This window comes from Nyctibius grandis, chromosome 9 (assembly GCF_013368605.1).
Source record: "Nyctibius grandis isolate bNycGra1 chromosome 9, bNycGra1.pri, whole genome shotgun sequence".
NCBI lineage: Eukaryota > Metazoa > Chordata > Aves > Nyctibiiformes > Nyctibiidae > Nyctibius > Nyctibius grandis.
Genome location: NC_090666.1, coordinates 23,108,873 through 23,180,961, shown reverse-complemented (window position 1 = coordinate 23,180,961; position 72,089 = coordinate 23,108,873). Strand labels below are relative to the sequence as shown.

At 40.1% G+C, this 72,089-nt stretch overlaps 1 protein-coding gene across 1 annotated transcript; it reads left to right on the top strand.

The window, feature by feature from the left end:
* Positions 1–29,768: 29,768 nt before the first annotated feature.
* GYPC (glycophorin C (Gerbich blood group)) lies at positions 29,769–64,606 on the top strand. The gene is made up of 3 exons (XM_068408142.1): positions 29,769–29,968; positions 56,722–56,772; positions 59,175–64,606. Exons 1-3 carry the CDS (start codon positions 29,935–29,937, stop codon positions 59,369–59,371), a joined length of 282 nt encoding a protein of 93 aa, XP_068264243.1. The 5' UTR covers positions 29,769–29,934; the 3' UTR covers positions 59,372–64,606.
* The last annotated feature ends 7,483 nt before the right edge of the window (positions 64,607–72,089 follow it).

Genomic DNA, 72,089 nt, shown 5'->3' with positions numbered 1-72,089 from the left:
AGCTCCTTTCATCCCTCCACTGTCTTCTGGTTTTGTTTAATTGAGCCAACACCTTCCAAAATCATTAGAGCAGCACAAGAAGAACACATCCAAGCTGTGGGACCCTGAAATCAAGTGCAGAAGGCAGGAAGGAAACTGTGTGTATGCATGTGTGTGTGTGGAGGGAGGAACAGAAGAGGACTCATCTTAGAAAAAAAAACAAAAAGAATTAAAAATGCAACAACCTATATGTAATGTGACCTGTTTTCCTGAGTTGCCCACTTCTCAGTGCCACAGCTTCAGTGAGTAGCTGCTTTCCCATTATTATAAAAGGAGAGAAACCACCCTAAGGAAAGACATTCTCTGCAGAAGCAGCATGAGCTGAAGTTTGCTTCCCATCTACACATATGGTACACATTTAGTCCGCACCCAAGGCTAAACAGTAACCAATTGTTCTATCATCCAAGACCCCTCCCCATCTGAGAAAGGGAATTGGGAAAGGAGGTAGACTTGTGGGTTGAAATTTAAACAGATTTAATAAAATAAGAAAACCAGTCTCAATACTAATACAAAAGACACAAAATTATACTTAGTTTATAGAGTGGTGACAAGTTCCTCCAGGGACATTAACAGCTGAGAAGAGAGAAGAAGGCACGTAGTAAGAAGAAAAGCAGAGCAAAAAGACCCCCTCCACCCCTAGCAGCTTTCCCATTTATAGTGAACCTGTCATTAATGTTATAGAATACACCTGTGGGCCAGCCTGGGGCAGCTGCCTTGGCTTTCACTGCTAATGGCCTTAATCACCATCCCACAGCTGGCCACCAACCGAAACAAAATGTAACAGAAAAGTGATTCTATGAATCTTATCCCTGCAAAACCAGGACATAAACTGAACATCCAGCCACACTACAAGTGAGCGGATGTGAATGCATGTGGGAAGAATAATGAATCAAGATTAATCAAGATGCTACCAGGTGGACTCCACCAGTTGACCATAAGCTGAAAGCATTTGGGGGCTACCTTTGCTTTCCTGGGTGCCTTTGCTATTGAATTTCAGTAAATAAGTAGAAAAACAAACTACTTCAGAACAAGCTAAAGCCTTAGCCATAATTATATTAGAGATTTAAGATCTGCTTTTGGAGACCCCAATGTCTCTTTTCCCAACATCTAAAGAGCATGATGAAATAAATGTGTCATTGTCACTAAATTAATCGAATATTCTTCCCTAAACAGTATTATCAGGAAAATGAACTGCATTCTCAGGAAATCAGAATGACTAGTTGCCACTTTAAAAAGCTCAGATAACAAGGACCAAGGCACATGCAGAGAGGACAGAGAAGCCTCAAGCCCAGATTCTTTGGAAGAGTACTGTGTGCATTGGGAGATGCCTCATAAAAGAATGAGTGTGAAGCACGCAGCTAGCTCAGGAGAAAATCATGGCTAGAAGAAACATGCCTGGGGAAGATACAAGTGGAGATTAAAGAGATAGGCAGGGGCTGAAGTGTAGTGATCTTTGCTACAGGGGATATAGACTATCCTAGTGTAAAGGTGAGAGATTCCTTTTCATCTTGAAATAAAACTTATCTGCACTTGACAGGGGAGTCATTTTAAGGACTAAAAACAATATCAGTTTTGTTTTCTCCTAAGAGAATACACACCCACGGGAAGAGACACTTAGAGGAGGGGACAAAGCAGCTAGTAAGAACAGAAAGATCTAAGAACAAGAAGTGATCAACAAAGTAGTAGATAAGAGTCATTATTCCTCTAGCTCCCTGGATACCTGAAGTTGGGAAATTAATCATTTGAAAAGAATTTTATTCATTGTAGGCCATCATAATTTCAAAAGCTGCTAAAAGTGGCAGTAAGTACGCTATATTGTTGAGGGAATAGAAAATTTTGCAGTTTAGTAAGAGACTTATTGAACTTCAAAGTTAACTACTCAAAGGGTAAGACTGGGTTCAATAGCTTATTAAGAAAATACATATATTAGGGCTGTCCCTGTAAGATAAACAGGAGAGAAGTAGTACATCAGATGGAGAGAAGTAGCACGCCTGCTACTTCTTCACATTAATAACACTTCTAATAAATTCTCACTAAAATTTTAGAAAAACTTGTACTTTGAAATCAATTGAAATGTGACAAAACTATACCATAAAGCAAGTGTCAATGTTTTCTTGTTAAAAGAGAATAATATATTGTGTGAGGTTCCCCAGGAGTTTCGCAGCCTGAGTTATTAAGAACCTGCATGATGGAATGAAGAATATATGTATTACACATGCAGACAATGTCATGCTGGAAGGATCTGGTAGTTCCACTGAAGTTACCTTGGATGTAGTGTGGGGAGAACCTACTTTTCCTTTTAACCAGCATCTTGTAACACATCTCAGAGAGACATCGCTATGATAACTGAACTGTGTTGCTGTGTGCATGTATGTGAGGGTATTTGTCCTCAGCTCACAAGGAACATACATGATGAGGAGCACAGTGTCTAACATGAAGGAAGGGAGAGGAAAGATTTCAAAAGCCAAACTGTTATACTCAGGCTACCTCTTTGTAAGTTTGGCAAAGCTTACACTGAGAACAGTTTCACCTTGAGGGAGCAGAGATCACTGAGGAGCTCTGAGGACTGCAGAGGCATGAGTAACATCTTCAGCAGAGAAAGATTTTCTTCCTCCTGCACTGTTACACATTCATGTTATTTTAGATACAAAGATGCACATCTGAGAAACCACATTTATAAAAATACAAGGCAAGAATGAGAAGGTGAGAGGAAAACAACGATAACAACCTGGTATAATACAGAGGGGACAAATAACTGCACAATGTCAAGTTCCACTCATTTCTACTTTTCCAAGAAGAATGGGAGCAGGGGATTACATTTGCAGGTGCACTGATGCTACCAACAGCAGATGTGTATTCTCAAAATGAAGAAAGCTTTGAGGTTTACTCATACAGACATCTTTAAGATGTAAAGTCACAACACAGTCGGAAGGGAAGGATGGTACCACCACTGTCATTCAGAACTGGGCACCCCAGAGGAGTCAAGATATACCCAGGATGACCTATTTAGAAGAAAGCATTAATGTGCAGTAGGGAAAAGAGAGCACTTGGCAGCTCTGTGCTTAAGCACCATTCAGACTGGAGCAGGAGAGAGACAGCTGAAGGACCATCTGTCCTGGGAGGAGAAGCACAAGCTCAACCACAGGCACAGCAAGTCCTACGACTCAAGCACTTTTCATCCAAACATCCGCACAGCACAGGTCACAGCCTCTCTGCTGCCCTGGGATGAGCAGAGCACAGGATACCTGCTGGAGGACTGGGCTGCAGCACCCACAGCTCTGCTCGTCCCTGCCATACAAGAGTTCAGGCCAGTGTTGAATCTGGAATTATATAAAATTTGTGGAAGTCTGATCTTAGGAGACAGAAGCGGCTAGAGTGTTTGCTGAAATCAGAAAACTGCATTTGGCTTTTCTTCTTTCATTTTTTCCAAATTGTAGAAAGACTCAGAAAGAACAGAGGGATGAGGCATAGGCTGAAGCTTTGATCTGACTGGACTAGAAATCTCAAAAACCTTTTGAGTCAACCAACAGCCTCTAGCTGTACTATTGCACTGCCAAGCCCAAGGAGCTCTCTTTGCTATGTGGTTTGCTATACTAACTTCAGTCGTGTGCTGCCAAAATGTGACAGGGAATTTGAGCCATCTCATGTCCCACTGAGAGTCTGAGAAAAGTGAGTTCACTTCACCTCGTATTAGATCGTTTAGACAAAAGGCAAATTATGTTAGGAGATGTAAATTGCTAGTGGCTCTTTCATGTCTCTAGTAATACTATGCAAACATGGAGACTCAGTGGTTGAGGAGGAGTTTCCCTTGTTTTGTTTTGCTATGAAAATTATTTATTTTAATGTTTCTGTTTCATTACAGGGGAAAAAAAGTTTTGCTTTTTTTTTTGGTGGGAGAATAAGATTTTAATTGTATTAGCAAAAAGCCAGAATCTTGGTTCTTGAATAAGCAGGTAAAATTATTCAAAATATTTGCATATAATAAGAAGCATATTCGTGTCAAGGGGGAAATAAGTCATCAGCTTACCTTTCACTATAATCAGGTAATTATTTTTTCCAAACCCAACATTTTACTAAAAGACATGTGACTGATAGATGAAAAAGGAACTAACAATGTTCTGTGTTTCTTTTTCTCCAAAAGGAATAAAAAATTGATGTGAACCATTGGCTAAAATGAGGTTGGCCATTTACAGAACAATTTTTACAAGAGCAGAGTTTCTATTTCCTTTTGTTAAACTTGATTAAAAAATGAGCCTCCTCTAAATTGCACTTAAGGGTGATTTCTTTCAAATTAGTGAGATTACAGGCAGCAAATTGATTCCTTCTAGTCATTAGGTTTAGGCCTGACGAGTGCAGAGGAAACTTTTACTTGTCTGCATAGGCTGTGCAGGAACTTTTGATTCTGTTCATTCCTTTTTCTGAACACAGAAAGACTTTCATCAGTTTCTTAACTCAGTACCACAACTTAGGCCCCTGAGCCACACTATGCCCTGTTGTGACAGTTGTGCAGTCCTGGTTGCTGGATGCACAGCTTAGCCACCTCCCAGCTGCACACAATAACAAAACCTGATGTGTTTCATTCCCTGCATTCCTCTGGGATGACATCCCAACCTGGGCACAGAGGGAACCTGGGTGGACTGGTCTGGGTCATCAGGGGATCAGGACTACCCAAGATGCAGTGTAGACATAGCCATGGTGCCCACATAACTGCCGTCTCACTTACATTATCTGAGTCCTAGCACCACTGAAGCATTGCCACATGACTCCGGGCAAGCAGGTGGCAAGCATCCTTGCCATCCTGAAACACCATCTAGTAACACTAGTCAGTATAAACATGTGTCACGGTTTAAAGCTGGGCCAGCTATTAACCTGGTGGCAGATGCTCTCTGTTAACCCTCTCCCCCCCCGCAAGGGAAAGGGAAAAGGGAGAGAGACTTATGGGTTGGAAAGTTAAAACAGTTTTAATAAACTATAATAATGAAAAAGAGTATAATAACAATAATAATAGAAATAATCAAATATATACAAATATATACAAAAACAAGATCAAGAGCTTGGAAATCCTCCTCAGGCAGAGTTGCTCCCCCCAGTACAGGCAGAGGGGAAAAGGCAGTACCTCCCCCCAGCACAGGCAGAGGGGAAAATGCAGTAGCTCCCTGCCATCACGCCTGCAGGCTTTTAACTGGAAACTGGCAAAGTTGGTACCAATCAGTGGGAGACAGGAGGGCCCCTCCCTCCTGGGCCCCACCTCCAGGAGGCAGTGGGTTAGTGATAAATAGGAAAGTGAGAATGACATGTATGGGATGGAATACCTCGTTGGTCAATCTTGGGTCACCTGCCCTGTCTGCTCCTCCCTGCAGGTGCGACCCCCCTTCCGCTCTTCACTCATAAGCAGTGAGGAATTTAGCAGTGACCTTGGTTTCTCTAAGACTAATTGGCCTGGTTTGGGCCAAACCAGGACAACATGACCAAAATACCCATGACCTTGGGAGGTTCCTGTGACTTCATACTTCACAGAGTCCACAGGATCAGGTCTGAAAACTTTGTTTATGTTGCTCAATGTGGAGTCCAAACGTTCAGCACTTGCCAGGAATGCTCTCTGCAAAGATCTCTCAAGCCTTCACATTGTGACTTTCTGAACATTCTGTATTTCCCTGAATTTTTCTTTGAAGTGCAATTTTCATCACAGGCAGTAGTGGGAAGCTGAGAATTCACAGATCCCACAGATTTAATGTTAGTTTGCTTGGGAAAAGGATGGAGCAAAAATTGCCTAAAAGCTAAATAAGCACTTTCAGATTAATAAATATTAATAGCAAAGCTTTGCACTTATAGAGCAGCTTCCATCTGGAGGTCTTGCTTGGCTTCATAAATATTAACAATCCAGTTCCATCAAAATCTATCAGAATATTTCCACTGGGAGTCTATGAAAATGGGCCTTGGTGTCGTGTTTTTTTGGTGATTATTATGCTTTACCCCTTCTGACTCATAGCAATCCTGTTCCTCCTTGGATCTTGTCAGGCATTGGAGCACGTGGTCTGAAGAGGCCTCCATCTGAACACTTCTCCTTGATTTGCGAGCTTAATTAGCCCTGAAGTGATTCTTTTTTCAAGAGGTGGTGACTCCCCTTGTGTCTGTTTTTCCTCTCCTCTACAAGCATGAGGGAGAGCTGGTCAGAAAAGTGTTATCATCAGGAACAAGGATATCTGTTTCATCTGGAAGTGCGGGCTATTCCTGAAAGCAGGATTAAAAGCCCTTCTTCTGTTATTTCCTGAACCCCTCATCTGTTAACCATTTCCCTGCTGCCAGTGGTCGCCTGTGTTACAGAAGGGCTCTGATCAGAAGCAGCATTAACATGAATCAGATCTTCATTAAAAGAATGCTCAAAATGATAAAGCAGATGGTGATGTAACACCTTGAAAGGAATCATATCTGGTTTTCTTTTTCCACTTGACTTTGCCTGATGGCAGCACTTCCGTGAAAAGTCAAAACCCTGCAGTGCAAGTTGGCTGGATGTGCGCCTCTGGGAGAATCACAAGATCCTGGATAGTTCCAAGGCATCACCAGAGGCAGAGCTGCTGCTTCCCTTGACACAAGGTGACATTTGAGTTGTGAAGTCAGCAGGAGCCCAGAGCTGCCACCTCACATAGAAGCCAAATTTGGTCAGTCGAATAACATTTGTTTTCCCGTTAGGGTACTTTTTGTCTTGCTCATGCAGGTTATTTGCATATTTTACTTTCTTGCCTTTTTTCTTGCTTCCTCAAATATTCATTGAATAATTTCTCTCAGGGTATCCACAGCGCCAAAAGACAGACTAGCATAACTCTGTGGAGAGTGAATTTTCTGTAGTATGGTTTGCTGTTGATGAAGGGTTTGCTTTGTTTTCATTTCATGAATGCAACCACTGCTCTAGACTGTGACACACTGCTGGACACTTTTCTGGTTTTGCAACTTCCAAGTATCTGGTTTTAAAATATATTTTAAAAGACTTTTGACTTTTTTTGGTATTAATGTTAAACAATTTGTTCTTTTCATGCTTGATTTACTTTACAGAAAAATAAATATTTGAGTCTGGATGTTAGCATGGAAGATTGTTTTCCCTTCTCCCACTTCCCTCATCTCTAAATGAACAAACACATGGTCAAGTAACGAGTTCATAGGATGACTTGGCATTTATTTTGGAAAAGAGGAAAATAATGAAGAAAGGAGTATATTTGTTAAAAAAGTCAAATACATCATGACTCATGCATTCAGACAGGAATCTAAGATTCAACGTTAATTTAAAAAACACATGCAAAACAACATTGTGGAGTAGTTTGATTCATCATGCTTGTAAAACAGAAAAAGTCAAAGAAATTTAATAAACGTCTTTTTAAAAAAATCACTTCTGCACCACAAAAGCCAGAATGTTAGCACTGTCTGCAAGGTATTCAAGCCTATAATGTGGATCAGAAGCCAATATCCTTGCTAATAGGGAAAGAGTGGGAGAATCATTTCAGTTGTCTTGTCCTTAGTGGTTTGTGTTATGGTTTTTTCCTGAATAAATGGTTTCACAAGTGAGCTGTTCAAGTAAATTGCCTTTAAATTACATAAAGAATTAATTGTAAACAACAGGACCTTCACAGTTTAAAGGAGAAATGTTAGTTTGAGTTCTTTCCTTCTTGTATGTGAAAGCCCTGAATAACTTGTAGAACAACATGCACACAATATAAATGCTGCAGCATCTTTGTTTCCTTAGAGAATTTGCAGATTGACTCAGTATAAAGTCAATCCATCCTCAGCTAGTAGTCCAGCTGAGCCCAGGGGGTGAAATTATGTGATAACTTTCTACAGTACCCTCCATTGCTGAGGTTTGCCTTTAAAATCTAAGTATTTTATCATCAATCACATATTAAAAGTGATTCGTATATTTTATAAAGTGGTAGCTAAAACCAAGCCACTCATGGCTACCAGAACAGCACACAACCTGCAAAGAGGGGTTAAAGGATTTGTGCTTGTTTAGTCTAGCAAAAAGGAGGCTAAGAGTCTTACTGGCAGTGGTCACTATCTGCTCTTATTATGATACTTGTGTTGTCTTTTTTGAACCAGGGGAACAGCAGCACAAACATAGTGGGACCAGGGGCCAGTCCCTCAGGTAAGCGTCAGAGATCCAGAGTCACAGACAACACAAGTCAGCCAGCTTGACCTATTCATTCCTTCTGCTGGGTGAAACTGCCAACATTAATTCACACCAGAGACCAGTCAGACCAAGAAAGTCATTGCACATAGACTGGCCATCAGCTGCCAGGCACTAACAATGCTTGATTCCTACATGACCCAACTAATTTCCCAGATAGGAAAGAATTTGCACTTCACTGACTCTTCTGTGGACTAGCAGGTCCTGCCTTTCAATCCTGCCTAGAAATATAAATAGCTTTAACACATTTTTTTTAACTGCTCAGGATTTGACCGCTGACAGTGATAACATGAGAGGAGAAGTAGCCTTACATGAAAGTAAACAGCCTGAACCTTCTGAAAAGGGAATTCACTGCTGAAGTTTCACTGTTAAGTTCATAACCACAAAACCTAGTTTATGTACCTCTCTCTGCTCTCAGAGTACCAGTCTTCTCACCCTTCCCAGGTGCCCCAGTGATTTTGTAGGGATTCCTCCACAAGGGTCACTTTTTCCTTTTTCCTTTCTTCTTTTTTCTTTTTCTTTTTTTTTTTTTTTTTCAACAGAAAGAAGACACAAAGCACATGAATGGCATTCAAACTCCAGGAGCTCTCCTTTAGTCCCCAACTAGGACATTTATGCTCACATGGACTTCCTTTACCTGCACCTTTGCAGGCTCATTTTAGCCACAACCACCACCTCCTGTATGGATTTTCAGCACTTTTGCTGAAGCAGCACTAGCATCAGCCACCGGGACTATGGATATCCTTTCCTCCCAGTCAGGGTTAGTAAAAGCAGGAGTGCTGTGGCCTCGATTAGTGTGACAGAAAATGCTCCCAAACAAGGGAAAGAGCAAAAGAGAGGGTGCCAGGATCAGGCCTTTTCTGGATGTATTTTCCTTCCTGTAACACAATCCCTTTAGAGCAGGGCTTGTGGGTGTGTGATGTGTGGCATTCTCTTCCTCCACTGTGTTTATTCAGGACTCAGCCCCATGGACATCAAAACTAAAATCTCCCCTCACAAGCCTTTGTGGTGAGTCACCCACCTACATCGTGCTTAGATGTGTATTGCAGGCTACCTGAAAGTCTCCCATGTAATACAGAGGAGAGTTTATGTTCCTGGCCCTTTGGCCGCCATACAGTGTCAGAGGGACATTTCCCAGCACACTTCTGATTCATGAGAGGACCCTCTTTGCAACAGAAGCTTAAGCAATCTCTTTTCCCCTGCTGGTGACCAGAGCTCTTGTTCTTAATGCTGCTTACAGATATTAATCTCTTTCACAAAATTGTCTTATCTTGCTCCCATAAAGGAGACTGTCTGTGATGCATCTGGGAACGCTGGAGATTAATATATGTTTATCTGAGCCTGCGTCTTTCAGGATGCCTTAGCTCAGAGATAGGAGAAGGATGCTAGACCTTTTGTTTTCTCCTGTGAAGAAAAATCCAGGCTCGGAGAGGGACTGAAAGACTTTAAACAAGAAAGAAGAAGGCTTGAGGGAATGTGAAGAGTTCTCACTTTTTTCTTGAGAATAAGAAAGCAGGAATAAAAAGAAGCGGAATCAGGTGAAAAGGAAAAGAGTAAACAGGTGTGACAGGTAATGGAGAGAGGTAATGAAACAAGGCCAGAGCGAGGAATGGAGGAAAGGAAAAGGAGATGATAGTTTTCCAGAGATAAAGTGCAGGTCTAAATTCTACAAGCCATTATCTCCTTCTGGATATCCCCCTCAGGATGTTTTCCAGCAGAAGACTGTATGAGGCTGCATCAGTAACAGGTTGCTGTCCTGTGTGGGCAGGGATGTGGTTGTGCAGGAAGCCCAGTGCATCCCTAGGAGGATGGGATGACTGTCCATCTGCTTGCCCTGGCGTTTTGGCCCTGATACTGGCTGGGGTCCCAGAGCTGCACAGGGAAGAAATTGGGATGGCAAAATGGTAAGGATAATTTGGCTGGCTGATTATCCAGGCACTGCTGTCTCCTTCCTCTTGCTCTGGCTGCCAGATTCCTTCCTGCCTCAGTGATTGCAAAGCTACTCTCAGTGAAGTATAGGAGGAGAGGAAGAAACCAGTGCAACTGTTAGGGATCCCAAGACATCATCCTAACCCCATCCTTTCCTTTCCCATGGAGATAATTCCAGCCACTGTTCTCATTCTGTTTTAGCTTCAGGCTCCTTGTATTTGGGCCTCCTCATGATAAAAGTTAGGGCTTCCAGTTCAAGTACAAAGAAAAGAGAAGGAACAAATAGTAATACTACTAATAATAGCAATAATAATAATAATAATAATAATTTGGAAGATGTTATATGGTGCAGAATGAGCCAGAGATAAGAGAGCAGGAGATGAAAAAATGGCAGGAAAATAGTCTGATGAGCTTTTAAATACCAAGGCCTAAGATAATCAGGCTTTTTCCCAGGGATTTTTGTTATCTTTCTGCTTTGGTTGCATTGTGTTTTTTTCTCAATGCAAATACAAAACCCAGAGCTCCTGCTGACATGGAGAGATTCTTCAAAATAAATGCTAATATGATCTACTTCACTTCCCAGAGACAGGCTCTCATTTTGAACACAGTTTGTGATAGTTCCCAGTTTCACCCTCCAAACCTCAGAACAAACTAATGAAAGCTACAGCCTGAAAAGAGAAACACACACTTCTAAATTAAGGCTTTAAAATACTCTCTTACAAGTACTTAAAAAGAAACACAAGATTTGTGTTATTGTCATTATTATTGCTTAATACATATCCAGGGAATCTAATCTAATATGCCTAATCTAACCCTGCCTTGCAATGTTGAAGTCCATCAAACCAAATCAATTAACCAAGTGGAATTAATTAATTCCTTTGATACTACCCAATTTGAGAACTGAGTGAGTTTTTTTAAACCTTCAAATTGGCAGCTGGAAGAAATTATTTCTTTTAAATAAATATGCAAATGAAAAAAATGTTCATGCTGAAAAGAATATTCTTTCTGTCTTGATCTAAGATTGTTTAGGCTTTGTCCTCATATTGTAATTTTTCATATTATTATAATCTTTTTCTCTCTCTACCATTCTAGCTGTTGGAGTAGAATATACCTATTATTTCAGGCTCAAATTAAGCCAAGGCAATAAAATGTTTAGAACAGAACTTAGGTATGGCATTAGTAGCATACTAAGGAGCCCTCTTCTTGATTAACACTGGCTGGTGTAGTAAGGGCTCTCACATCACATCATAGCACTGTCATTGTCAGGTGACTACATAACCCTTTAGACTGGAACTGCATTCTGGTCCTGTTACTTCTTGCCTTGGCTCTGTGACCATGGAAAACAGAGCTTTATACATACTTGTATATTTGTGATCATTTCTCCCCTCAGGCATCTTTTCTTTTGGCCAGGTGCCTAAACCACCATTTTTTTCTCCCAACATTTTGTCACAGGTCATGTTTACTAGAGCAATGATCATTCACTCAGTCTCCCCTGAACTCTCTTCAATTGCTTCATATCTTTTCTGCAGTGTAGTGTAGAAAGCAATAGATGGTAGTTCATCTAAAGCCTTGCCAATACTCCAATAATCTTCTATATTTTACAGGTGATACGCCTTGCTTTTCCCACAACATCATGAACATGACATGACTTGTTCAACTGTTACAACTCTTCAACTGTCTGAAGAACTGCTACCTATTCCCCATCTTCTGTTTGTGCACTTGATTTTTCCTTTCTCACTCTAGTGTCTCATGCTTTCTGTTTTTGTATTATGTCATCACAGATTTTTCCGAACCATATCTCCAACATACCAGAATTAGTCTGAATTCTTATCTTCTTCTCCAGTGTCTTTGCAAGTCTTTCCCAGGTTACACTCTACAGTTTTAATAAACGTTATTTCTATTTCATTATGCAGGTTATTAATGAAAAAGTTAAAATATTTGGGCTATAGGCCTGCAGAATTACATGCAAAATAATATTCTCTTTGAAGATGGAGTCACTGAATCACTACTTTTTCTCTCAGTTGATATCCACTGGGTATTAGTTTCATCACATCAGCTTCCCTCCCTCAGTTTCCCTTTACTCTCTCACAGAGTCCCTGTGTATCCCTTCCCCACTAGCACTTTTTTTTTAACAACTGAGGATGGAAGACGGGAACAGGTTTGACTGTTCAGTGTTCCACAGTGCCTACTCACAATTTTGCTGGACCCAATTTCTCCTGCTTCTTCACTTTGCTGCTAGGCTGATACAAAGTGCACAAAGCCTCACCTCATTTTTCCTGGGGCCTGGGAAAATATATCTTCCTATTAAAGAACATAAATAGCTTCCTAGTATTGTCCCACCAATGATGAACCCAGTCATTTCCTTCTTCCTGGATGTACAAAAATGTTTGTCCAGCCATGCCAGATTCCCCCTGTCTTGTTATTCATGGATTATGGCGATATGCTACTTGTAGGGGAAAAAAAATCAAAACAAAAATCTAGTCCAGATATATCAGTAAAACTGAGCAGAATAAAGAATTGAATTCTAGACTATTCAAAGACACCTAATCTAGTAAAATCCTTTTTTTATTGTAATGTGCCAGTCACTGTGCTTTTATTGTGCATAATGTATTTGCATATATATACTTGCGAAGCGTAGCTAACATTTCCAGATCATGTTCAGACCACCTACTGCAGCATCTAATGTAGATTTAGTCTATATTATATCTATTGCCAAAAAGCAATGAGCAATATAGATGCAGATGGTGAGAGTCACATCACAGATGGTGAGATGCACATCACCTAGCTTGTAAAGTCTTCAGGGTTAGCATCCAAACCTAAAGTAGGTAGTCTAGACTCCCTTTATGGACAGTGGACAGAAATAGGAATTTCTCAGTTGCAATTTGTAACAGCCTAAATTACATGTTTAAAAAGGATTACAAGAATCATGGCCTGGAAACACCTATTGCTTTCCTTTAGTCGTAAAAGGAATCAATATGATCAGTATATCCATCAATATTACACATATCCAAGCTTGGAAAAGAAGAATCTCAGCGGAAAGCTTGGAGCTGATACATGCCAGATAATCCACAGCCAGAAACAAAAGTTATGTCCACGTTATTGTCATGTCTTGTCCTACTTTTCTTTGCTGACCTGATGGGAATAAACACAGCCCCTGGAAGTGCCACCACTCCCTGGGACCTGGAATTAAGGTCTGAAGTCCCTTCCCTTTGTCCTAATTGTCAGCAGAAGGGTGAAACTCAACTGGATAGTGCGACTATTCGAACTTCCAAAACTGAGTCACAGAGGACAAAATATTAATTATAAGTTCATATGACTAGCTTTTTTCTATGAAGCAACCTTCTCAGTTGCTAACTTAAGTTGAAGTGATGTGTTACCAGGAAAGTGAAGGCACGTATCAGGCAAGGATCTTTAAGAGTACATCACTTTAAAATAATGTAATGCATGGTTTTGAAGGCAAAATACAGCATCCTTGGAAGTGCAGGGGAGTGGATGCGACTTACACAGATTTCAATAGGATCTTTAATACCTCATTATGCACAGGCAGGTGGTGAACAAGATCAGTGAAGGCAGGGAAAAGGACCAGGGGTTTAGTATGCAGAAGTCCAAAGATGTAACTTTTAAGCATTACAAGTACACAGAAATCATTGCTGGTAAACACAGCATGAGAATCTAGAAAAAGCAAGCGGTCTGTCATTATTTATCCACGCTTTTCTTAGGCTTGATTCTGGATCGCTACAATTAATGGCAGCTTTTTGGAAAAAATGGGATTTGGTCAAGATATGTAGGATCAGATGTTCAGTTTGGAGAAGTGAAATCTTAAGTGTACTGTTTGAAACAATTAAAATATCAGATAATTGCAAATGGTACTCACTAGCAGGGAACAACAAGCTGATGAAGATACAGATTTCCAAGGTTTCAGAAAGCATACGACAATACATCAGAGAAAGAAGACAAACAAGCCCTCAGATAAGTAAAACCCCTCAGTTTCTTTTAAAGGAACTGGTGAGGTTCTGAACAAGCAATATGACAACAACATCCTATTCAATACTTTTGTGTTACATAGATACAGAACCATTAACAGCACCCAACACAGACCCAGGCCTCACTAACAGACAATGATATATGAATGGATAGAGGAAGAACAGGCTTATGGTCTAAAACAGGGAAAGGCTCCAAAATGCTCAGGAGAATAAACATGTTGAATTTAGGAAGGAAACTGCTAAGTGATTTCGCTACCATTTCAGATACCTTAAGGGAAAGTGCAGATCTTGCAAGTGACCCAGCTGGTTTGTCTCTGTGAATCCACTTGAATATTGGTCCTTTCTTTCATGGATCATCTCCAAAAAAAAAGTACTGGAAGCAAAGATCTGCTGTTTTTAAAGTTTGTCTACTTCAACAGGAAAAAACAATGAGATGGTCTCTCATTTCCTAGGAGAAAAGCAAGCACTCAGCTTACTTCACCAAAAGGACAACACATTACAGAATCCAGAAGAAACATATAAAAATCTTCAGCACTCCTTTTGTTTTGGGACATTGCCTTTGTGTATCTTTCTGACCGGATATTTAACATTGTTTCATATCGAGTGGTTGCATATTCTCCTGTATTAAAGGGCACTAAGCAGAGCCTTCATCTTTTGTAAATCGTAATGGCTAAGCTACCACAGTGCAAATATATGACTATGGACGTAACTGATTTGCAGCCACTCAGGTGAGATACAAGTGGACAGATTACATGTCAGTCTTCAGCACTTAGAGGGGTTGAATTGTATAATACATGCTCAGAGATGCCGACTGCTCTTGTGGCTGGTGGTAGATTATGATACCACAAGAAAGAACAAGTCTTCCAGAACTGGAACTTGGTCCCACTGTGAATGTGGTGTGTTGGACATACACATGCAGAAAAGTAGGGGAAAAAGGTGGGTGACTGTTGTGCGTATACAACTATTCTTTTGTATGCATAAAGCGTGTAATTACATTAATTTCATTTGCACATTATATCTTAATTGACTATTGTAGCAGCAAACCTCACAGATAAGATGATGAATTTTTGCCATACTTACAGACATAATCTTACCCTCAAATTTTTCAGTGATTTGGGGTCTTGTATTTATTTCTTTAGTCTTCAGATATTTCTGCATGGACAGGAATTAAAGGAATTTCTAAATGTTAGATATAGAATTATCAAGACCCAAGAGTTTTAAAAACATGAAAAATATTTAGCATAGGAAAAGGAGAAATCAAAGACATTTAAAAAGGCAAATTATGACTCAAGCTTTTTGCCAAGACAGTTTTTATTGGTACACTTAGATAAGCAATCACATAATTAGATATGAAAAGCTATAACAGGATTCTCTGCATAAAGGAATAATAAAATACCTGCCCTGACCTTGACAAAGCAACCTTTTTCTAGTGAAGGAATCCACCAGCAGCAGTCCAGAGAAGTAATACCAAGATTCATCATTGATACTGCTGGTTTGGAAGCTGCCTTTCTGTCAAAACGCTTTCAGTGACAGTTCATCTGCATTGGTCTCAATCTTTTTCTTCATCGTCTCCCAGGATATATACCCCTTCTGGTGAAATGTGTACGTACAACTCAGACCTTTGAAGCTTACTGGGAAATCATCACCTGTGCTCTATTACAAAGAGCTTTCCTAGAGTGTAGCATTTGGTTCCAGAGTCTGCAGCCCCATCCTGGGGCACGTGGCACCACTTTGATACAAGCTCCTTCCAGAAAGTTCATTAGAATTACACATTATATAATTCAAACTGGGTGAATTCAGTAACAGGTGCCCTCAGCTTTGAAAACAGATGCCTCTTAAATAGCATGCTGACATTAGAAAACCCAAAGTCCTTTGTGAGGACTTCACAAAGCATAAAAGGAAGCAACATTAATACATGGTTTGGAGGAATCTGGTGGCAAAAAAAAAGAGCAGATATTAAAAGCAAACATTAAAAAGAAATAACAGTTGTTTTGAATAGTTGCTACAGTGTTAGGCATTGGGGAACTGTAAAACTTCCTCAGCCATTCTTGTTGCTATTGTTTTCCTACATTGTCACTCATACCCAAGCTGCTGTAGTAATTTAATTTTACTTTAGTACACTGCTTTCCGAGCCCTTCTAATGAGATAAAAATTTGACAGTGTTGAAACTTGAGGTGACAATTTGCAAGACAGACCAGACACAGATTATGAACTGCACAGGTTATGAGCAAAAGGGATGAGGCGGGGGAAAAAAAAAAGGATATTTTGCATTCCTCAAAGTCAGACCAGAGAAGAAGGATCCCAGTTCTCACTATTGAGAAGTATGCAAGATAGTGGGGAGCTGATTCAGCTCATGACTATCCATAAAGTTTGGTTCCAAGACAAAACCGGCTTTCTGATTACATTAAACAAGAGGATGGCTGCCTTGGCAGTTCACATACTTGAACCGTGCTCAGGAGGATGACCGGTTTGAACTTCATGGGTGACATTTTACAGGGAACATAGAAAATGCCTATATTGTGTGAGGAGAGTGTGCCATGAAAAGCTAGTTTATTTAGTAGCATTATGTCCAGAAGCAATACAGCTGTGGAAGTACAGAGCTTTGCCAGGGCCGCTTTCCTTTCTAGAAGAGCTCACCACAGTATTGGCATGCCTACCCTGCTTCCTGACACCCTGAATGACAGATAGATCATCTCATTCAGAGGTAGCTTGGTTTACTTTATTGCATGTAAAGTACTTTATTTACTTTATTACTATGGACAGAATAGTCATCGTCTCCCTCTGCTCCTCCTTTGCCTGTTTCTAAAACAAAGGAGAATTTCTTTCCCATTCCTTTTCTGGAGCTCTTCCTCACTTCATATTTGTCCTGCAATACTACCTAATTTCCTATTGTTTACCACAACACTACATGCTACAATACTTCAACTACTATTACTTTTTATCTTATCTTTACTAAATCATATGATTACCTCCTGCTTCTCACTTTCATGCACCAAACCATCCTTTGCTCCTTTGTTTGCCGTATGTTTTGTCAGCACGTTTGTTGGTAATGCCACAGCCTTTTGAAAGCATTTTGGGAAAGCAACAACAAGCAGGTTACTTTTGGTAGAGCACATTTTGTCACACCAGGGAAGAAGAGGTTACATCACAAGGACAAATGTGTCATGATTTCCAGGGGATACCAATCTGTTTAGAAACCATAACTGCAGGTGCGAGAGAGCTCGTGGCATCGCACTAACGTCCACAGCAGGATAGCAGAGAAAGCCTGTAGTGAACAACTCTACAGTGAGAAACTTAGATGACTTGGGCTCATGCTGAGAAAAGTAGTTGTGCTAAAGTCATGGAATAAAGTAGGAAACAATATCCTCCTACTCAATTGTTCTCTCTGGGTAGTTTTTAAGTATTCTGAACCACAGTTCAAAATCTCTTTTATTTCCAACAGAGCTCTATAGTTTTACATCAGCAGAGAATTTGGCCCTCTCTCTTTTGCACAGGGAGAGGTTATATTAAATTTAACACCTAATATCACTCTCAGTTACATAGTGATAAATCTGAAGTTACTCTACTCTTTTGAGCTCAAATTACCGAGTGCAAATCCAATAGGCTTATCCTACTTTTACAGTGAGATAACGGAAAATAAGCTGCGCTTCAGGACATTAAGACCAGAAGTAACATACAGTAAAAGGACTAATCTTGAAAATAAATTTTGAGATTGTACAAATGCAAGAAAAAAAATCTCCATAGGCAAGGAGAGAAGAGTTAAAACACTCTGCCTGGAATTGCAATCTATTTTCTTCTCCCGGTAGAAGCTGTCCCAGACCTGATATGCCAGCTGCTCTCTCTGATATATGTCTCCTGCCTCCCCATATGCTTCATGTATATGCTTGCATATCACTCTGCAGTCAGCCAGCAGCTTTAAAATGTCACACTGATAGCTTGCTTGGTGGCACTCCCCACCCTCTGTGCTCATGACTTCATTTGTAGGTCTCAAGTCTACTTGTATGCATATAAAGGCAGAGTCAAGGAGGTGGTTTACAGTTAATTTCTTGAGCAGTGCTACAACAGCAAACTCTGGAGCAAGCTAACACAGATGGTTTCATCGGCCCATGGCCTATAGGGACAGAAGAGAGAACACTATCATGTCATCAGTCTCTCTGCCCTTTACAGGCCATAGATTTTCACTGGTTGATTCACAGATTAATATCTTCAAGGCCACTCAGGCCACAGAATGATATTGAACTAACAACTTCTGTTTGACTAATAAGTCTTCCAACAAGGTTTCTGTAAGATTTCAAGAAACAGGAAAATTAATATTTTTTCTTAGTACTTTGTTCCAAATCTTGACCGTAAAAAATTGTGGGTTTTTTTTTGCATTGTTACAGAGTAAATGCACAATTTAATGTTAACTCTCATTAACCTTTATCTTACTAGATTCAAACCTCTTTTTAGTACCTCTTTTTTCCTTCCCATGGAGATATTTGCAAACAATTGTATTACCTCTCGATCTTTTTGATAAGCTAAACAAATGTATTTCTGCAGCAAGGCATTGGTCTTGTATGAATGATAAACCCAATGTACTTAAAGATATCTCTCTACCATGCTTTCAAAATTGAAAAGAAAAAGGTCCTCCATGATGCTGCTTCTTGTTTTCCAAAATGTTGATAAGACCACAGAAGTTAGCTCAAGCCACCACAGTTCCCAGAAGGGTAAGGTCAGCCATTGGTTTTTCATCTCAGACTTTTTATAAAGATCTGCAGCCGATGAGATTTTTTTTAAAAAGTGAAAAGACACATTCAGTTTCAAGCAGTCAACTTGCCTACCCAAGGAATTCAGACAGTCTCAGTAAGAGAGCAAAAGTCCCGGTACAGTCAATGGAGGAAAATTACATGACACCAAAAGAGAAAAATGACAATATTATTTGGTGGGGGTGGGGTTTTTTTTTCAGGTGAATTGCACCCTTAATAGCTTAGGAGGACAAATCATCCCCAGTAATCACTGTAAACCACAATGGCTTTCTACATAGACAATATCTGGGTAGTCTATTAAGTGAGATCAGATACCAGCAAGACACTACCATTTTATTTTTCATTTTATATTTTAGTTGAGCTAGATCATTTACATGAGAATTCATCCAGATCCCCTAGATATCTTTAAGCACTTCTTTCTCTCCTTTATTTCTGCACCTACAAAAAGTACACAGCAATATTTGTACAGACACCAAATGTGTGATCTCACAGCCCAATGATTAATTATTTTAGGCTATTAGATACAGCAAAATTCTGAAACTTTGAAGGTACTACAGAAAAAATATTATTTAACAGTAGCTAATGAAATTAAATTTCCTAGGGGTTATTCCCAGTTCTAAATTTGAAAGAAGATAGTTTTATATCTGATACATGATAAAGATGGATAACTTACTAAGTATTTGCAAATACTCTTCTTTAGTAGAAGTTGACTCCTTCATTTGAAAAAATTCTACTCTTTTATTAGAACTTATACCTCCATCTCACTATCAAAAACCATATCTAAAGTTGTATTCTAAATATCTACTAACATAGCGCTAATACAATATTGCTGAGTAAATTTCTGAATATATTAAAGCTGAGAGCAACCATTCTTACTAATGCAAATATTAAAAAGGACTACAATGACTAGAAAGCAGTAGATGTTTTCAGAGAAACATCAGGATTTGAATTAATGTAAAAAAAAATAATCAACAGTAAAAGAAACAAAATAAGCCAAAATTTATTTGGCTGTAATTACTGTACTTTTCAAGCAATTAAATCTTTTATGGCATTACATATAATATGCAATAACACCACTTTATTTAAATTTAGTTAAATTATAAGCAGGACATTTCAGAGGATATCTGACAATTGTTTTTTGAAGTTAAAAAAGGAAAACAACAGAAGATGATGGCAGGTGAAATTTCAAATTATGAAATATTAAAACAGTGTTAGTTAACACAGGGTATTTATTCATGCCACATGGTGCATATAATCTGTTACACTTACTAAATGAGGATTTTATTGCCCACTACTCCTTAGCATACCAGCACTTTTACATGGTAAAGACAGGGACTCTGTCGCTTTGTATTTGTTAAGTATAAGAGGGATGGCCTCTGTGAGGAACATGAAATGGTACCAGAATGCAAATAGCAAATTTAAATATTCCTAGAAATGCTGCAACATCATCTATGCCTGGATCTCAGCAAAGAAGGGCGTTGTATTTTTCCTTAGAGGTGTGTCTTCATTTAGCCCACACCCAGGGCTAAACAATAACAGTTTTTCTCTCATCCAATGTTCCTTTCCCAAGTAAGGAAGGAAATTGGGAAAAAGAGGAAGACTCATGGGTTAAAATTAAACAGATTTAATACAATAAAGACACCAATATAAATGCTAACACAAAACACACAAAAGTATACTTAGCTACAGAGTCACAGAAGGTTGTCCAGGAATAGCAATCATCAGCAGTGAGTAAAAAAATGTATGCCAGAATAGAACAAAAAGAGGCCACCTCTCCTCACCAAGCCCTCCCTTTTATAGTGAACTTGATGTCAATGATACAGAATACACCTGTGGGCCAGCCTGGGTCAGCTACCCTGCATTTAACTGCTAATGGCCCTGATCACCATGGCTGGCCACAAACTGAAACAAAATCCCAATGAAACCAGGACAAGGTGAGACAAAATTATTGGACGTGATGCTATTCATCACACTTAATTTTAGCCATAGAATGAATCACCTTCTGGAAACCTCTACCTCCTCCTTTGACTCCAGAGGGAATGCAGAAAACTGGAACAGATTATGTGACTAATATCTCAGTCACTGAAATTACACAACATGACACTAACCCCATATCTTTAAAACACTTCTTCAACAGACTGACTCATCATAGAGTCTGAGTATAATTAGGAAATTTAATTTGGGCGATAAGGTAGAGGAAGTATCCATATATGAATATTTATAGGAAGCCTTCAGTAATCAGGAAAATCTTTAAGCATGCTTTAAACTTGGAAGGAGACCTAAGCATGTGCTTAAAATTAAGAGCATGCTTTGTGTTTTCTTAAATCAATGTAGCCATAAGGACATTCTTCAGTGCTTTCCTAATACGGGCTTGAGCTCCCAGAGACGAATCCGCAGCGTAGCGCTGGTGCCACACCGAATTTCTCCAGCTCTTCTTTCAGTGTTTGAAAAAAACTGACAAGATCCAGTGATCTTAGAGATTTCTGAACTTAGATCTTTCCCAAAACTTCCTGATCTAAACCAATGCCATTCCTGAACTCTCCCTGTCAAATCTAGATCTCCATTCAGCCTGACTTCACAAGCCAAAATTCATATTAATATACTTGGTAGAGAAAAGATATGTTTAGATTATTCAGATATTTTTCCTGTAGTTATGTTTATTGTCCTGACTTATAACTTCCCGGGCAGGTCTTTGATTTAATAAGGAAGAAAACTATTTCTAAATAAAGCATTGCAGATTTCACTGTGAAGTATGTATATGTCAGTAGGCTTTGCTTGCAACTCATTACAAGAAAGGAGTAATCTCTACATACTGTCAGTATAATGCCTACCATGTCCAACAGGAACACAGGGACAGTAAAAAGTAGATCTGTGGGAGTGTTGCGGAATCGACAGCTAAAATTTTCGACCATGTTCATACATGTCATTTCAATATGTTTCAAGGAAGTCTGTGACATTGTATCCAGAGTGAAACATTTGGACTCTGCATTCAAAACAAAACAAAACTCGCTGTATAATTTAGTCAGCAAAAGCATTCACTGTGTGTCCCAGTGCCTGATTATTTGTGAGTGGGTCTGGTGAGCTGTTGCAGTTGGGCTGGTTGCCATTCCAGCATGTGCAGTTTGAGAGTTTTTTGCTTTGCTTTGGTTTTTGCAGCTGTATATTCTTCTCCTCCCGAACGTCAAAAATCTTGAAGTAGTGCCAATCAGATACAGCTGAATTGCCTTTGCTGCAGTAAGATGATCAGCATGCAATTTGTTATTAGAATAGACTGTTCTAAATGTTTACTCCCATCACAGCAGACATCTACATCCATTTTTGTATAAAAACTTACTTAGCACAAATAAAAGGAACAGCAGATTAGCTGGTTTTAAGACCATATCCTATTTTAGCTGGACTCACTGGGGAGTGGACCTCAAGGATAGCCACATCCAGTACATTTAGTTGCACTATAGGAACTCTTTCTCTCCCACTCCCGTACAAAGCTTGTAAAACAAATTTATTATCAGTGGCGTAGAAACCTCACTTAAATGAGATGAATATTTCACCGTTTAATAGAACTACAAACTACCCATTAAGCAGGGGTGACTGACTTTCCTTTAAAATTAAAAGAAAAAATAAGGCACCCACTTGTGTCTTGCTAAAGGACAGTGAGGAATCACATGTCTAATGCTTGGTTTTGGCTTTGAGACTCCTCCCCGGAGCTCTGGTTTTACAGTCACTTTCTCATCTGCTTAATTACTGTGAATAGTCTTTTGAAAGCAATGGGTGGAACTGTCTGCAGGATGTTAGCAAATCCAGTCACATGACTGCACTGGGAAGACACGTGTTCATATGGCAGGGGTCAAAAAACGTGGTTTTTTTTTCCTTAGAGTACACCAGTGAGCAGATAAGAAAAATTTATTTCTACACTGTAGCTGCAAGGTACACCAGGATTTTAGTCAGGGGTCCCCGGATCCTATGTCTATTGATTTAGGAATTGTTTAGAATAAGATTTAATTTAAAAAAAAAAACAAAAACACCAACCCCAAAACTAAACCAAACCAAAACAAAAAAACCCACACAAAAAGAGCCCAAAAAGCAACAATACCAGACTAAAAATGTTCATTGCTTTGGGAGCTCCCAAATTTCATCTTTGTGGTCCTAAGGGATGCCCTGCATGCAGGATATAGTAACCACTTGCCACTTTGGGAATGACCTGCAAGAGCCCAAGTTTTTGCAAACACTACAGGCAGGGACCAAAGGAGAACACACCCTGAGGAAGCTTGGGAGGACCCAGATCTGTGCTAACTCCTTGTAAGCCCTTTCTTCCTACTGCAGTGCTGAGTTATTGGTGAGATTCTAATGAACTCCATTAGGATTGCTGACTACGTCTTCTAGTTATTTAATTAATCACTTAACAAAAGAACCAACTTGACTAAGTCAGTAAACACAAACATCTTCATGATTGCTCAGACAAGTTGCAGAATAAAAGAAAAAAATATGCGAGTTTAAGGTTGTTTTAAAATAAAAACAACTAAAATCACATGACTCGAGAAAAATGAAGTTCAAGCCTTCCTTGGGCTAGGAATTTTGTGGATTTATTTTTAAAGCAGTGATAGGAGCAGTGCTAAGTGGCAGTGTTTCAGGGTCATCACGCACGTCCTCATGGTGCCGTAGTTTCATTCAATATAGCTATGTCTATCACATGCCAGCTTTGTGCTCAGATAGAGGGTTGAAACACTAAACTCCGCAGTGAAGTATCTCTGCTTTTATAATTAATCCAAGGCTATGGAAAGCAGTCTGATAACAAAAGTGAAGACCATTACATCATCAATATGATGAGGAAGGTATCTAGCACATTTATTATAAAGTATGCTTGTCAAAATTCCCAGGACAGCATTAATTTGGTAGGGTAAGTACCTCTGAGTATATTTAGCGTTCAATCCTGCATAGAGTCTGCCAGTTGTGGATTGACCAGAGGTACAGAAGAGAAGCAAGAGTTTTTTGCTCTTTCACTTATAGAAGAAAGTAGTCTTAATCTGATGCCTTTTTCGCCTGAGAGGATAGTATGTGCAGGATAAAATTAAGAGCAAATACCTCAGTGTTATTGTATTTCATGAAATATCATCTGCCAATCTGACTGTGTTTGGCTCCGTGTTGCTGCAACATGGGAAGCAGACTCAGAATGGATTTAAAGCACACACACTTATCCATCACCTTTGTTAGATGTATCCCAGCTACTGCTTTGGTCAAAGCATCCACACTGTGATTAGAAAGATCTCAACTTTGGATGTGTCCCATCTGAGCCTGATCCATCCAGACTAGAAAGGGTAGAAAACAGGCTGAAGCCCTTGCTAAAGTACAAGAGAGGCTTAGGATCCAACCTCCCAGACAGCTCAGACTGAGTCAAACCCATAGTTCATGTTACACAAGGACAGTCCAGGTGATGGACAAGCAACCTTTGAGAGTATTTTGACCTGCACTTTAACTAGCAGAGAAAGCTTAATTTGACACTTGGGTAACAAAACACACCAGGCTCCACAGGCATCAGGACTCGACTTTCAATTTTCCAGCCATTTTGGAGTTATGCAATGACCTAGAAAAAAACCAACTTATTGAAATTATGCTACAGATAATACAGTTCCAACTACGTAAACAAGAGTGATGGTCTTCAGTCAAACTGAAGGTCTAACTACACTAGATCCCCCTAGGAATGATGACTTCCAGTGTTTAATTCTGTTTTGTGTGAGCAAGTCTTCCCTTTTGTTTGTTTTAAAGTTCAGCATGATTAACTTTATTTTATTTATCTTTTAGTTCTTTTGTTATGAGAAATGCATGTACCAAAGCCTGCTCTCAGATTTCTTGAACTCAGCAAGAACCAATAGTATGACTCACCACCTCCACATCTACCCAGCTTATGTTATCACTGTCCCAAATGTGCACTATCAAACAGCATGTCAACATCCTGTTGACTGGTCTAGAGTATGAACAGATGACGTGCTTTTCAGTGGTATTGGGTATTAGAGAGGAGGAAGGAATCAGTGACTCTAAGGTATCTTTTTGATCTTCGGACATGACAACATTATATATAGTCACAGAGAACCTGCAACATTTTGTGCACTGGGCTCTTGACCTTACCCATTTTCCATCCACGGTGTCATTAAATGAACTACCGTTCACAGAAAGCCAAGCACAGAGCTCTAGAGAAGATGTAGAGTATCCTTGTATTTCTATTTCACAGACTGATGGCATGTTTTGTGAAAGATTTGTATTGTAGTGACACTGGAGGTTCCCCTGAGAACACAGATACTTTACAGACATAAGTGGAAAAGAACTTGCCCCAAATAAACTAACAGCCTAAGTGGGGATGCCTTAAACACAAACAGGCATGCTACATCCTTTAACTGTAATTATTTGTGAGGTAAGGCAAAGCAGGGGGTACACTGTGTTCCAGGGATAGGAACACAAGCAACTAACGATAGGACAAGAGGACACAGCCTCAAGCTTCGCCAGGGGAGGTTCAGGTTGGACATTAGGAAGTATTTCTTCTCAGAAAGGGTCATTAGACATTGGAACGGGCTGCCCAGGGAGGTGGTGGAGTCACCACCTCTGGATGTGTTTAAGAAACGACTGGACATGGCACTTAGTGCCATGGTCTAGTCGACAGGGTGGTGTCAGGGCAACGGTTGGACTAGATGATCCCAGAGGTCTCTTCCAACCTGATTGATTCTGTGATTCTCTGATTCTGTGAATATATCTCAAAGGTTCAAGTAGAAGTCAGAGGAGTGGTAAAAATAGAGACATATGCATGAGATACAAAGTAGGAAGGAAAGTGTCTTATCTCCAGAGTAAGTCCTTCTCTTTTGGTCTTATGTGAGGGTCAAGAACTTGTTCAGTAACAATTACTGCTATGACTGCAGACAGAAAATTCCTGCTTTGTACCCCAAGGATTTCACAAGTTAGTTGCACTTACAGTCACTGGCAGCATAGGCACCACATAAAACATGAGTTACACTAGTATCATAGTCTATCTTGGGTAATAAGTCTACTTTCTACTTTGATCCCTTTTGCATGGTCACAAAGGTTTCATTCTCCATTACGTTCTCCAGGCCTGAGCTGGCCCACACAGGGGTTGGGTAGTCTATGGCCAGTAATCCCCACACTCTTAGCACAAAAATAAATGGGAAACAGGAAGGAAACAAGAGAACTGAAGTAAGGGAGAAGATCCTACCACACAAGGTAACAAATAAATAGACTATTATTCCTTCCAGAGATGGAGAAGGTAATCAGTAGAAAATGGTATTTCACAGGGTGTCCAGAACCAAATGCTTTCCTGAAGCATCTCTCATACAAAGTGTCCCTCCTTCAGGGTTCAGCCTATCAACTTCTGCTGCACCATAGATATATGTCTCCTTGACCTGCAAAAAGTCTTCAAAGTTTGGGATCCATCCCAACCACACACAACCACACATATAGCTCACCAGCCTGGCATGTTTAAGACAGTCTGAAGTGTGTAGCCAGCAGAGGAAAGGAGAAAGTTTCAACACTATCTTTCATGCCAGCTGGCCAGGTGACCATGGCATGCGGCCTGGTGGGACACACTACTGGCTCATGCAAAAGTGGCCATCAGTGCGGGCATGAGGCCCATCTTGAACTCACAACCAGGCAAGCACCGCTTCAGCTGCTGCTACATCCTCTCCTCAAAGGTCCAGGTGGTGGATCCAAACACCCTCTCTGAGGCTGGGAGGCTGTGCAGGGTGGACAATGAGGGATATTACTGACAGCTTTCCACTCAGCCTCTTTCAATCTTGCCCCAGTTTTTACAGGCTAAGATTACACTTTTTGCAAAGACAGGTATTTCTAGTCTGATGTCCTATTGTTGTCAGGCATAACTTCCTGAAGAGAGACTTTTTCCTTTGGCTTATTTATTTATTTTCCTTTGAGTGCAGCCTAAACCCTCCCTTCCCGTTGGGAACAACAGCTGCGGCTCGCGGCACCAGCTTGCCAAGCCTGAACGACCGTGAAATATCATTTATCTTGGAGCAAGATAGTATCAAAAGGAACAAACGTGTGGGCCTGACTATGAATTCATTACACATCTGTGCTTAAGAGGAGAAGGATAAATTGCAGTATCAGAGGAAAAAGAGGTCCCACTTCTGAGCTAAAACTCTTGGACCTGAAAAGACTATCACATCTGAAAGCCCTACTGAGGCAAAAAGGGAATTTTGGTTTCCTTGCTCAGAAAACACTCTGAGCTTTCAAAGGCTGGCGATACAGAAGTATTCACCAGGACAGGAAACCGATACTTCTTCTGTAGGATAGTTGGAAACATGATGGCCTCAGAAGATCAAGTAATTGGCTGATGAAAGCCACACGGCTGACACACACTTCTCAGCATACCTGTGTTATCCCACAGATCTGGTGGATCCTGTATGAATATCTTAGTGCTCAGATAAAAAATGCTTTCAGCTACCCTTGTGTTATCTTCACCCTTTCACCTTTGTGGGGGGCTTTTTTGCCAGAAGGAACCACTGTATTTAAAGTTTAGGAGAGAGTTCAGAAAAGCTGGAAATTAATGATTAATCACATATTTTCCCCACCACCCTCCCACTCCCATCTTTTCCTCTGGGTTCCTTTGGTGCCTCCTGTCCCTCAGGGGCGGCCAGCTGAAGGTCGGGGAAGGCAGAGAACACTGGGCTCCTCTTTGTTTTGCAACCCAATTTCAGGCTCCTCCGGAAGCGTGCTGGGCTGCATGGAGCTGTTGTGCTTGCTTCCTTTTCCAGCCTCATGCATTTCCCATTAATGATGAGTGGGAAAGGTCAGGGAAGGTCTCTTTAATGGCCTGCAAGCCATTAAATGGCTTGGCAAGCAAAAGCCTTGGGAAATGGAGGGCAAGCAAAAGCCTTGGGAAATGCATCCCAGGCGCTCTGATTTCCTGGGTATCCCAGTCTTTTCAATAAGCAAAGAAAGACATCCTATGAAAAGGGACAATATCAAGGTGTTAAAGGGGACTTTCCCATGTGGACTTGGTTCTGCCAGAACCCTCTTATGTAAACTTGGTTATAACTCTCCCAGAGAATTTGGTGGTAGGAGAGTAGCCTTAATAAGGACAACAAAGACAGATGCAGGAAGTGTTGCATAGATGTAAAGGGGTTAAGCACTAGGAGCTAATCAGGATAAGTTTAGGGCAGCCCCCTTGGATGCGCATATGCCATTTTGAGTAGTCTGCACAAAACTACTGGGAAGGATCTAGACCACTGGCACTAACATAATGAAGCCATCGATACCTTCCATCCTTCAATTCAGTTGCAGTGGCTGAGAAGTCTTTTCTCAACAGCAATTCTGAAATTTCTCAGGGATCAGGATGATGAAAGATTTAAATGTAATAAGTTTGTATGACAACAATTCTCATGCTCCAGGACAGAAAGCCCCAATTTTACATGTGCATGTCATGCTTCAAATATAGAAGAAGTAGTAATAGATAACACGTCCATCAGTATTTTCACAGAGAAGCTATCTGGTGTAAATCAATTTTGCGCTATAGAGTTGAACCCAGCAGAGCAACGTCAGGAGTTTTTGCTATTATTTTTCCCTCTTTGTTTTGTGCCTTGCTTTGCTCTGTCTATCACTAAATGTTCCAGGGCTCTCTACCACAAGCCTAGAGTGTGGAAAACGCTGACCGAAGTCGTTTACTGTATCCGAGCTCACAAACAAGCTGTTATTTGTCATTGGCATGTAAATAAGTCACTGTTCTTTCCATCCTATAGCTGTTAAATAAATACTGTGAACCAAGTTCGCAGCATTGATTTCTTGTAGGAGGTCACTGAGATGATTTCACAGAAATATCCTGTGACAGTTTTGCAAAACAGGATGAGTTTCAGCCTGAATTTCATGACTCTGTATTTTTCCACTTCCATTCTGATGGTTACTGTGTTTTTGCTGTCACAGGCAGGCAGTTAATTTATCCTGACTCACAATGACCAGGAAAAGGAAAATTTTGTCCATTCTTCTTAGCATCTAAGAAACATGTGTTACACATTACTTGGATTTTAGTACAACCTAGAAGTCCTAGCCCATGTCAACCACAGGCTGTGTATGCACGCTAACAACAACTACATACTGCTGATTGCAGTATAGCATGCAGATAGCCAGACAGCTTTAAATGGTAACAACATAAACGAGGGAGCTGGTAGCCTAGTCCAGGCTGAAAAACTTGCTGCAGAGTATGAGTAAATTAACCCACGCAGACCAATAAATATATCCTATTTATAAACAATGCCTGCATGCAGATTAAAATAAAAATACCCAGACTGGGAGCAAATCAGTTGTATCATATTTATTCTACAAATGACAAACTGAGACAGGGATTAAGTGCTTTGCCCAAGATGCCATAAGAAGCCTGTGTCAGAGCCAGGACTGGAATTACTTGTGCCTCATCCTGTACCGCATCCACAGGTTCCTTCTTGTTCTGAGCACAGAGTAGATTCATGCTATACGCTGACGTAACTACTCTGACCCAGTAAATGTCATTCTCAATATTTTCACCCATTAAAAGGACAGAACCAGTTAGACTGTGAGTGTTAAGGATGCTGCTGGGCAATGAAAATTGAAAGCCCTACTTTTGATCTCACCCACTGATTATAGGCATTTTGGGAAGGGAGTCAGCAGCAAGTTTTACGCTTAAAAGAAATAATATCAATGGTGGTGGTAGGGTTTTGGGAAGCGAATCTAATAGGTGCATTTATATTTGTCTAAGAATGAAAAGAGCGTTTTCTTTCCACTGGTTGCTGGCTAGTAAAAGCAAAGGGGTGGAATACATCCAACTTGCAAAACTTGAATACAGTTACTGCTATCTGCAAATGGGTGCCCCTCCCCGCTCATGTGAGCTACACAGGCAAAAGAGAATGACACATGTGCTGTTTCCTTTTCCAGTTGTAAAGGGGTCAGGAGCCAGGCAAGGAGAGCCTGAACAAGAGAAGCATTTTCCCGGGCTCTTCCAGCTGTTCTGTTCAGTCCTGCCGTCCGTTCTGAGCAGGGAAGAGAGACTGTCAGCACAAACAAGGCATTTTTCAAGGCGTAAATTATGAGTTACCAAAACAATGCGACATCTCCACCACGTGAGTACCTTTATCCCCCCCTCCTTACAAAAAGAGTGGATTTACCAGTCTGCCGCTTAAGGAAAAGATCGTCTAATGCGTTTCATATTAAAAAAAAAAAAAGAATGCCTGAGACTAATCCTGAAGAAAAAAAGTTGAGATGAAACTGTTTTCCTTTTTTATTCTTTGTGTTTGTGCGTGCGCATGTGTGTGAAGAACTGAAACAGGCTCAGCAAACTCGGGCTCCTGAATAGGACCGAGCAAAGTTAGTAACATTTCCGCCTAAACCCTGGCTTAGAAAAGTTTCGTTTGAATGTTTTTCCCTCCCTCCGCCTTCAGGAATGAAAATACAGAGCATTTCAAAAGCATACTGACGCTTTGCTAAGATATTAATGGTGCTGCCTAACTTGTGTTTAGGGTCTCAAGCTGTCTGTGTGTAATACGAGATGCAAGCCACAAACTGACGGTCTATATTTAAAGCCACAATGCGTTTCTGCTCCTGGAAATTTAGAAACGTGGGCTTAAGGACAAGCAAATTAGTTTCTCAGCAAGAGAGGGTACAGGAGAGCAAGTCCTCTGCTGGCGTAAGTCGGCATATTTCAGTAAATTTGCCAAGTGAGAATTTGGCCCAAACAGCCAAGCGAGAACAGAGGCTTAGCTGCAGCATGGTAGCGTTCATTTTGAGACAGTATTAAGAAAGTGGAGGGGAAGGGGGTGGATTCTGATTTGCTAAGCTGAGAAAAGTCAATGGGAAAATTCTGAGTTTTCAGTGCTGCAATAGCAGCTCCATATCTCTTTTATGGCTTTAGTATAATCTTTCCTGCTTTAATTCAAGCCCGTGGTTTTGTATTATTTTTAATAAACAAACTGCCAATAGCAGAATTGTTTATCATACTGTGGATCAGTAATGAAGGCAGAAAGTAGAGACAGCATTGCTGGGAGCTGCCTGCGATTCAGGGTTTGATCCAGAGATTGCTGCAAGAATATTTGGTTTGTATGGATGTTGACACTGACGATGTTTCCCAAGCTCTGAATGTGGCAGGCTGATTCAGCTGAAATGACACAGTGAGCAGCACTTCTAGAATCCTGACCAGCAATTTCTATTTACCCTTTAGTCCTTTTTGCAAGTTCTAACCAACAAGAAAAATTAGATGCTAGCTTTATATTAAATTTTATTCTATTTTATTCAGCAGTCTAAAATATTATAGCTTGTTTTCTATTGTTTCTATTATAGCTTGTTTTCTATTATTGATAGGAAAGAAACATGCAGGCTAATTCAGGATTCTGAGTGTTTGGGTTTGGAAAAGCTTGAGTAAATTACTGCCATTGGTGCTCTCCAAGCATGTGCAGGAGGGTGGTCTTGACTCATTGAGGTGCATTTTGCTCATTGTGCAATATCTACAAGGGTCTGGACTCAATCTTGTATCTTTAGTGACAGGCTTGGCCAGGTGACAAGTCCAGGACCAGCTCTACAGTCCTGAATACATTACAAATCACTCCTCTGACAGACCCAGGTTGTCAGAAGACCCCACAGAAGGCACTAGGGTGCATCCGGATGAGGAGTTAGCACCCCGTCAGGCCTTTTGTCCATTCATAATGAAAAAAGGCTGATGCATCAGGTTGTCTTGTTTTTTTTCCAAAATCTAGGCAGGAATTCTCATCTTCAATCATTTTAAGATCATATGATTGCCAGTGAAAATAAATGGCTTGCAATCTAGCTAGAAGTAGTATTCTGAATGAAAAATAGTGACTATCTAGTCTTTATTTGCTCTCATAATTTCCCTTACTGATTCAGATGGGATGTTCCTGTATTTTGTCTGTCTGTCTCTCCTTTTGTTTTTTAAATTACATGGATCAAATTTACAGATTAAGAGCAAAATCAAATTAGAGGGAAATCTGATAGTTCTGTATTCCTGTATAATGCAAGTTTGGTGCATTGTTTTTATAATGGTTGAGGTTCTGGGGGGTAGGTCTTGGGAAAAAGGTCTTATTTCTTAGTAAAAGTCCAGCAATTTTTTCAAGAAACAAGATATTGAAAGATAAATGCATTGACAGGCACTGCACAGCATGGCAGCAGATGTTTGCCAGACAGGCAGAGTAACTGGGAAAACAAATTTGCTTCCTAACCATAGTGAAAATCTTTGAAATGTGTGTAAAAATGCATAAGAATCAGCAAAAAACATTGACTATACTGAACATATTAATTCTTTGCTGAGTATCTGCAGGTGAGACCACAGAGCAGCTGCCTACTGATGTAACCCGAACAGTGTTCAGTTACCTAATTGCTCATGTTCTTTGCTTATCTCCTTGTATTCACTTGCGGCTGATAAGGAATTTTATTCATTCTATAAATACAGTATGATCCTGGCAATCCAGGTGGGAGTAGACTACTGCTTCAGATTTAAAATATTCAGCTCTGTGAACCCTGCAAATGTATTCTGCCTCTATACAGGGATGCCACACCGTCTAATCTCGAGCACTTCTGATGTCCAGCTCAGATATCCCATCACTCTGAGTGGTCTCTGTCTACTCAACAGAGAGGCAAGGGAGCCAGTAATTCAGCCTGCTAATGTTAGGCAGTGTGTGTACATTTACTCCATTGTTCATTGGTAACAGACGTTTGTGTGTGGCTGGAATAAAATTGAATACCGAAGTAGAGAAGTCTGCTACCAAAGCCAAAAATGGAGTTGGGCTTCAATTTTGTTGGCCGGGATTCAACACAATATTGTGCTGTGAATATAACTCCAGTTTATTTTTCTTTTCTTTTTCTTCTTCTGATATAAAAGGGATCTAGCCTGACAGCAGGAACATGAACTTCCTGATTTTTACGTGCATCATTTTTAAATACATTTGCTTTCTCCCACCTCTGCTTGGATGTACAGGCTTACTACAAAATCTGAGGAATTCCACAGGTTTGGCAATCTCTGTTCAGACCGCAGGTTTTGCCCTCTTCCTTTTAGACTGTGGTGACCCAGTTCCAAGGCAACGGGACAGCTTAAATGAGGTGAAGGACTTACGCAAATAAACATCACTGGGTCAAAGGTTCAGTCTGGGGAGGCAGTGATCTATGCAAAGCCATCTTTGGGGGGCAGAGGTGTTCATCCCCTTGGAGAAGGTGCTCTGCACCTTACAGGATTCAATCTGTACTCAGCATGCTGGAAACGTTTTACTTGGGTGTCTCATACTCCAAATGCCAGCTGTCAAAGGAATTAGTGGTTAAGGAGAGAATTTGTGGAGGCTTCTCTTCCTCATCACCTACCAGCAGATAAGGTCTTTCTTCTGGGTGGGTAGGGAAGCAGTGCGCTCTCTGACATGTAGAAGAATTGGCCCAAAAGGAAACCGGGGGCAAGACTGGACCTCAGGCCATGCACCAGCTGCAGAGAGAGGAAGAGGGTCAGGAACAGGGTGAAGCAAGGCAAACCTTGTGAGCTGTGTGCTTTCCATCTGCATTGCTGGCTGTAGTCCAGCCCAGGTGCAAACCCTGCCCTGCTCAGGGGGAGCAGACCCTCGTGCTGCCTCTGTCCCACGAGCAGGAGTTCTCGGTTCCATCATGCCCAGCTTCTCCACCTGCCACAATGACAGCCAGGACTTCTGGCAAAAAGAGTCAAGTATGTGTGGGCCGTCCCCTCCAGAGAGGCTGAGAGCTTGGCAAAGGTGGCCTCTGATAAAGGCAAAGCGACAGCTGTTAATGGCGAGTCTGGTTCTGAGAACAGCCTTGCCCTATCTTTAACTCATTATGAGATATATTTTGGGGCTGCAAACTGATCCTTTAAATGTTCCTGGAGCAATACTGCTACCTTTCACACAGGGCCTGTGAAAAGCCGCAAATGGTCCTCGTAGACTTTTAATCATGTTATTCGCTGCCTTGGCAATAGATTTGATTTCATTGCCCTTAATCAACAGAAGCACTTGTCTGTGACAGTAACTAATAAACAAAAATAGAGGCTATTGATTAGGAAAATTTTGGTCTTCACTGGTAAACCTGTAAACATTTATAAGCAAGAAAACCTATAGATTATAATAACCTCTCATTTTTAGCATAGAAGTCTCAAAATGTATCCCACAAGCATTTATGTAAATTGAAGGCCTCTGCTTGTATATTTGTCTCCCACCACTGTGCATATGAATTGGAAAATTTAGCTTTATACCCCAGGGCTCTCCTCGACACCCTCATTGCCTGAGATGTCGATGTGAAAGTCTGTAAATGGAAAGGCTCAGAATACACCTGAAATTTCAGTAATTAACAGCAAAAATGTTGGCAAACTGTTAAGCTGGAGGGAATGGGGGGGAAGTCCACTCAAATAGGAGCCTGCTTTTTTAAAATGCACAGTTCTCAGCATTTCTAGGCACTGCTTTTCACAAAAAGAAAAGAAAAAGAAAAAGAGAAAAAGAGAAAGAAAAAGAGAAAGAAAAAGAGAAAGAAAAAGAGAAAGAAAAAGAGAAAGAAAAAGAGAAAGAAAAAGAGAAAGAAAAAGAGAAAGAAAAAGAAAAAGAAAAAGAAAAAGAAAAAGAAAAAGAAAAAGAAAAAGAAAAAGAAAAAGAAAAAGAAAAGAAAAAGAGAAAAAGAAAAAGAGAAAAAGAAAAAGAGAAAAAGAAAAAGAGAAAGAGAAAGAGAAAGAAAAAGAAAAAGAAAAAGAAAAAGAAAAAGAAAAAGAAAAAGAAAAAGAAAAAGAAAAAGAAAAAGAAAAAGAGAAAGAGAAAGAGAAAGAGAAAGAAAAAGAAAAAGAAAAAGAAAAAGAAAAAGAAAAAGAAAAAGAAAAAGAAAAAGAAAAAGAAAAAGAAAAAGAAAAAGAAAAAGAAAAAGAAAAAGAAAAAGAAAAAGAAAAAGAAAAAGAAAAAGAAAAAGAGAAAGAAAAAGAGAAAGAAAAAGAAAAGGAAAAAGAAAAGGAAAAAGAAAAGGAAAAAGAAAAGGAAAAAGAAAAGGAAAAGGAAAAAGAAAAAAAAGAAAAAGAAAAAGAAAAAGAAAAAGAAAAAGAAAAAGAAAAAGAAAAAGAAAAAGAAAAAGAAAAAGAAAAAGAAAAAGAAAAAGAAAAAGAAAAAGAAAAAGAAAAAGAAAAAGAAAAGCCAATGATTTATACAGTAGTTGTTCAAGATTCAGGTTATGGCTGGTTACGTGCTTAAGCCTATTAATATTACAGAATTGTGCAGTGTCTGCATCTCATTGCTGATACTGCTGCACCTTTCTTTCTAGGCTCTTGAGGAATATACGCCACATCCATCACTTCAAAAGACTGAGTCCAATCAGCAAAGCCTTTTGTAAAATAGGCTTTCGGGACTGCATTCTCTAATGAAAGTCTGTTTGTGTGTCTGCTCTGTGGGGTGCCTGTCTCTATTGTTGGGGAGGGATTAGTATTCCCATAGCATAGAGAAATTCAAGCCAAGAGAGGGATCTGACTGTGCTAGGTGCTGTACGGACACCCTTTCTTCAAAAGGCTGGTAGCCTACATAGAGAGCACGTTACGGGTAGGAGAGAAATGACTGCTTTCCAGGGGCACTGCTGGAGAGGCAGCTTTTGGCTATGGGAAGGCATTTATAGCAGCCAGGAGGTAGGAATTAGATTGATTCCAGTAGATCCACGGGGACAACAGCTCTTTGCTTCTCACTCTCTAATTTTGTAATACAGGCTTAGGAAAAAAAATGTAGCTCAGAAGCCGTTTAGCAACTGGCCTATTTGTTTCCCACAGATCACAAAACTTTTAAACATGGAGTTTGGCACTAGTAGGATCTTTGTTTACATTTTTTTGCTTCACATCCAAGTTGTGATAGGAAATGCATGAAAAATCGGGATGCTGCAGTGACAAGAATACATGAACACCTCAGCCGGGAAAGTATTTGGACAGCAGACAGACTGTGTTTTACTTACTTCTGAAAGACTTAAGTTCCTAAGTCAAATGAATTTGACAGTGTTACCCCAGTAATGAGTTGATGAAAAATTCACCAGCTGCTAAGCATTCTGAAAAACTACTCAGTGAATGTAGAAAAGTGGCACTTGGAGAAATCAGGTTTGGTTTGCCAACAATTTATGAACACAAATGGAGAAAAGGACTGTCTTCTCTCGATAATTTCTTTGTAACCCATAACTCAGCTACAACAAGTGATGGTACAGCAATGTTATAACAACAAGCGTGCAGCTCACAATTTGTAGCTGAAATAAGATCCGTACTCTGTTTCTCCAGGAGTCAGCATGATCTAATTCACACCCAATTCCTGTGTCTCCAATGTTAGCATGGAAATCAAGTGCACTGTCTGTGCTATGCTGCTCCCTTATTGCAGATGTACCTTGCACGTGTAGTTTCACCAATGAGACATCTGGCTAAGTGATTTTCCTCTTAATTAATCTTCTCATCTGCAAAGGAGGCCAGTTTCTCATATCTTCTTCTCTTCTGACATATGTTTCACCACAGGGTTCTTCATGATGAAGCAGAAAACTTCACTTAAAATCTCAACAGGTTAAACTTGTTCTGCTGCATTGAAGTTTTAAAGTGATATTTTTTCCTTCTCCCTCCCTCTCTTTTTCATCTTAGGAAAAAAAAAATCAGTTATTTCATGAGGGTCTACCTCTTTCTTCTTCAGATAAGCCCTGAAACGGAGTTAAGCTTTTTATCAGCAAGTTGCAGGGGGGCTTTTGAACACACCCTGAGACAGCTCCATGTTATCACGAGTGATAAATGCCTATTTTACTGGGGACTGCATGTTTAAAATGTCTACTTTTACGAGGCCGTCCACATTATAAAGACCATGTGTGACAAGGTCACAGCAATGCAGAATCAGACATCAAGTCTTTACATATGTGTGGGTGTTTAGATTGGCAAACAGAGACTATTTTAGTAACATCAAACCTAGAAAATGGATTTGAATTCTTTATATACATACATATGCACACACACAGTGCATATATATGTAACATACTGTATATCTATATGCATACATATACAGAGACATACATATATATATACACACCACCCTTTTCATTACTTATATGGCTTTTCACTAGTCAGACTTCTGAGTATGGAGAGTTTTATTTCCCTGACCACATCGCTATTCACAGACCAATTCTCACAAGCTCATGTTTCCCTTTTTATATGACAGATGCCTTTGAAAGCAGCAGAAAAAATGACTAGATTTTTGAAGGCTTCTCAGAGGCATAAACTCAGTAGCAAGAAAGAGAGCAGGAAGATATATATATATATGAGAGTTGGAAAATATTACAAAATATCCTTTTTATATTATATAGTAAAACATCAGCAAAGCAGCCTTATGCAAGCTATCCCTTGCAGATGCCAGATTCAGGTGTGTCTCTCCTGACTGTATATGCAGTCAGAGCCTAGCAGCTCACGATGCTATAGAGACATTGAATCACACAAGAAACTATTTAAAAGGGGAGAACCCAGATTAGGAAAGGCCAAGTCTGTGCTCTTCTTCAGGCAGTGAATGGTGCAAGTTTAAACCTCAAGTGGGCAGATTTGATCAGATTGTTACTCCAAGTTAACTTGAGTAGGCAAATTTGTTCTCTGTACACAAGAAAAATAAGCTTGTTTTCTTTGAAAAAGCATACTTACTAAGACAAAAGCAAGATGCTTCTCATCTGCTAACTGGATACTTCAAAAATTTCAGTACTTAATAAAGGATGAAGAAGCAGCTCCTGATGACCAACCTTAGCTAAACCAAATAATCCTTAGTTAAAACAAATAGCCTGCAAATCACTTAAACACAGGTGGTTAAAGAGTTACATGTATGATTGAGCAGAGAGAAAAAATATTTCTAGTGGTTTGTGAAGAGTTACCATAAAAAATGTGGTCATCCAAGAATTCAGGAAACTTGTGCACATTTTCAAAAATTCTGAAGAATGTTTAAAATGACACTCTGGATTTTTATATTTTATTTCTGTCTTCTGGGATCTATATGGGTATATTGTTGAATTCTGTTTTCAAGGTTTTGTTAACGTGTATTAGGGCTAGAAATTTACCAATTTATTATGAAATTACATTTTCAGAAAATTCTATTATTTCCTGAGACTTTAATAACCATCACTCATGAGCTAGCAGAGGTTGGTCTTCTAAATGTTGATGGTTCATTTAAGTGTCATGAGCACAGTCCTTGTCTTATCCAATACAGTGAGCAGAAAATTAAATTCTTGATGTATCCATGATACAAGGATGCTCTCAGAGAATGGACCAGTCTCTGTCATTACCTCTCTCTCACATCTGACCTCTCAGGTTGTCTAGTTCAGATATCCTCTGCACCTCCTAATCCTTCATATGTGTCCCTTTCTCAGCCCACAGGTAAGTGTTCATATCTCAACATAGGAGAGAAACACAGGTCCCAGTTGCTAAATACCATTTCCTCCCTTTTTTCAAGGACCTTTTACAGTCCTGGCAGTGAGAAGGAAGAAAAGCACAGGCAAGGAAGCCATAAATCTTCCCTTGTCATCCTCTGGGCTGAGGCCTTGTTTCCTCTGGGCGTGACACCCTCTTCCATCTCCCTCCTTCTTCTCTTCTCTGTTGGTTTCTCTTTGCTCTCTCATCTTCACAGCTTGCTATGAAGCAACAAATCCCCCCTCCAGATCTATCCTGTCATCACATAGGAATTTTTATTTACCACTGAGGACATGCTTTTTACATCCTGGATCACACAATTGGGAGAGTTTATTATTGTCTGTCTCTCTTGAATTTCCATAATTACGTCAGTGGACTTTGATTTTTGGAGCCTGTTTCATAGAAATCCAATTTTCTACTCACTGAGCTCATTGGAACTTTTTTTTTATTTTAAAGAAGCCTATACTACCAATTACTAATGGCAATTAAGCGCTTGGAAACAGGGGGATATACACAGGATTAGGCTGCATCCCTACAGAGCAGCCTGCATAAAGGGTTGAGCAGAGCAGACCAGGAAACAAAACTGCCGTTGAGAGCCATGCTTCCGTTCCAGCTTCCTCTTTGCTTTGGGAAAAGGGGAAGTAATGTTTTTTTTTTCTCTTTTTCAAAACCACTCAGTGTGCTCTGCACACTTTTCCTATTACTCATCCTATCCCTGCTCCAGTCTTGAAGAAGGGTCATGAAGAAGAGTGGAGTGAATGGCTTCTGCTAACATCAGTATGGCCAAGAAGAACGGCACCAGGTCAGGGAGGAAAAGGGTTCTTTGTAGGTCCTTCTTGGGCAGGCTATGTCCACCTAATGGAAAAGGACCAATTCTTGTGAAACCTTGTTGATTGCCTTTGGCACTTTCCCAGCTCCCACTGAGAGGTGTCTTCTCCTCCATACCTAGAGCTCCAGAAATGGTTAGTGTCAGAGCCCTAGATTATCCTTAAAAAAATGAAAAATCACCTTCTGTCTCACCTTTTGTAGAGATGAATGCATCTGGTCCCTCCAAACACCTCTCCCATGCTGCTTACTTGCCCACCCACCTCAGATTATCTCCCCAGATTATGCTCCCTCCTTCTCAAATTAACCACACCCCACGCTGACCCAAGAACCCAGCTCCCATTTCTACTTGCTTGCTGTACAGGGGACAATTTGAGATTACTTCAAGTCCAAGCCATTACCACAAAGGCAGTGATGCATGGTGACTTCATGTGGTGAGAGATGGAAAAGATGGTGTTGTACAGCCCCAGAAAGAAACTGGTTTGCTCATAGCCTGGGTTAGCCAAGTCTTTCCTCTGTTTCCAGCTCTCCAATCAAGGTCTCCTTCCTACTCATGATTAATAACAAGCTCTTACCGTTGTTCCTCTCACATCCTTCCCATTCCTTCTTAACAAAATACACTCTTCTCCATTGCATAAATGTATCCTTTTCGCTTTGTTTAGTCTGCAAATTCCTCAGGACAGAAATAATCTCTCCTCCATCTCCTTTCTGCCAAAAATCAACAATTATTTGCCACTTCAGTGCTTATGATAAGGGGCACTGACCACATCCATTCTCCCAAGTTACCTCATCAAGTTGCTCATTCTGGGCAGAGATTTAGGCCTCCTGAAGCATAAAGATAAAATGGAAAAAAACAACCTTAGGTATGACATCAACTGGCAAAGCATATCAAGTTGGAAGGACTTCAGGATTTTCTCCTTTAAAATATTTTTCCCCTAAATGTATTTATTTGTATTCTCTGAGATAGCCTCTAGACCGTGGAGATCAAAGCAAGCTGGAAATCCAGCGGAGATTTTAAGTGCATTAAAGGTAGCGTGTTTCAAAGCCACATGCCTGAACGTTTAAGCACCATGGAAGAAATGAAGTAGCAGGTGGTAATACATGTAAACATGATTGTTCTAACCTTCATACTTTTCAACTTATCAAAGCCTAACTCTGTGACACAATGTTTGACAAAGAGCAAAATTAAAGGGTGCTGTGTGCACACACAGACACACAGGAGAGCATAAAACCCAGGGACACCAGCCAGCTTTGGTTTTCTCTTGCAGCCACATTTCTGGTCTTGTAAGTCATCTAGAGCAATAAGGATGTGGATTTACCAGACTTATGTGGAACCTGTCAAATCTGAGCATGAAGTGAGTGCTTCTTGGGAGATTTGAATACAGAAATGTAGTTCTCTGCTGCACATTTTTTCGCCAAGGTAAAGAGTATAAAATGCCATCCGCTACAGACTCGTGGCATTTCATAAATGACTGCATGTTGTGAATAGAGATAACCAGTCTTTAATGTTCCTCATTTAGCAACTGAAGCATTGTGGAAATATTTTCAGGTAGTTTCAGAGAGTCAAAGTGAGACAAAATTAGGCTATTTTTCTTTTTGTTACTCCTAAAGAAATGAGAACATAAGAGCAAGAGGTATACACCAGATCTGACACTTTCCTAGTAACTTTTGGTGCCTGTTTTCTGACCAGGTCTAGCTGCAAACAAAAAGCTTCATCACCTGAGGTCCTGGCATGTAAACAAATAGTTGATCATTTCTGTCTCCTTCACGTTTCTGCAGAACTTCTCAGGAAATGCCTTACTCACTGCAAATTATCATTGCATTGCCTAAAGCAGTGATGTTGAGATACTTGTACCCTAGAATTTGAGATTGCTCGTATTGATTTCATTGGACTTTGGAGCAGAATTTGCTGATTTGAGATCTTCACTTTTTAATATTACTCTGCTTCAAACCCCTTGATTTAGCTCACAGCAGCATCATCTACTATCATCACAGATTTTAATGAAGGCAAAGTGATATATCTGTGGTAACTAGAGCTCTTGTAGGAACCACTATTGAAGACGGGGTGTAGTGGGGAGCAAATAAAGATAAACTGATCCTGTATGCTCCCAAAGAAGAATACTTCCTGCTGATTCAAGGTTCTTGCACATTAAGAAAAGATGTCTGTGGCTCCTGAGCTCATTCTCCCTGTGGATTAATGATCCATAAGGGACTCCTTGTACCAAGGAGGAGTAAATCACCCCTCCTGCTTTTGGCAAGCAGGAATGCAACTGGGGAGATAAATGCTTTTGTATTTCTCTGGACGTTGCTGTTGCTCCTCGGTAAAAGATTTCCCCTTCTGGAATCCATTAGAGTCTGTCAATCTCAGACAAAGACTCTTCTTCCTCCTCCCACGTTCTGTGTGAGATGCTTAATCTCTGCATCCTGGGGACATAACCATTTGTGAGCTGGAAACAGAGCATGAACCAAGCCCTTCTCCTCCTGGGGTACCTCCTCTGATTGCCTCTGCTTGCGATGAATGAAACCTTTCATTTCAACAGCATCTGACTTGTGTCAGAAGGTTCATGACTGACTGTAGCAACAATGGGGTGGCAGAGGCAGATGAAACTGTTTAAGATATGTCATTGCTAAATAAGTAAGGATCACCTTTAAACATGGGGAGAAAGCAAGAGGAGGTCCGACTGCATGTCATTTTTTAAAATAAAATGCAGCCTGGACTTTTTCCCTCCACTTCTCTCTATGACTTGCATTTCCTTTAAGGAAGAGGTCATGCCTTCTCTCCCAGGCTGCTACGATCCTTCACCAGGCAGGAAGCATATCCTGTGCCCTGTTTTCTCCTGAGGCTGGTAGCAGAGCAGATGGGAGCATGACTTCCGTGTTGCTGCTTCCACTGTGCTGTTTTTAAGTGACTTGAGTACCGAATCGCTGGGTAAATATCCCTCCCTTTCAAGTGTGGTGCTGCCCAGACCCAGGACCTTGCAGAATCTGGCAGCTGCTGGAGGTGGCCAGAAGGGGAAATAGAAGCTACTCCCTTTGGAGGTCTGGGTGCCCATTTTTGTCAGATATGAAATTGCAGCAGTCACTAGGAGAGGGGAGAACACGTCCTGTAATCAAAGATTGTGTCTGTGATTCATTCCAGAGGAGAGGGGTGTATTTGCCTCATTGAACAAGGAAAACAGGCTTGGAAACTGGAGCATCTAGCACATGCCATTTTCCACCTAAGTGATTTCCTTCACAGCTCACACCTGAGAAGAGGCTCTCAAACCTGAGCAATGTGACCTCCTGGTTGTGCCCCTCTGCCAGCAGCACATAGCAAGGTTCAGGACATGCAGGTGGCTGAGGGAAGTCTGCAAGGGACATACTGATAAATGCGGGTATCCAGATTAGCAATTGATTTTGTTTGCCGCTATTTGGCACATTAAGGTAACAGCTTGCTGTCTGTGGGCAAGAACATCCATATCCCTAAGAGGATGCTTCTCTCCAACACTGAACATAATCCTGGGTGAGGGGAGATGTAGTAAGAAATGCAAAATCAGTCCCTTGACAGGCTCAAAGCCGAGGCACCCTGCCTGTGGCTAAGGGCTGTATCGTCCCTCCAGACTCTCAGAGCACACATATCGGTCTTTCCCATTCCCCATCCTTGCTGGGATATTTCCAATCCATCTTCTAGCTAATGGGATTTGACACTGATTTTTCCCATTCTTTGTTTCACTGCCATTGCACAATGAAGCCATGTTGTGGCATTACTAGAGCTGCCTGTGTGTTTGCCTTGGCCCTCACCAGCTGGCTGTTAGGTCACACCAGTATTAAGAAAGAGAGACTTTCTTTCCCAGGGACACTGCCACTTCTTTCCATCTGCTACAGGATCCATGACAAGTGATTGCCAAGATAGGTTTGATCCTGATGGTGCTGGGCATTCTTGCCTAACTAGGACTTACACACTTTTTCACCTCTGCCCGTGAAACTGCTGTAGTGAGCACGGAGCTGATGGTCTGTCTTCCCCATTAGAGCCAGTAGCAAATGCCTGATGGAGAGTTAAAGCACAAGGCAACCATCTAGGGGTCTGAGGCATGGGAAATTCTTGAGCCACAGTTAGTATTCCAGTGTTTAAAGGGTTGCCTTGGGGTATAAAATGACCATGGTATGACCATGAGCCAGCAGTGTGCCCTTGTGGCCAAGAAGGCCAATGGCATCCTGGGGTGTATTAGAAGGGGTGTGGTTAGCAGGTCAAGAGAGGTTCTCCTCCCCCTCTACTCTGCCCTGGTGAGGCCGCATCTGGAATATTGTGTCCAGTTCTGGGCCCCTCAGTTCAAGAAGGACAGGGAACTGCTAGAGAGAGTCCAGAGCAGAGCCACAAAGATGATTAAGGGAGTGGAACATGTCCCTTATGAGGAGAGGCTGAGGGAGCTGGGTCTCTTTAGCTTAGAGAAGAGGAGACTGAGGGGTGACCTCATTAATGTTTATGAATATGTAAAGGGCAAGTGTCATGAGGATGGAGCCAGGCTCTTCTCAGTGACATCCCTTGACAGGACAAGGGGCAATGGGTGCAAGCTGGAACACAGGAGGTTCCACAGAAATATGAGGAAAAACTTCTTTACGGTGAGGGTGACCGAACACTGGAACAGGCTGCCCAGAGAGGTTGTGGATTCTCCTTCTCTGGAGACATTCAAAACCCGCCTGGACACATTCCTGTGTGATATGATCTAGGCAATCCTGCTCCGGCAGGGGGATTGGACTAGATGATCTTTTGAGGTCCCTTCCAATCCCTAACATTCTGTGATTCTGTGATTCTGTGATAAAACTTTTTGCATTTACCAGAGTTTCTCATATGAAATATTTTAACCTCCTGCTCATATCCAGACTCACCACTTGGCAGGACTGAGCCTTACCTCCCCCCTCTGCCCTCGTCTTCAATGAGCTCTTTTAACTTGAAATTGAAGGAATTCAACCTTGGGAGCTCAGCATTACTGAAGGCACAGCTTGTGTCACAGAGCAAGGCACTCCCTTGCCTTGTTCCCCCAGGTAACCACAGTGCTTCCAGGAACCATGCAGAAATGCATGTGGTCATGACTTTGTCCTTTTGTCCCCTCTAACAGCCAGCTGTGCAGCAGGAGCCAGCCCCAGCAACGGTAAAGGCTGTTGCCTGAAGCTGTCCATGCAACTCAGCACAGCACAAAGGTGCTGTCATGCCTAGCCCCTGTCTGGGAATGCAAGCCGAATGGGTCTCTGCCGCTCCCTCTTCCCTCCTCATTCAGCTGAGCTCCTGCTTGTCAGAAAAAAGTGTTCAGTGTAAGGCTTTAAGGAAGCAAAGCCAGACTGCTGTGTATCTCCCTTCTTTATAAAGCACATGCATACCCTAGGCAACATTTCTTGCTGACTGTCTTCTGAAGGGAATCCCAAGAGCAAAGAATATAGTCAAACCTTAGAGCTTCTACTTGTGTGTTTAACTCAACTCTTGTGGGGGTGGCAGGGGCATGGGGAAAGACTACCATGTCTCATGAAAGTACCTTAGTGGATTTAGAAACATAGCCATCAGGTCTTGTGGAAGAAGGAATTAAATTTGACAGACAGGCCCTGTGAAAGCGTGGGCTGTCTTATCCACTTCTTTCAGTTTTCTATTCCATCTATGCAGATGGAACCAAAAAATGCAAAAGGGATGTGGGCTTTACTCCTCTCTGACTTGTAACAGATACATACTTGTGTCCCAGCCTTGCCCTGACATAAAGTACGGCACAGCTCCCCCGAAATAAACTGCAGCTCACACATATCTCAGGGTGGAACTTGGCTCTTAAACAAAGTTTAATGGGAGCCTGCTCTGGCTGAACTCTACTTATGACTTCATATTTTCCAGGGCTGTGCTAGTGCTGTTGGTTTGTTCATTTTTCTTTTTTCTTTTTTTTTCATTCTCTTTATACTAATAGGTGTTTCAGTGCGATAACTTGACCTTATGATACTGTTCCAAAGCAGACTTCTTTGGAGGCAACGGTAAATAGTTTGGGTATGTTATGAAAGGGCTTTGAGAAATTTACAGGCTCTCTCATGACTGCTTGAGAAGGCAGATTTTTGCAGCCTGTTAGGCAGTGTCAACTGGTGAATTAAACTGGGAAATTAGAAAAGAGAGAGGATGGACAGAGGCTGTATAAGATGACGTTGATGATAAATCCTTGGTTCTCTCATGTTTCTAATAGTCATAAAATAGAGATTTAAAAAGCTTTCACCACGGGCCCAACTGAGCAGTTGGAATGTGTGAGAGATCTGCCACCATCTCCAAAGGGAGAAGAAGCAGTTTAACAGAGAGAGTTTTTGCAAATCCCACCTTATATGTATAGCACTTGGTATTTCACTTTGTGTGTTGGAAGAGCGCCCTGCTTTGATGCAAGTCTAAATGGGACAGCAGTGACTGCTGCTGCTGCGTGTCTGTGGAGCGTGATTGCTGCTGATTCAGCTGTGGAAGAGCAGCATCCCTCCAGGCAGGGAGGGAGGTACAGGGTAACAGCTCTGCCCTAGGGTCCCTATTTTGACAGCTGAGAGCAGGCCTTTACTTCTTAGTGCATTCCGATATATACTCAACATAGAGAATACCAAGCCCAATTTTTTCCATGACCTTCTGGAAGCACTGTATTTCAAAAGAGACATTTGGCTGTGAAAATCTGGAGTTCTCTGTTCTGTTCAGACTAATCTAGCAAGGAAACCTCCAGCTTTATCCAGCTGTTTTTCCTCTTACACTTCTCTTTTGGGGAACGTGTTTTTTTCTGAGTGCAGATTTATAATGTACTTCACCTGCCCAAAACAGCATTCCTGCTTTTTGCCCGCTCTGTCTGCACCAAGCAAACCCCTCCCTGTTAACAGATAGACCGAGACAGTCAGACCACATGGTGACTTGGATCAGTTTGCCAATAAGTAAATACCCCCCACCTCTTTCCTGTTGGTGGGCTGTTTTTCTGCTGGATCAGCTTGAAAGGAAAAGAGTCAGGAATGAGAATGCCCTTCTCTGCTGGAATATAGCAGACAGCTCAGATCTCAACAATTCACTCTCAGCATTCCTGCATGTGTATTTCGTCCATTTAGGAAAGGAGCAGCCCCAAGGCTCTACAGTAAGTCAACATACGTTGATCAGAGAAGTGCCATAGCAAGCATTTGTTGCTATTGAAAAGTACTAGACCATATTTCTTTGCTTAATGGCACACATTAATCCTCCATTGAATTGTCAGGGCTGTCCAAGCTGAATCTGGCTTTAAAGGTTTAAAATATAGTCCAAACTATAAAAAGGTAGCATTGTGACCATAAAAGGAGCTGAAAAAAATCTCAGCAATGTCCCTTTGGTTTTTCCTTTGCTGTTTAAACCACTAAGGACAAGGTCTACAAGCTTTGAAATGGTTGCCAAAAAATGGCATTTTTTAAATTGATGACCAAAACATGAATATTATCCAAGTACCCACTGCTACTTCTGTTTTCAGTTCGGTTTCCTGATGAAAAGAGTCTTATATGTTCCTGCTGTATATCTGTCTGCTTAATCATCTGTTCATCCATCTGTCACTTCCCAACAAGAACTCTTGGATCTACTGACCAGTTTCAACCAGATCTGAGGCAGAAGCCTCAGAAATTATCATTGTCCAAGTTGTATGAAAATCAACATTTGTCTACAGAGAGCCATTCAAGCAAGCAGTAACACAAAAAGGACTCCTTGTTAGCAGACTAAACTTAATGGAGTTCTTTTCTAGTTAGGAATGTAATAGTATCAAATTTTGGCATGATAAGGTTGCTTGCATAAACATGACTGCAACTTAGCAGGTAGAAGCAGAGTCTAAGACACTGTTTAAGCACCTATAGGAGAGATCTAGCCCTTCTGACCAGTGCATGTTGAAAGCTCTGCAAAAAAGTCTCTGACTATAGAAAGGCTAAGCCCTCAGCACAGGCTTTGAAAAGGGGTGGTTGAGCAGTGCTAACAGTAATGGTTGGGATTTGTTTTCCCTAATTATGGACTTCAGAAAGCTAGGCTTCTAATCTAAGCTAGTCTTCTAATCTAGACTAGTCTTCCAGATTTGCCACTTGGTTGATGGGAAGAAAAATTCCCACCCCATCCCCCAGGATTTGTCACACCTCTGTTGGAGCTGAATGGATCTCCTTGCAAGAAGACATGTCAGAATAGAATAGAATAGAATAGAATAGGGTAGGATAGTTCCAGTTGGAAGGGACCTACAATGATCACCTAGTCCAACTGCCAACTAGTGTCCTCTCTGCAGCACCTGTGGAGACAGTTTAGGTCATGTAGACTCCTTTCCAGTAGACAAACATCTCACCAGGCTGGTTATTATCTCTCCACCTACATGGTACTTACCACTCACATTTCATTAGGAGAGAGGAACATTAGTAATGAGTTGTTAATGAATCTCACAACAGTGTAAGTCCAGCACTGAAAAACATTCAGTATATGGCTTTAATGAAGGTTTTTTTTCATGCTCAGCTCTGTTAACGTGTTCAATATGCTATTTGTCAAATAGTGCCAGATAACTGTCCAAAAATAATAGACAAGCAAGACCTTTTTCTTTACTTTTTTTCCTCTTTTTAACAATTATTGCACAATCTGTCTAGAATTGCTCAGATGAATGAGAGATGATAAAAAAGTTTTGCTCAGCTCAATTCAGACTGCTTGGACTGATACGTAAATGATTTTCAAATAATAAAATGGGCTTTGTCTTTAAATGGAGCAGATATGCAAAAGAAATCTGCATATTCATTGCAGAATCCTTGGAAAATGAGAAATGTTGTTTCCCTGAGCTATTATTTGCCTTGCAAGTTTCTAAGGTGTTTCAATATGTTTTATTTAATTTGTTTAATATGCCCAATATTTAAAGCATGTGGAAGATTGTTTCTACTAGAGATAGCTCCATTAATAATATTAACCTCATCAGTGCTCCAGGAAAGATCTCTTTGTCCCTAAAGAGCATATGCTAAACATCCTAACATTTCCACTTGCAATGCTTAGTAGACAGTGCCTTAGGCAAGCACGTGTATGAGTTGGATGTAGCTGAATACAATTCATATCAAATAAGCTAGGGGACGGAGCACAGAGAACTCCTGTTTCCAAGAATTATCACCTGTTGGACTGCTTTGCTACAAAATATTGGTGATGGGAATGACACATAAAGGAAGAAGCCTGCCCATGCTGGGAGAATGATTATAATTTTCTAAGGATAGTAGCCTGGCACTACATGCTTTGAATTGTCAGAATAATAGCTTGGTGCATAACTGCAGGCTTTCGCCAGGTTCCAGGTGATTTCTAGATGACATGACCTGTAATTTGATCATGTCACCTGTAATTTAAGCGCAAGGTCAAGGTTTCTCCTCTCAGAATGAGAAACAGACATTTATCAGCCTTAATAGAATAATGGCAAGGTTTCTTTCTTTGCATGTCAATGTTCATTAAAATAAGTTCTCTGCCAGCAGCAGAACCAGTGAAACACTCTTACTTTTGGATTTATGTCTCTGTTCCCTAAATCCCACCCCCAGTATACACTGGGTCCCTTCCATAGCAGCTCCCCATGGGGAGGGGAAGCACCTTGCTGCAGCTCCTCTGGATCTACATGCATGGTGACTGGAAAGCACGTGGTGACCAGAGAACCAGCTGCTGCTAAGAGCTTAAAATTGCTGAGTCCTCTCTGCCTTTCCTTCGCTGATGAACTACTCTAGTCTACCTTTTCTCTCCAGCCTACAGTTTTCATGAAAATTGAGGCAAAGTGCTTATCTTTGCCTGCTCTCCCTTGAAAAACAGTTGGAGTTGAATAATGGAGTCAAAACTTGTAAAGGTTGCAAGGACAGTCAAGAACACAGCAGCAACAGAGAAAATCAGTGCAAAAATGCTGCTGAATATATTCAATGGAAATATTTCAAATACTAACAAACAATTCAGTCTGCCTTAGGGGGACTAATTTTAACTGTTTGTCTTGGACAGTACCACATCCATAAAAAGGGTATGTTTCAAATGTAAACTAAAACCTAATCTTAAGAAGTTATTAAGGTCATAAAATCAAGCACAGCAACATTAAGAAACACAGAGATCACCTTGTCCTCTGGTGACACGGTGAAAAGGCCTGAGAGTCAGGACTGAGGCTTGTAGATCTGTTAGGTACGAATTAAAAGCGCATCTTGGTAAATAATTACAAGCAGTTTAGTAGTTAAATTGTCTTACTGCATCATATAACCATTTACGCAAGGGGTTGGGAAGGAATTCTCATGTCCTCCAAGACCTCTTGGCCTCTGCCTTTCCGCTGAAAGGTTCTGGCTCAAATTTTTATGCTTATGTTTCTAACATGCGAAGTTTAAGTCAGCGCGGTGTGCTTCTTTCATGCACTGTTTCTCAAGAATTTCAAGTTAAGTATCTGTAGCAGGTTGTCAGATGGTCTTTCACTATAGTCAGCTCCTTTGATTACATATGATCATTTGCAGCATTTGCAATGGTTAATCAATTAATTCAGCAACTCCTTTCCATTCAGCTTTGATCTCAGTGAACGAGCAAATGGCTGTTTTGTTCCCATTTTTATTCAGCAAAAATGACTAGAGCTTGAAATTGTTGACTTTGGAGGAAAGTCAGGCAGAAATTATTTGGCAGATTCGCTGGATATTTAATGTTTCTTTCAAAACCTCCTGATTAAAAAGCCCTCAAAAGGAGTACTCTGTTCTGATGAAGAGAGGGGAGGTGGGAGGAGGAAGGACACATGCAGGAAAATGGCCTCATCATGGACTGTACCTTATGGAATGATTCACACCCCATTTGTCACTCCTTCTTTAATGAAGCAATACCGGGTCAACTTATCTTCCTCAGCAAGATGTTGTACATTTGGAGCATGAGCCAACTTTGATGGTTATGGAGGAAAAATGTAAATGATGTCCTGGTTACATTAACATATTTCCATGGAAATTGAGGAACTTTTTTTGCAGTGATATGACTATAAACATGAGGCAGACAAAACAGGGTACAACTTGAAGTTGCCACATGCAATCCTAATCTAATTAAACTAATTTGATAATGCCCTTTTATCCTCACTATATTACAAAGAGTGAAAAGTCTTGAACAGACCTTTATTTTAATTGAATGAGAATAGGTTTTGGCTTCTCAGAATTAATGACAAAATACTTGGTATCTAAGGTAGAAAGAGGATTGGGCCCAGTACACTTTAGTTTTGTAGATATTTTTAATCTGCATTATTTACCTTACATTTGGAGCACAGTCCATTCACTCACCCAAAAGATCATGTGGTTTTTGTTGTATGTCACCATTATCGTCCTTATAATAATTTAGTATATAGTTGGAAGCCAAATTATTCTTTCTCTTGTCCAGATTGACAGATGAGAAACTGTTCCTTAATTTTGAAAGAACAGCTTTGATATGTTTCATTATCTAATGGGAGCTGGTGATGGCTTTTTCAGCAGAATGCATCAAATTGATGGGTTCAGACTGATGACCCTTCGGGATGAGAGATGCCAGCTCTGGCAGGGCACTGCACGCTTACTGGCAAATATTAAAATAAGTAATGTTGGTTTTTTAATCCAGAAAGGCTTCAGTGTGACACATCTGATATTGTAACACAGGCCAGAGAGCAGCTTGAACAATTAACATATTTTTAATGTGAAGTTTTCAGAAGTTGGTTCAACTCATTTTTACACATGCAGCTGCAGTGAACCAGTTCTAACTGTAGCTTGTAAATTAAATCGGTATGCTAAGGTTAATAGAGTAAAATGATTTTCTCATGAATGCAATGTGTTGGCAAGGCAGAAACATAAACAAAAGGGCAAGGAGGACATACCACAGTTGCATAAACAATGGAGATGTTAAGACTTCGTTAGTTCTTCCATACTAAATGTGTGGTAAGAAAAGTCTTGCATCGGTGATGACAATAGGGACACATAAGACCTGCTTTTACAGTTGAGAGGAATGATGACTGCAGAAGAACATATAAAGAACAAAAAGAGCCCCATGAAAAGGAACAGTTATAATAAATACATTTTTATATACGTAATATTAAAAAATAAAAAATTGCAAACAATCTAGTAAAGGTCTTTAACAATTGCAAAATCTTCCTGGTGGACTCTGTATATTCCTCAATACTTTCAGAAGTTTATGTTTTGCTGAACCCAAACAAATTCCTTTCTATCATCTTCAGTGAAAGCACTTAGATCAATAATGAGTGTTTTTGAAACCCCACCTAAATTCTGTACATAAGAAGGCAGTTTTCCTTTAAAATTACAACTTCTTAAAAATAAGGCAAAATTAGTATGGTATGTTGTGTTAGGTCAATTGATACAACCCCAAAAATAGACAATAATTTGCTAGACTCGGTATTACTGAGTAAACTGTATTTCATTAGTCTCCAGTTATCCTTAAAGCTCTCTTTCAAATGTATGAATGTATGAAAGAACAATCAATACAAAGGCAAAATCCTTCTCTGAATTACATTTATATCTGGCCTGAGTCATAAACAGGGTGTTATTCAGTTTGAACATCTCCCTTGTTTACTGGAAGTGCACAGATAGATAGTACTAATATTTAAGACAAAATCGTTAAACATTTGATAGATGAATTCTCAAGACACATTTCAGCCTACAGACTGCAGACTGCTTACGCACCACTTCCTGCAACAACACTGTCAATGTTTGAGATGGTTCTGCAAAGCACGCCCATGGATACACCAAGACAAGGTTGGGTTGTTCCTCACCTGGAAAAGTCCCACCAGCAGCAATGTTTTTCATAGGTGGTTAGGTAAGCTGATTAAAGATGAAATCTTTAATGTGTGTTTCCTCGTCTATACACCTAGGAAAGCCCGAAGAAGGAAATTGCTGCCCTAAGGAGCTCAGCTCATCATTCCCAGGAATTGAATGAATTCAAGCACTTCTTATGCAATGAATAGGCACATTAAGAGATAAAATGGGTTGCCCAAGAAAGCAGTTAGAGACATACTTGAGTGTAATTTAGCAGTCAAGGCTTCGTCTGAGATTGTAACCACAAGCAGGCAACAATGGAGCATCATGATAAGGGATAGCTTAGGCTGCTAAGAATCAAAAGCACAAGCTTGTGGGTAGGAAAATCCTGAAAGGCAGGAGTGGGAGCAGTGCTGCCTGGCTGGTGTTGAGTGGCTTTGAAAATTGTGTTGTAAAAGCTGCTTATCACACATAGATATCTGTATACTTGCTCAGCTTGACTCACCCACTCCAAAACAGCAGTATCACAGCTGCAAGGAAATTGTGACAACGTGAGCTGTAATCTTGGGCTTTTCTTTCTATATTCAACACTACTTAGCAGTAAACACTTGTCCAGCTTTAGGCTGGAGCTTTATCTTGGGAAATGAGAGAGACACTGAGAAGCTTGGGGTAAGGTCTATGTTATCCCATCAAATTGCCCTTGTGGATTATACAGCAGAGATTTGGTAGTTCGCACCAGTAGATTAGATCTATCCTGTAGTATGATTCCCACATATTCATATCAGATGTGCCAAGTGGGGATCCCTTTGCAGGTACAGTTTTCCTTTCATACCTTTTCCATGTGTAAATCCATAACAAGCAAACATGTAGGTACTTACATTGCTACTTACAGTGCTGACTGCAAAACCACTAAGGGCACAAGTACAGAATTTTTTTTCTGGAAACTCCTTTAGCAGGTGAAAATGATGCCTGAAAAGTTCGAAAGCTTGAACCTCTCTGCAAGTTTATCATATGCCACTGACAGTAGCCACAGAAGCACATTAAGGCACTATTTTCTGCAGGTTGCAGGATCTAAAAATCTGTGCTTTCTATGCTGGATGGGAGAAAGTATTTTGGGAATGAATATGCCCTTTCTCATCACCAGGTAAATTGAATGGCTTGTCAGTTTGGATGTCTTAACATGGTTATGCTTATAATGTAGCTCACTGATAAGTCTTCCATCTTTAACAGGATTCCCATATTACTTTGTGTTTTCCTTAAAAACCTGTTTCCTGTTGTCACAAAATCATGCCAAACCATCAGTGTTCATCTACAATGCACATTTTGTCTTTGGTATTGCAGAGAAGGGCTGGAAAGTAAGACTTGAATGAAGCTCAGGTATGAAAGAAAGGGCAAATTTTAAAAGTTTTAGATTCTGTTAAAGCCAGTGTCATAAATTTTGAGCAGGAAGTGACTTATGGCTTTTAGTGGTTCAGATTTGTAATTTAAAGAACGAAAGAAACCATTACAACTGCCAGGAGAAAAGCATAGCAAAACAAGGAGAGTGCTGAACCTCAAACAAACATTTTCACTGCTGGACCTGCCTCCTTCAAACAAGTGCTCCTCAGCCAAAATGGAATGGGATCAGTTTATACTAGAAAAAAACCTTCAAAATTAATAAACGTCAAGTTTTATTGGAAAATTGCACCTGGAGGAGATGGTTTAACAAATTTACCGACGAATTTAGCAGGAAAAATTCACCACTAGCTACATTAACATAAAAGCTAGTTGTACTGGCTTTTCAGCTTTGAACTGCAAAGCCAGAGATCTGCTTGCAGTATTTAATTCAGGAATATTCCTGGGGCTTTCAGAGGCTGCTGCCTTCTCAGCATGATTTGAATGATGAGAGTGAGACAGGTAGTAATTGTTGTTCTATTGCAAAATTCCTTATCTGTAAGTCATGGGCAGAACTGGAATTTGATTAATTTCAGGTCATGGCATAAAGGCATTTCTTTCCCTTCATTCTGGCTTTTAGAAACATACTTCCCAAAAACAGGCAATTTGATTTGTATGTTCTGTTCTTGATTTAGCCAACTCGTTCTGATGGCCAGAGATTTTATGAAAAACAGGTTTTCCCACAATCTTTTGATTTCTGTGTGTCATGGTAACCAATGGCACAAATAACAACACATCTAAACACTTTCGGGACCAGATTGTAGCTATGGACAAGGGCCAGTATAACAGTGAGAGGAAGTTTTGCAAGAACAATTTAGCAGCAAATAACACAAAAGATGTCCTTGAAACAAAGGAAAATAACCAAAAGAGATGCAACAGCAGTTACAGAAACACAGACCTCTGAGTGCTCTGCAAGCAAAGAGCACAATAAAGAAGGTACAAGAAGGCCAAAACCTACAACCATTGTTCAGCTAAAAATTCCTCCAGTATGTTAGGTATCTTTTCTGCCTCAGAAAGTGAAGATTCAGTCCTACAGTAAAGCAGTGTATTTCTCACATAAACTGAGCTGAAGATAAAGAGAACATGCTGAGGTTCCTGGCCAAACATGGATTCCCCCCTGCCTAACAATACAGTGATATTGCCATGAATCACATAGCTATTTTTGGACAAAGTGAAATTTCAGGAACTGTGAGACAGGCATGGAGGGTGCCTCTATCTCCTTCATCATCCTTGCTCCAAAACTGATCTGGGGAGCAGACCCTGGAAACTTCTGGACATTGGTGGTAGCTGCAGTGTCCTAGCACTCTGGATGATGCAGCAAAAGCCAAGTGCCACCTGGGAGGACAGCAAGAACTTTCTGTGGTCAAAAGTCGATACACAAAGGAGAAGTCAGACTCTCGTGCTTGCACTAAAATGGGAACTGCGGTGAGTGAAACCACATCATGGTGTTAGCTGGTTGCTGAACAGCACAGCATTGTCAGCTTAACAGATCAGTGCCAAATACATGATAGCTCAAGATGGGTCCAGCATTCTTATGAAAACTTAGGAAGTACAGTACGGAAATGAAAACTTTTCTGCAAAGTGATGATACTGTAATGCATTATCCAAAAGCACTTTGGTGGCAAGTACTAGAGACAAGGCACCTGCTTGTTATCTGAATCTGAGAGGCACCTGGGAATGACAGGAAAGAGCAGAGAGTTACTCGCATACCTTTTTATAATTAAAGGGATAATGATTTGATCTGGAATTAATGTTTGAAAGCAAGCTGTGTGGCTAGGAAAGCACTTCAGAATTCACACCTTCAAGAATGTGATTGCTGTAGAAGAGCCTGCTTTTTTGGCATGCAGCATATATTTGATGTATAAAGAAATACAGAACAGTTTGACCTTGAAGCAATTAATCTCTTCTGAGGCACACGGGTTTTGAATGGACGTAGACACAATTAGAGGTTTTAAATTACACAAGGCGTGCTCAATCTTTCCATCAGTGTATAGCTGGAAGAAAATGTGGGAAGGATCTCTGGGGGAGAGGAAAGTACTCCTACTTTCTAGAAAAAGCATCTCCCATGTTTGGAAAGAGGGGGATGGTTTGAATCTCAGCTCTCCTCAGTTTATTGCAATTTGATATAAGAGACTGGACATGAGTAAAGAGAAAGCTGCTGACAGTGTCTTATCCTTGCATCATTTATCACACATTTAGCCAAAGAAGAGCCAGATATCAGCCGTAGTGCCACTGTTGAATTTATAGAAGAATTAAGAATTAGCATTTTTACCTTTCCAGAGAACTTTTCTATCCACTGTATTTACCAATTGGAAACAAAAAAGACCTCACATAAAGCTATTTGCCTTTTTCAGAAACCAATATAATTTAGAATTGTATAAGTAGTACAATAATAAACAAAGAAAGGAGTGTCCTGTCATAAATCTAGCATGGAAAAATTCCAGGAGCTCATCACCTTCTCAGGCATCCACATAATTCAGGACTAAGCAGGCTGATACCAATGGCATGAAATAACGAGCAGAAAACAAGATCAGAATTGTACCCTGATCTACTATGGAGAAGCTAATGAAGAAATTCTTGTGTATATGAATTTACTTTCACTTAAGGTCTATATCAGATAATAAGGAGAGAAAAATCCTCACTGTTTTTTTAGGATTTTTTTTTCCTCTCCCCTTTAAAAAAAAATTGGCTATTCATTAGTTAGTTTGGATATTTTTAGTAAGTGCTATAATTAAGATCAAAACATAATTCAAATTCTAACTGCACTTTCAGTAGCTTACAACTTGTCAAACCAATTTCTTACTTCTTAAAAGGACATGGTCAGGTACTTCTTCTTTTGCATTTAAATTGCAAAGTTTTTTTTAATAAGTTATAATGCTGTAAAGAACATAATTTGATTTATCAGCACTGAATTCAGACTTACTCTAATTGACGACCGTGTTTTATAACGTACAAATAGCAGGCTTGCCTTGATTCCAAACGTAGATTTAAAAGAAAATAAATGTTAAGATTAAAAACAGGATATTGCAGATAAATAAATACTAATTGAAATCAATAGAGTCAGATTAATTTGCATCGATTCAAGATCCAGACCATACTCTGAAGAGCCATAAATGGGAACATAAATAGTCACCAACATTTTTTCCTCAAAACTACCTTTCTGAGAGTAATCACAGTACCTGAACGCTCTTAATTTAATCATTCACTGGAGGATGTTATAGGTAAGTGCTCATAATAAACAGTAGGTTCTTCCCTGAGGGGCATGACAGTTTGCATAATGTGTTAGCTGTTTATTTTCCAGTGTTACAGTGACAGAAAACTGTTACAGTACAGCTAATTCTAATGAGATGTTTCATAAATGTCTTTTCCTAATGAAAGGTCCTGTTTAAGTTCTGAGTTTCAGAGGTTAAAATAATACAGCAGCACCAGTACAGTCACTGCTGTTACATATGATGCAATTCCTTTTTCTTTAATTAACTTTTGTATGTTCTAATCTATTTATAGAAGAAGACATCGAGAGCCCCACAGCTGGAACAGATGTGGCTGTTATTGGAGGTAAGTAGCAGACTGTACTAAGCAGCACCGTTAGAATTAAAACAGCGGGTTGGTTGATTTCTTGCATTTTGCAAAACCCCTACTTTGCTGACAAGACAACAGGAACGGCACAATTAGAGTTAATTAGGCCAGTGGGAAATCTGCTCCCAGAGGGGCTATTGGCAAGATAAGAGATGAGATAACGAGCATAAACCATGTAGTGAGCAGTACCACCCCCATCCATTCCTCATTTTAGGACAAAGTACCTAACAGTCCAGCAGCAAAGTTAACCTCTGATGTTCTTCATTATTCACTGGGCCAAGATTACCATTTAATACAGAACTGGTGTAGCACCTTTGATTTAAGCCATGCTAGCTCATACCAGCTGAAACTTTATTTTTACAGAATATAGCATGGTGCATTTCCTTGTGTTCCATTAAAGCTCTCTCACATATTTAAACTAAATACAGTTGTCAGAATAAAAGAGCAAAGCTATGTTCACAGAAAGAATCCGTCTTTTTATTTTATTGTGTTTGTTCATTTCCATGCTAACGCACTAATTTCAGTCATTCACAAGGGGGTATACCAATCATTAGTGCAAATTGGTGAGGTTCTGCTATATTTCCCTCAGGTCCCATCTCCTGTAACTTTAATTTCAGCTTTCTATGAACAAGTAGCATGTAAATTGATTTGTACTTAGTCCCTTAGGCTTATTAATATTGTGCTACATCCAAAGCCTGTTAAAGTCTTTTGTGTCAAGGGATACCAGTGAGGTCCTAAAAACTGATGAAGCCCCCACTGCAATGATGATATTATTGTAAACCTAAAGTTCTTTGTATAAGCAATTTCATTTCTGCTAGCAGTAACTTCACTTTCCAGAACCAAGCACCGTAAAATCTGTGGGATAACATTGCAGGCATAGTTTTTAAGACAGAGTTATCATTTTTATTTAGCCTGCTAATATTCTGTCCATTCCCGTTTTCATGCCAATAGGGTATCCCCTCTCAGTTTACTGATGCTGATAAATCTAAAGCTTTGGAGATACCTATTCCTGCCACGTATCTTGAACACAGGGGACAGAAGAGAGATACTGTCTACATACCCCTCATTACCTCTGCAGAATAGTAGGCATTTCCAGGGAGCGATTCATCTGACCAAACATAGGAATTCAGTTCTAGAAGAGGAATCACTCCCCCGCACAATGTCCAGTAGAGGAAGGCCAAGGGCAGTAACTCAGATAGAGACTACTGAACTGTAGATTCCTACAGTGAGTCTGATGAATTCGTACCTATTGCATCCTCACATTCCACATATGGGGTTTTCCTATGAATGTCCTGTTCTGGTGCTTTTTATTGTGTATTTCTTTAATGTTTGGTTTACTCCTGGAGTCATGTGAATATATAATCAACTTAGTATCATGTACTTGCATAAAATCACAGCTAAAGAGTTTATAAGCACATCCCAGTTGTATCCAAAAACTGTTAAAAAAAATTAAAAACACACAAGTTGAATAAATTTCAAAATGCTTCATTTTCAGGATTCTTAAGTGAATAATTTGCTCTGAAGGGAAGGGGATAGAGCTTGTAATTTTTTAACAATGGACTTGTCACTGGTGCCTCTCTTTTATGGATTTCTACCTTTCACGTTAGAAAAGGAAAAAAAGGAAAGGGCTCTGGGAAGCAAGGACACCCCGTGTTATCTGCACAACCACCCCTGGAACTTGAATTTACTTTCCTTCACTAGGAGTGCTTCCTTTCACTGGTCCTGTGCACATTTGGGTTACTTACAGAAATTTTTGTCCAGTCAACACATTGCTAGTAATTAGCCTTAGTCCAGGAGACAGGAAAGATCTACTCAGAATCCCTTCTTCCTCCCAGGTGTCATCTCCACGTTCATTATGATCAGACTTTCTTAATTAGAGCACAGCATGAAATGGCATCTTGCAAATACGGAGCAGTACTGCAGTCATACAGCTCCTGCTATCTGTTGAATGTCTCCTAAGAAATACTCAGTGCCCTGTACTCCTGAAATTGAGTGCACTCATGGAGGCAGGGTCAAGTTGCCTGCAAACTCCCCTGAGTATATGTTACCAGAAGGATGAAAGAAACCTATTGGTTTTCCTTTATGTTCTCTTATTTCTCCTCATTTTCTAATTAACTTTTAGCTCCAATGAGTTCAATCAAATCAGGCCATTTATTTGAAAGCAAGCTAGTGAGACTTTGACCTGCATTCATGCAGTATCTATATCCCATCTTGGTTTTTGCAGTATCAGACTCTGTTCTGACTCTGGCCGCTGCAACATGTGAACATCCTATGATACATGGACTTTTCCCTATCAAGTAATTCAAGTTGTGATGCCCAGCTGTGAGATACTGCTCATATTTTATTACTGACAACACATTCAACTGGTCTCTTTCCTCTAGGTGTGATTGCTGCAGTGGTATTTGTCCTCATTTGCCTGCTGGTGGTGATGGTCCGGTACATGTACAGGCATAAGGGCACCTACCACACCAATGAGGCAAAAGGAACTGAGTTTGCCGAAAGCGCAGATGCTGCTTTGAAAAATGACCCCGCTCTCCAGGAGACAGTGGATGAGAGCAAAAAGGAATATTTCATCTGAGAGGCAAGGATTTCCATGGAGACTTCCCCAAGGGAATCAGTCAGAAATGCTGCATCAACAGAAGTGCTAAGAGATGGGTAATATGAGGATACAGACAAGCATGCTATTTGAAAAGTATCCCTTTACTTTTTTTGTCACTGTGTTGTTTCTTTTCCTCTACTGGTGAAGAACTAAATGCCAGATACTTGCCTGTTGATTTTATTAGCAACACAGCTGGTCACAGTTGAAATCAATATCAGATAAGAAGAAACAAAATCTCAGTATGAGTGATGTACCAAAACCAGATAAAGATAGCAAATGTCAAGCCTTGACATTTGATGAAAATAGCAGATGCCAATGGAAAACATCCTCTTAGAGTTAATGATGCATCCTATGCTGATATAATACAGAACTACCTGAAACTGAATTTCAAATGGTCACAAAACAAACATTAACCTAGATAAAGCTGATGTAGCTGGAACAAAAATAGCTTTGTAGCCCAGACATGTCCCCCCTCCCCTTAAATGTGCAATTTTATTGGCACAGGGGAGTTTGTTTTGTTTGTTTGGGGATTTAGATTGGGATTTTTTAAAAATTTTTTGAATTTTTTATATATAAAAGTCAGAGACATTTCAAAGAAATAAAACTGTTGGAAAACATGGAAAATATAAGAATGAAGGATTTATTTCTAACTTGCTCTGCACGTCAGCTTGAGAACTGCAAAATGTTGGAATTTACTATGTAGTATATAATAGTTAGTAGACTTACAAATATGATTCCAATTAGTTGGTAGGTTCCCTTCACGCATGCACAAATAGACAGATATTAAAAGGTAAAGCATCTTGGTTTGAGCAGGCCTTTTGAAACAATGGAGCTCAGCTAGATTTTTTCATGTAAGATATTTTTGCCTGAGTATTTATTTATTTATTTTGCATTGGAAAATTCTCTTGAACACCTGCCAGCAGGATTTTGGATTTTTGCAGGGAGAGGAATTCAGTTCTGGTGCAGATACTGATCTTTTACAAAGGCAACCATAAGACTGCCACTATAAAGAAGCTTGTTCATCTGCATCTCGCTGGCTTGTATTGATGTCTCCCTCTGTATGGCCTCTCTATGTCCTTCGCATTGTGCTAGATAAGAGAATTACACTGACTATCAATGTTTTATTATAAATAAATAAATAGATTAATAGCGGTGGGTCACATGAAAAGACCTTATTCCTCACCTAAGAATCAACGGTGACTCGTTTCTTTACCCCAGTAAGTTGGCTTCCTAATTGAAGCTCACAATTAACTCCAGAAATAGGATAATTGTTCTCTGCACCTGCTCATCCCCAGCTGCGATGGTGCCTTGGACTACCGAAAACAGAGGAGAAATACACGATAACAGATAAGACACTGATGAGCTCTGCTCAACTCGATATGTTTTTTCCTGTGTTTTGATCTATATATGTGTGTACATATATACAAAGCCATCTACAACTGTGCTTTCAAGACACTGTTGCTGATCACTTGTGCTCCCTTCTTGGCATCAAAGCTTGGAAAGCTCCTGGACTCCAGTATTCATCATCAACACTGGCCACAAAAATGCTGTACAGAAGACAGATCTGAACAAGAAAATATTCTGAGGACCCGAGCGAAGAAATTGGATATTTTTGTATTTTCAATCACAATCTCAGTCTTTTCTCAGTACCTGAAGGAGATAGACTCTGAATTATTCTTAGAATCCTGATAGCTTTGATTTTGAATCTTAAATCCCTGTGTATTTGCATTGTAACCAAAGAATATAAAAATTGTGCCAAATTTACTAAATGCTTAATGTATTTTTTGTAACATACGATTGCACAACCACATTGTATTCTGTGGCTAGTGCAGTATAAAATGCACAAAACCCAGCACTAGCAGAGCTCAAATATTTTGATATTATGCACTTGACTGTTTCCTTCTATGATACATTACTATTTTAATCTTTTTACTACTTTTGCAAAAGGAATCTGGTTTTATTTTTCTAGGACAAGTGTTGGAGAAATTCACTAATCTTAGCTCTAAGACTGAGTTTGTAAAACTGAAGTCCCCTGACCCTCCAGTTCAATAAAAACGTAAATATTTCCTCTGAGGACAGGGTAAACAGGGTGACTTGAGCTTTGCTGCATCTCCCACACAAGGCATGGGTACATCAAAAACTTTCCTCCAGTGCTAGCAGAACCTATAGAGGACCACCAGCCTTTTGTTCCTCGTCTTATACTTGGCTGACAAACAGTCCAAGCTTACAGCAACAGCTTCCCTGTTGGTAACGAGCCGCTTACAATATCTGTGAAGCAGTGACTCTGGCAAGAGCTATGGTTTCAGTTAATTTATTTTTTTACAGTGTCCTTTTGGATTCCAGGGCTTTGTGTATTTAGAAATGACTCAAGCATGCTGAACAGAGAGAAGAGATGGTTTGTGGAGATTTTGTGTTTATTAGGTTTTTTTCAGGACAAATTTTGCTTTGTAATGAAGAAAGCTCATGACATCTGATGACTGGCAGACTAACGGCCTGATTCTGCTATTTTTTACTGGTACAATAACTCTACTGTCTTGAGTCATTCAATTTAGTTGTAAAAGAGTGCATTACAAACTTCCTATAACTTTTAGGACTAATTAGCAAAACATCTTTCTGCAAGGAACATGTTGTGCTAAAACAAACATTATGTACAACGCCGAGATGTCTTGGTTGGCAGCCGTAGCTTTTCATCACCGATGATTAAATTATTTTTACAACTTGCTTTCTAAATAGGAGAATTAAGGAAACAATTTCTTTTTCCCCCCACATACTTTTATCCCAGGTCCCTCCATTGCTGTGGCCTTTTGTCCTGCAGCTCTCTGGTGCCTCATTTCCCCAGCCATGACTGCCATTCTTGTCTGCAGTCCCCCAGGCTCCCAGCTGGGTCCCCACTGCCTTCCCGATGGCAAAGGATTGGCCATTTACTTATGTATTTATTTATTTTTATCAGTGAAGATACTCTGTCCCTCTCTGCCAGCCAAGAGCCAATTTTCACAAAGGTTTTAGCTTTAGACTTCCAATCCTGTGTCGAATTTTATCAAACCTGACCAGCCTGACCTGAGACTAATTTACAGAGTGATCACATATGCTACGTTTTCACAGAAAACAAGTCTAAAAATGGTACTGCAAGCTCTCTAGTTAGTTAGTGATATAAACCTCTAGTTTTCGCTAAACAAGGGAGCAGAATGACAATCCCTCAAGCAACTCAGTTTTGTCCTGATGCCTTAATGCCCTGTGAAAGCTTGTTGAATCCCACTTTGCACAGAAAGTCACTGGCCCCTGTTTAGAAGCGTAAGTATTTTTCAATGATGTAGAGGGAAGCTGTGCATCAAAATGGCCAATATTTTCTGGAGTTGGAAGAGAGGATAAATATGATCTTGTAGGAACATAAGACATTTTTAAGGATATATGGAAATGACAACAGTTAAATATAATATTTCTGATTACATTGGTGAGCTTTAAGAGTGGTTCACAGAGCTTTCAAATTCTCTCTCTGAAAAACATCATTGTTTGCAAAACGAAAATAATCCCATTTTAAACCACCTCTTCTTGTCAAGATTTGAAACCAGGCTTCACAGATTCAATATTCTACCATTCTGCCTTAACATCTGGAACTCAATTTCTTCTAATTTTTGGAGGATACTTGTACAGTTCTCCCCTGCACAAAAATGACTGCTTGCCAGTGTCAGCCCCTGTAGCATCATTACAGCTCAGAAGAGTAATTCTGTCCAAAAGCAGACAGTCCCAAACACGTATCTGGCCACCCATTACTTGGACCTGGTATACATTTAATTCTGAGGCTTGGTCTCTATCATTCCAGGTTTTCCTGAGGTCCAATGTGCCATTGCACATTAATGCAGTCCCAAGGAGCATTTATTCAGCCACTAGTCAAGATGACTATGTATATTTTTTTTCTTTTTAGAAAAACAGGACCAAATTACTTTGAGGGACTATTGAAAATAGTACCATAGGATCCCTCAGAACATCAACACTGATTTTTCTCTTAAATCAAATCTCAGGATCATTGGGGAAACGCCAGTACAGGAAAATAAAAGACTGTTCCCTTTCAGCAAGGAATGCAGACAAGGTGCTGAAACATTTATAGCTGCAGGATAAGTAGGGTCGCACCATTAGATACAGCTTGCGAGGATTCCTCACAGAATACAAGAAATGCTGAGACAAGACGTAAATCAGTAAAAAGATACAGAGGGTGAGAAGGTAATTAGATGCCAATAGAGACGGAGAGCAGTTTTTCATAGAACAAAATAGATACTGCCATTTGGAGAAATCAAAGTGTATTTGCTGAAGGTAACTGCTGACAACAAATGTATTTGAATTGTATGAGGTATTTGAATTCCTTGCATGTGCAATCCAACCAAAAAATGCTGGTAAATACATGCCAAATGACTACTCATGTTAAACTTATTAAGAGCTGTTTATAGCATTTTCTAAAAATCTCAGTTCTTCACATAAGAAAGCTTTGTGTGTTTAGAAAATGTAGAAGCTTCACAGCAGCTGTTCATATAAAACAGAAAGCTAAAGAACCCCTGAACAAGCAATGAACACACATCTGATGTCTGGAAATTCAGGTAGTTAATAAGGGAAGCTAATGATATCAAAGAAAAACATATATGGTGAGTAAAAATTTCAACCATATTACAAAGAAATAGAATGTTTGTAGTAGTAGAGGTCCTTGTCTAGTTCAAGAAGGTAATATTGTCAGTGACCGGAAATAACAGATTCTTATTCTACATGACTGTTGCCTGTGTGGTGGGATAAAACCCCACTGAATTCAACAGGACAATAATTTCACTGACTATATTTATCCTTCCTGCAAAAAATTGTATTCCCACCCATGTCAGAAACAAACACACTAAATTAAAGCAGAAATCTTTATAATGGCTGATCTTTCAGAGTAACCTTGTGTCTTCACACCATTTTTCTGTTGTTTCAAACTGTATGATGGAAAGTATCTAATATGTTGTATTAAAGTCTATTTGAATGGCAGCATTGCTATGACAAGAATAGAGAACACAGAGATTTCAAAGCTTATTGCTGATTTTATGTTAAAGCTGCCTATAATGTTTGTATTTACCAAAGCTATTAATACACTGCTGGTGTAAATCTAGTGTATTTTGAGTTGGAAAGAAAGAAAAGCTAAAATATGAAGAAATATAACTTCATAATTAAAGTTGTCATTTTCAGCATTTAAAAGACTGTTCTCATATTTTCGTTCCCTTTCAAAATACCATGAACTTTGAGAATTGCCAATTATATTGTTTTCATAAGAACATAGATCATAAAGGAATAGTAGGCTAGAATTTTTCTAGCAAACCCTAAATTTTTCATGCAAACCCTAAAAGGCATACTGCTGGTGTTTGCATTAACAAAGAGAAGCTTTCAATAGATCTAAGGAGGGGTCAAACTTCAAATAAGAAATGAAAGAATAATTCTCTCTGAAGGAACATTACCCTGTGGATGCCATTGTGGACCTGTACACTGGTCTATTATCTAACACACAGTATTCTTAAAAATTCTAGACAGGTTTATAAACATCTAATGGGTATTTACTGATGGATGGCCTGCCTTCCACCCAACTGCTACCAAATGTGAATATTTCTGCTTTGTTCTCCATGTTTTCCATACAATTTCTGTTTTATCTTAATATATTCCTAGTTAAAGAATAATCAGAGGATATGCCTAGTATAATATGTACTGTAATCTTGCCTCTGCCACCTCTTTTTTCAAAGATCATTGCTGTCAGTGGAAAAAAAAAACACAGTAGGTCTTTAACTGGTGTGTTATTGGGTCAAAATGATGCCTCAAAATGATGAAAACCTGGAGGCTACCAGAAGAACAGTGGTTCATCTAAGTTTTAATATCCATAAATGAAGAAGTTGTGGTAAGAAGAGCTTTTCCTATGGGCCTTTCACGTGCCATAGGACTTTGATGCATAGGACCGCTAGGAGGCCAGCAATAGCCAAATGGTTCATTAGCAATGTTCTTGCTGGGATGACAAGCAGAGGGGTAAGCCTACTGAAGACACGCACTGGATCCTCCATTATTAGCCAGCACATTATGGAAATTGACCTTGACTTCATCCCATATCTGACAATGGGATTCAGTGTTATTGGAGGTGCTTCAGCAGCCCAAATCTGTGACTGCTTGTACTGTTGTCAGTGGCACTGCATGGCATACAATTCCATTGAGATTGGCCATTGGCTGTTTGCCAAGAACTAATGAAAGTGTTTTGGGACCAAATTCATCTTTTACAGATGACCAGTAGTTGACAAGCTTACATCAGAAACAAAGAAGAAAAAAGAAAAAATACCAAAAAAAAAAAAAGGAAGCACATGAAAATAAGTTTTCAGCAACATGTGCCATCACGTATTAACATGTTATACATACATATGATTTGCTTCACACATCTTGTGTCTTTGGTGCTGGACCTAAAGCCTCAGTACAGGATATTTTGATTACACTGAGAAAAGGAAGGGCCCAGACCTTGCAGTAATGAACCTGCTTCGCAGCAAAGATTTTAATTAACATTTTTATTTCAGCTTAAAAAAAAAAAGGTGTAACACCTAAACCTTTTGCAGCCAGTCTTGCTAGGGCTGCACGTAGAAAGGTTTCTAATTTCTGACATTTAGCTAATGACCAGGAAGACCTGGTGGTCACTCAGTTTCCAGTATCTTGGAAAAAGTGTTTAATCTCCCAGAGGGGTTGCTAGCAGATTCACTTGAAAGCCTCAGTATGACATATGGATATGCTGATAAAATGCAACTCAACACCACATTCTTGGTTACTAGGAACAATCATCTTTATTCATTCTAACACCTAATGGAGAGATCAATAGCATTTTAATAAAGCCCACTGTAAGTCATATTTAACTTAAATAAGATTTTATATTGTATTTCAATTAAATTACACTTTCTGACATTCTTTACTATCAATTTCTGCTTTCCTCTCAATTCATAAATTTTTGTTTCACGAATGCATGTGTGACCCTCAGGGGTCTCCAAACCTTTTATAATATTCTTGTAATGTTACGCATAAATACAGCCTTGTGCTCAGAAATCCTTCTACAGAGCTGAAATATCTCCATTCCCATCTGTTCAGCAACAGCACAACTTACCTACCAGAACAGAAGTGGAAGAATCAGAGAGATTATTACAGCTCTCAGTTCTCTGGTAAAGGGATAAAGACCACTGTTGCATGAAGGGAGCTCAGGACTCTCTCAGTCTTTCTTCTTGCATGACATGAGTGATGCTTCTGACACCGGGACATAAGAAAGCAGAATGAAGAATGAAAGGCGCTGTGCAGATTCAGGAACAAGCTGATTCCCCTGAACAGCAAGGTGCTGAACACTTGCCAAAAGTTAAACCACAAGAATTAGTCATAGAGACTTCTACTCAGCCCCCAAAGTGTTATTTTTCTTAGTCTTCCCATTCCATACCTCTCTCGCCTTCTTCCCCTACCAAACATCTGGCAGCTGTGTTTAAGTTTATCTAGATCTCTCATCTCTGCAGCTTCACTGACTGCAATGAAAAATAAATTACAGGCCCAAGGAGAAGAGCAAGTAGTTCAGGATCAGATTACTTTAAACCTTATCTGACCTACCAAGTCAGCTTAGTCACTGTCCTACTCAGAGGTGTAAGTTACATGGATTTTGAAAGTCTGTCCCAATTTTTTTCATTTTCCCAGCCCTCCAGTCCAGTTTTTGTCCTCTCCCGCTGCAGTATCACAAAGTTTCTGTTTAGGTTCTGGCTGACATATTCATAGATCCAATCTTCAGGAGAGGGAGGAGACTGGTGTTGGTTTGGTTGTGGGGTTTTTTTCCATACAAAAAAATCTTATAACTTGACAAAACAGTTTTGTCAAACCCACCCAAAACGGCGCATTTTGATAAGGAAGCTAATGGCGTAGTCAAGAATGAAGGTCACATTCTCAAAGAAGGACTGCCTACCTACCCAAAGCAGGGAGACACTGCAGATTTAAAAGAAAGCATTAACAGAATATTGTTCTGACATGGATCAAACAACACCTTTTCTATAAACCAATTTCTTGCCCAAAGTTGAATTGTTTTTGAAAAAAAAATCACCTCTTAACTCCTCATAATTTTCTCCTTTCTGCAATAAAGAGTAAATAAATAATCAGGATGATGAAAAAGCGTTTTTAATCAAACAGATGAATAAGAGGTCATTATTCACTAAAACTATTTCCCAACAGTTCTGTGCTGTGTAGTAAAATTTGATAACATTGCACAAAGGCAAAGTAATATTTTTGTTTCATCTTCCCTCTGCAGTAACATCTATGGAATGTGTTTATGTCTTTTTATCTAATAATCATTTTTCTTGTGCAGTGTCTTCCCAGGTCTTGCCCTCTCTCTCTATGTGCACCATGTTAAGGCGGAGCTAGGAAAATATATATAATCATTCATTGCCTAGCTCTGAGTCCAGGCAGGAGTTCACACCTTCCAAGGGCTGTTTTGTTTTATTGGTATTATTATGGAAAATTAAACCCCTGAGAAAATGCTCTGCAGTTTCTTAAAATTGTATAGTTAACGTATATATCTCTGTAGTCACTATAGAGAGTATCTACAAGAACATATCCTTGGTTTTTATTTGGTAACAATCTTCCAGCTTTTGCAAACATTGTCTTCTCCACCTTGTTGCTGTGAGTGCAAGTTTAAGACTATATTTCTTCAGTCTCAATTTTCAGCCAATATTCTTCCAGAAAGCCTGAAAAAATTACATCATCATCTATCAGTGCAAGGCTGCATAAGGATGCATCTGGGTCACAGTACATTCTGTTGCTAGCAGTAGGTTTGTGGGATGTCCATTTCATTTTAGTTGGCATCATCAAAGCTGACCTTGGCTTTCCTAACTAAAGTTGGTTCTGAAGGAAACCAGAAAACCCTTTGGATTCTGCAAGTAAACCAGAAATCTCCCGTATCTCAGGTAAAGCTCAATGATTCCTAACAATAACAGGTTTAGTTCTCTATTGTCTTCCACAAAGGTGAAGACTTCTGCAGTTATACATGCTGGTACCTTAAAAGCCATTGGTCATAAAGAGAACTGAAATGGTAACTGTTACAGTTAAAAGCAGAAGCTTCTCCAGATTTAGCTAAGCAACTAAAAGCTTCCAGCTTAGACTGGTGCCTCTCTCACATCCTTAGATGGTCAGGAACACTTAATACACAAGAGGTGTACTGGTATAAGCATGCAGTGAGATAGCTTATGAAAATACAAGTGACTCCCTGCACATCTCTGTCCACTAGATCATGATATATAGTCAGCAAGTATTCCTTTTCAATAAAACACAAATTTTAGTTCTCTTCTCTCTGCCCCAACAACAAATTGGCATGAATATTTTGTCCCATTGCAGCTAGAAAATAATTTTTAGGAGGCTCCCTTTGGCTGTACAGTATCTTATAGACAATACAGAGGCACCAGAAGCCTTCTACAAGTTAAAGAACAGAAAAATTACTTCCCCGAAAGAGCAGTTACATTTGTCCATTACAGTCTATTTGCTTAAAGACCATCAGAATAAAAATTATGCATTTTCTGAGAATTATAAAGAAAAGTATTTGAAATATCCATTTGCAGCAAATTAACAATGAAATAGTTAAGTGTTGGCTTATTTTTCTAGTGGTTTCTGGAGTAACAAGGAGCCAGCACTCCTATTAGAAGTATTTCCCTTATGAAAAATCCACTATTAGTTAAAAGCAGTTGACATGCATTGTCATAGAATCATAGAATCGTTTTGGTTGGAAAGGACCTTTAAGATTGTCAAGTCCAACCATTAACGTAGCACGGCCAAGTCCACCACTAAACCATGCCCCTAAGCACCACATTTACATGTCTTTTAAATATCCTCAGAGATGGTGACTCAACCATTTCCCTGGGCAGCCTGTTCCAATGCTTGATAACCCTTTTGGTGAAGAAATTTTTCCTAATACCCAATCTAAATCTCCCCTGGCACAACTTGAGGCCATTTCCTCTCATCCTATCACTTGTTACTTCAGAGAAGAGACCAACACCCACCTCACTACAACCTCCTTTCACGTAGTTGTAGAGAGCGATAAGGTCTCCCCTGAGCCTCCTTTTCTCCAGACTAAACAACCCCAGTTCTCTCAGCCAATCCTCATAAGACTTGCTCTCCAGACCCTTCACTAGCTTCTCTCTGAACGATATACCCTGACTGCACAGCACCTTGCTGAAACAACCTTGCAAACCACAGAATTTCATATTCCAGCTAACAGGACAAGATAGCAATACAAATTGTATTTCTTAAGGTCTTTTGCTAAGCCCATATAGAAAAAGTTAAGCTTTCAACCACTGTACTCATTAAGACCAGTGGGAACAAAATCAGGGAATGATTTGTATCTCCAGGTGTGTATGTCCTAATTTTGGATGGATCATTTGATAGAGATACAAGCAAATACCTCACTTAGCTTCATAAAGAGGAGAGCGTTTAGAGTCACTCTGATGGCCCCAGGCTTGCACAGCTTTTTGTGGCTGTGGCTCTGTTTCAGAGCAGCTGCTTCACCCACTGTTACCACAAGGAGCTCCACTGTCTCACGTCTCTGAGATCTGCATGCAACCTCAATAACTTCCACATCAACATCTGCCACCAGCTTGTGAGGGCCATCAGCAACAGACAAAATGCTTTCCAGAGGATCTTATCTCTTATTGAACCAGCAAAAATGGACTTTGCAATAGCTTTAACAGCAGCTGAAAGAGGCTACAGATGCTGGGCAGAGTCCATAACTTGCAGCAGCAGCTGGATCAAATGCTGTAAAACTGGAGCAACCCCTGGGCTCGAAACACTGTGTTAGTGGGTGAACATACAAACACATGGACCTGGGAAGGCAGAGAAGCTCTACTGTGGTACCTTAGGAACCGTGGAAAGGGAACTCATATCACCTAGCACCTGCGCTGTGTAAATACAGCTATATACTTGTGATTCAAGAGCAGCCTGTCCATGAAGACAGGCTGAAGTAACCCAGCACCTATCTGTGGGCATTCAAATTCAGTTACAATATAGTCTGAGGGATATCTCATCTGACAGTTGAGTCAGATAAGAGTAGGAATTGATAGTAGTCACTCACTATGAAGATCAAGCTGTGGACCTCACAAATATTTTATCACTGTATAGCACAGGAATTCTCTCCTTGAAATTCTCTGCACCTGCACACTGATAGGCAAAGTCCAGACAGGATCTCCCTGTAAAAAGCTGTTTTCTTGTTGTTTGGATCTAGGGATTCAACTCAGCCCACAGGCAGCTGGTGTAAAATAACACAGATCCCTTGACTTCAGTGAAGCTACGTTGACATAAAAAAAACTAAGCAATGTAAATTGATCAAGGATCTGATTCATGAACATGTTACAAATTGACATCTGGGTGAAGAATAGTTATGAAAAGGCTTGAATCCAAGACTTAAGACTGAGTATATTTTTTGGTTAGGTTTCCAACAGCAATTCATGTTGCAATAGGTAAATTGGAGAATTAAAATGACCTCAAACACAGCAAACGAGCAGCGTCTTTGAAAACAGAGGGATCTGATCCTTTCTAAATTATATTGTCAGAGTCTTAATTTTACAGAACTGATGGCTTTTGTTTTATCTCCTCAGCACAGTTAATCTGACAATGTGCTACTGTAATTATAAGCCAAGACAAACTTGCATACATCCTAGGGAGAGTATTTTTTAACAGAAAAAAAGAAATACGCTATTGTGCATTGATGACTTCATTAAACAAACTTCTCAGGATTTTGGGAGGGGGGCTGAAATGATGGGCAAGAATTATCTTCAAACATCTGGGAGCACAGCACAGCTGGCTCTCCTTTGGAGCTTGGCACTCTGTGTGCTATGAGACATACTTGAGTATATAAGAGAGACTCTTATAAAGCTGAATCATTTGGGCAATTAACACTCAAAGCAATTTTCACACAAGCCCTTGATATATGAAATTTGAGTTTTACATAAGTGGCAGGCAGGCTTCAGTATGCAGACAGCTCTAGCTTTGCTATAGCACTCCAAGGTTTATGAAGGGGAAAATGGTTTCAAAGACAGAAGGTGCTTTAAACAAGTTTTTCTGCTCATTTGAAAAGGAAGACTTACTGACAATGTTTTACTATTATGGACTTGTCCAAAATTAGTTACCTCACAGGAATATTCAGATCAAGGGGGAAAGTTTGCATGTTACAGAATCACAGAACCACAGAATGTTAGGGATTGGAAGGGACCTCGAAAGATCATCTAGTCCAATCCCCCTGCCGGAACAGGATTGCCTAGACCATATCACACAGAAATGCGTCCAGGCGGCTTTTGAATGTCTCCAGAGAAGGAGACTCCACAGCCTCTCTGGGCAGCCTGTTCCAGTGTTCGGTCACCTTCACAATAAAGAAGTTTTTCCTCATATTTATGTGGAACCTCCTGTGTTCCAGCTTGCACCCATTGCCCCTTGTCCTGTCAAGGGATGTCACTGAGAAGAGCCTGGCTCCATCCTCATGACACTTGCCCTTTACATATTTATAAACATGAATGAGGTCACCCCTCAGTCTCCTCTTCTCTAAGCTAAAGAGACCCAGCTCCCTCAGCCTCTCCTCATAAGGGACATGTTCTACTCCCTTAATCATCTTTGTGGCTCTGCGCTGGACTCTCTCTAGCAGTTCCCTGTCCTTCTTGAACTG

Excerpts from the sequence above, each read along its gene's own strand:
- GYPC (XM_068408142.1), top strand. The coding sequence starts at position 29,935 with ATGAGTTACCAAAACAATGCGACATCTCCACCAC. Across the intron at positions 29,969-56,721 it reads CAATGCGACATCTCCACCAC|AAGAAGACATCGAGAGCCCC; the intron begins GTGAGTACCTTT and ends ATCTATTTATAG. Across the intron at positions 56,773-59,174 it reads AGATGTGGCTGTTATTGGAG|GTGTGATTGCTGCAGTGGTA; the intron begins GTAAGTAGCAGA and ends TCTTTCCTCTAG.